The sequence below is a fragment of the Podarcis gaigeae genome (genome assembly GCF_964106915.1).
Source record: "Podarcis gaigeae genome assembly, chromosome: 3".
NCBI lineage: Eukaryota > Metazoa > Chordata > Lepidosauria > Squamata > Lacertidae > Podarcis > Podarcis gaigeae.
Window position 1 is genome coordinate 104477453 of NC_139680.1, and position 71452 is coordinate 104548904.

The following is a 71452-nucleotide window of genomic DNA, read 5'->3' on the forward strand; positions in this document are numbered from 1 at the left end:
ATTGGATGGAGATAAAAGAGGTATAATCAGCATCTATTTATTCAAAGATTTCCCACTGGTATTGTTAACCTAAATTTTCCTTTTCTCTCCTCGCTCTCCCCGGCAACTCTGTTTTGGGTGGTTTCTCGGAAACCTGTTGCATCAGCTGTTGCTTGAAACCAAATAACATGTTCACATGGCAGGTAAGCAAGAAAAATCACCTCGTCTCTAGCCTTTTGTATAGCTTATAGCTAGGGGTGCGTGAATACAACAATTTTTGCCTGTCGATTTCTCATTTTTCCAGTCTTAAATTCACAAATGTCCTCATAAAAAACCACCAGCATTTTAGTGCTCATTTCTCCTCATATATGCAACTTAGTTTGCAAATTTGCCCAGTGCACATCTTTCTGCATAGCTGGTTTCCCCAATATAATGTCTTTTTGGGGAGTTGTATTCATATGGGCACTTTGTGCATTTATCTACACATCGATTCGCTGGAGAATGGCATTGCAAAATTCAGAGAAGTGTGAACGTCGAAGGACAGCTTGTTTCAGTTCTCATACCATTTCAGAAAAGGTGGCTGTAGTAAATTCATTTTTAGATGCAAACCGAATCAAATTTCCTCCATCCCTATTTATAGTATGGGTGAGCCACAAGCTGTTACGGGGCTGCGTGTGGTCCTTGGCCTAATTTCACGTGGGTGAGGGAGCTTGGAGGAAGAGAAGTGGGGGAATGTAAGGATGGGGAGGAACCCAAAATGGATGGGGCTTGGGGCAAAGGAGCAGGGAAGTCATCTGCAAGTGCCCAGTTAAGACCTCCAAGAAGAGCAACGAGTCTGTATCTCAGCTAGACAGGGAGAGAGAAAGGAGAGGAGAGGATGTCAGAAAGAAAAACAAAAGGGATGGTCTGTTCTGCTCCACCTTTCCTCTTCTTGTTGTTAGAATTCCTGCTCCATGATTGCAGTCATGTGATTGTTGTCTATCACATGACGGTATACATTTTGACTTCACAGAGTGGGAAGTGACAGAGACAGGATGTTTGTGTTACTGTGTTCCGTGAAGTGGGACTATTGTCCTTTGTTTCTTTTCTCTTTGCTGTCTGATGCTAGTGAGAGAGGGAGCCATGTTGCAGTACTCTGTGTGTGTTTATATGTAAATAAAGTAGATTGGCCAAAATGCTGAGTTGCTGAGGTCTGTTACACAAGCTGTGCAAACTCTGCGGATCCCTAAGTGTGCCAGTGTCTGTTGGCATCAGCCGCTGTGATGTTTGGGCTGAAGAAAGCTTTTGAAGCTCCCGAACGATCGACCAGGAGGGAAAGAACATGCCAGTTGGGCATGTGTCTCTGCCAGAGTCCTACTCGAGTGTAGTACGAGCTCCTGACAGTTGTCACCGCTGGTATGTAGCTTACAACAGATTATCTCCTGAGGGAATGTGGCCTCCTACTGCTGATTTATAGTGAAAGATGCAACTTCAACGCAAGGTGGGGTAACCTCAGGTCTAGGGGCTGAATGTGGCCCTCCAAACATCTCTGTCAGGCCCTTGGAGCTTTCTCCAGGCCACATATCCCTGCTCTACACCCTCTTTGAGTGCCTTTGCCCAGTTGGAAATGGTCCTCAAACTTCAGTAATGACTCTGTTAGACAGAGAGACGTGTGTGAATGTGGCTAGAAACTAGCCTATCATACAAGACAAAATTTGCAGTTGTTGCTCCGCCCACATTTCCCTCTGGCCCTGCCCACCACTGATATGTGGCCCTCTGGAGGTTCTCCAGAAAGGAATGCGGCGCCCTGGCTAGAAAAAACACACATTCCCTAATCCTGCTTTAGCGGGAAGTTGTTCCCGGAGGTGGTTTATCTATCAATCCTTCTTCACAGGCACCTCAGGGAATTGCAGCTCTGGGATGGGAATAGGGGTCTCCTCATAACTCTCTTAACAAACTGCAACTCCTACGATTCTTTGGGGGAAGCCATGACTGCATAAAGTGGTGCCGTAGTGCTTTAAGTGTATGCTGTGAATTTGGCGTCCATGATATGCTCCTTGCAGGAACTGCTCTGAGAACGTCTAGCCTGACTTGCCAGGAAATTTACATAGATGCTCCCCTTTCAATAAGAAAACCCCGAGGGAACAGCAGCTGATGTACCCTTTTCCCAGGTTTCCTATTCTGGCAGAAGCAGATACCTAGTATGCCCCTGGGCGCTGATACCAATTGAGAGCCAGATTTTTGTGCCAGTGTTGTGACTGTTTCTACCACTAATGCAGAACACACTCTCTCTCTCTCTCTCTCTCTCCATATATATATATATATATATATACAGGTATACATATGCAGGTATTAAAGCAACCCAGATTTTCAATAAACAAGGCAGATCTGGATGAACTGATGCCTTCCATTGTTCATGTTATGTCATAATCCAGATTTCTGCCATGTCAGTTTCGGTGAAACTACATCTGGGTTTTGACGATCCATGATCCCAGGGGCTGCAGAAGAAGATAAAATAACTGCAGAAGAAGATAAAATCCAAAACACTCAATGAAAAACACACACGAAATACAAACAAGGACATGTTTAATGGAATTGTGTTCCCCACATCCCTTTGACTAAAGATATCAGAGTTGGAACAAAATTATTATTATTTTGGAGCTAGGGGGTGGACACAGAGCAGAGAGAGTGTAAACAGATCCTTATAAGAGCGATTTGCATATATATCCCACTAAACATAATAGGCTTCTAGAAGTAGGAATACCTCAAGGAACCATAATGGGGAAATACATTCATTTGTATGTCGGTTCTTTGGGGTATTCCCAGTTATAAATACTGTTAAATTTAGTGGGATTATGAAGCGGGGGCAAGCAAGGTGCAAATCCGGCAATTTACTATTTAGCGTAATAGTGTTACATGCCACCCCAGTCTCTGAGTGGTGAAAGAATCCAGGGGTTCAAGGCTCTTTTTCGGGGTTCAGTTTCCTTGGAATGAAGGCCATAGGAGACTGTGATGCCTCTTGGATAAATCGTTTTATTTACACATATATACAACCTGAGCATAAGATGGAGGGGCTCGCAGCATTAACACCCCAATCTTGCTTCTCTGTTAGTTATAGCTTTGGATCCAGCACAGAGCAAACATGTCTCTGCGCCTACAGTGTCCAGCCTGATTCTCCCTCTTTAAGACATGCTACACCGGCTATTATTCTCCTTCCTAGCAGCTGGGGGGCAGGGAGGCCCACACACCTGTGCTATGGCACAGAGCAACCTCTTTGGTTATGCTAATCGTGGTGCTTAACTAGTCAGCCAAAACCTTTACCTAGCAAAAAATGACTTGTTTGGTAAGTTTGCTCCCCTACGGTTTACCCCCACAGATACAGGATCCCGATAATTGGAAGGGACTCAGGGCTCCATCCAAACTCATAATAATGGCTTCTACCATTCACCATCAAGGCTTAAGATTCAGTTTCCTCAAAAGTGTCCCTCGAAGCTATTATTTCACAGGCAAACTATGAAAAAAATATATTCAAAATTTAGTTCTGAAGTATGGCTGGAATGGTGAGTTTGTTGCAACGTAATTTAGAACTGACCCAGCTCAGTATTTTAGGGAGCGATCCTAGAAGACCCACTTACCTTGGAGTAAACCCCATTGAACTCAGCGAGACTTACTTGGTCTGAGAGTAGATGTGCATAAGATTGTCCTGTTATGGTTCCACTGATATCAAAAGGAGGTATGTGCAGTGTAACTCTGTGTACATTGACTGGAGAGTTAGGCTGCAAACCGAACCCCACTCTCAGATATTCTGCCAGAATTCAGTAGGACTGGCTTCTGATTAGACATGGCTAGGGCTGTACGTACGAAATCAGTGGTGCTCACTACCAGGCAAACATGCATAGGTTTGCACTGTTAAGCACACCATTGCTTGTCCTTCCCATTGAAATAAACAGGAATTAAAAAGTGTTTCCATGGTTGCTGAATCATGCTCATGGTTTGTGACATCAGATCAGCATTAGTACTCTACAAACAACAGAAAGTAGAATCAGATCCCTTGCAACACATATATGATGTTTTTGCTCTCATACAGCATCAGAGAGAGGGACAGGGAGAAAAAGAGAGATGACCTGTACTCCTCCTTAGTTGAACTTCTGCTTGGGATGAGGGCAGAATGTCTGCATTAAGGACAGGTTGTCTGTATATGTGGCATGCTGGATTGGCTAACAAAGGGCAGGTTAGACTGCAGCGGTTCTCAACCTGTGGGTCCCCAGATGTTGTTGGACTACAACTCCCATCATCCCTGAGCTCTGGCTTTGCTAGCTAGGAGTGATGGGAGTTGTAGTTCAACAAAATCTGGGGACCCACAGCTTGAGAAAGGCTGGGTTAGAGTAAGGGGGGTGCTGGTCAAGTTGGGACACCAACCATAGTTGGCAGTCAATCATATTATTATCCCTCCAAGACACTCAGTACATCGAGTGTTTAAAGTCAAACAGGGGTAGCCAATGTGGCACCCTCAAAATGATGCTGAACTCAAACTCCCATCAGCAGCCCGCAAGATTGATGGAAGCTGTAGTCTAACAGCATCAGGAGAGAGCCATGCTAGCTACCCCCGGAGGAGAAGCGGAAAGGCGACAGCCATTATATCTGAGGCTGGCATTAACACAGGCAAGTACCCAGACAGCAATGCCTGATGCCGTCTGTTCCGGCTTTTGTAGTACAGCTGGTGGTTAGAACCAAAAGTTCTGGGTGAATAAGAGCAGGCTGCAAGCTGCTTCTTTTCCTCCCCTGTGCAAACGGCTTCCGTTAAAACTCGTAAGCCGACACGAAGACGGTAATCTTCGAGACGTGCTTCGCTTGGAAGGTGCGGTCCAGGTACTCGGTCATGTCGACTTCCACTTCTGTGGTCTGAGGGCCTTGCAGGCTCTGGACGAGGATGAGCTCGCCGGTCTGCCTGTCCGAGCGCTGCATGACAAAATGGCCCCTGCCGTTGCCTGCTGCGATCCCAAAGCGCAGGCCGTCGGGGCCAGGCCGCCCAGGAGCCGATGCGGTCGCCATGCGGAAGAGGGTAGTGGGAGTGACGAGGTTGGACGGCAGAGGGAGGTAATGGAAGGAGATGGTCTTTGGGGCATGGTGGCAGGATCTGCTGTCCATTGGGCATGGGTTCCGTTCGCATTGGCTAGGAAGGAAAGGGAGGGGAGATGCATTTATTTCTTCGTCATATGGAACATCTTTACATCTTGCCCTCCCTCTAGTCTGGAGCACAGGGCTGCAAACAGTGATGACAATAAAGCAGCAGCGTAAGTGAATCCGGAGGCGCTGAGTTGCCTCCAAGATTGAGGGTACCCAGTGCTCAATGCATTTGCAGGGCGTCACACGCATTGCATGTTGGGCATTGTGTGTGTGCGTGACAATGCATGCACAATGCAGGAAGCCAAACACTCTGGAGGAGCCAGCGCTGGACCTGTGCTGCGCATGTGATGTCACACACATGCACCACATGCAGGGCGCTATGAAGATGAGGAGGGTCCGATCCCCTTAAAACAAATATCGAGGGGGCCAAGGCGCCTTCAACCCCACAGAGTTGGTGTGCCTGAGCGAATCAAAAACCAGAGCGTTGGATAAAATGCAGTTAGTGCCAGTGAGAATATATGTTGGGCCGGCATACCCCTAACATAATGGTCCAAACACTTGGACAAATATCTAAACAATATATTAAATCTTTTTTTTTTTTTTTAAATACTGCTAAGATTTAGACCCCAGGAGGTCTTTGCAGAATCTTTAACAACGGCTTTTCTTCTTCCCAGCAAGGCTCTGAGATGTTGTTGGATTCCATACATGTCACCCACCTTTGTTTTAGAGTCTGAAGGTGAAATCCAGATGGCCTTAGGCACTTTTCATTTCCATTTATTTTGAAGGGTAAAAAATTGGCATATTGGATTGGAATTCAATGTCACACTTTGATGAATTGAGCGTTCCATCTGCACAAGGGTTTCTGCTTGCCAGCTGGAACAATTCCCCCCCCCTTCCATCACCCCCATGCTGTTCTGGGGATTCTCCCAACCACCTCTCCAGCCAATTTCGGGGGGCATACAGCAGGAGAAGAGGCAGGGTATGTAAGGTTTCTGCTGATGGGGCTCATGAGGTGAATCCAGCCCATTACAGTGAACACCACTAACCTAACCACATCTACTCAGAAATAAGTCCCATTGAATTCAATGGGCTTAAAGGTAAAGGGACCCCTGACCATTAGGTCCAGTCGTGACTGACTCTGGGGTTGTGGCACTCATCTCGCTTTATTGGCCGAGGGAGCCAGCGTACAGCTTCCGGGTCATTGGCCAGCATGACTAAGCCGCTTCTGGCGAACCAGAGCAGCGCACAGAAACGCTGTTTACCTTCCCGCCAGAGCAGTACCTATTTATCTACTTGCACTTTGCGTCCCAAGTCAATGGGCTTACTCCCAGGTAAACGGGATTAGGACTGCAGCCTAAGGCTGAAGACACACTGTACATTTAAAGCACATTTTTCATCTGTAAAGAATCCTGTGAACTGTAGTTCACCACTCACAGAGCTACAGTTCATCGCACCCTTTAAAAAACCACAGTTCCCAGGATTCTTTTTGGCAGCGAGGAAATGCGCTTTAAGGATATGGTGCGACTGCAGAATAAACCTCTCATGGAAATCAATTGGCTTTAAAGGTCTTTAACTTCATCTGGATTGTGCCCAAAAAGTTGTCTAAACTCAAACAAAGCTCCGTTTGCAACTCACAGCGATGGTGCATAATCAAGGCACAGAACATTGGCCCTGTATCAAAGAAAATATAACAAGTAATCTTACTGGCTGGAGGGGAAATATTCATAAGGTTGTCGTAATGTTTGATCACAGACCAGAAAACAATATGCCAACAGCCTGGATCATCAAGATCTTTTGGTTCTTAGTTTTAAAAGAAAGGAGCTGGAACTGCACAGTGGGTTTTCCGGGCAGTCATCATTTCTTTCCTTATGCCCAGAGCTAGGGCCGGCTCTATCATCAGGCAGAGTGAGGCAAGGGACCAGGGCAGGGAGTATGATGAGGTGTTGGAATACAGAGCTCACTCTGTGCCATCCATGACCTGCCCCAAGTGCCTTAAACTAGTCTACTGCTGTCAAAGGTGGCAAACGACAGATTCCCCGTTATACTTACAACGGCGATGTTTTCACATAGCTGATGTTTCCACTGGGCTTGGGGCACTCTGGATTAACACACTGAAAGCTTCCTCCTGTATTAATGCACGTCGTTCCCCTGGTACAGTTGTGCAATGAGAGAGCACACTCGTCGATGTCTGTAAAACAAATGGAAACATGAAAAGCAAAGGACCAGAGTCAATGGTTTAGGTGACGCGCTTAACACAGAAAGGGGAAGGTATGATCTTCTCCACCCTTTTGCTCTCAAGGCCAGTGACAATTTGCACATTCTAACTGTTGCACAGAAGTTCCACCTAAATCCTTTCTATGTACATGAGAAGTATCTGGAGCTGAGCTCTGCCAATGAAGTTTTCTGCAAATTGGTACCCTCTGACCTCTTCTTTTGGTGGTGCAAATCCTGTTTCCAGATGATGGCCTAAGTGGTCACTCCATAGATATGAGAAGACCCAAGCCTAACTCTACCTCATAGGGTTGTAGCAAGGATAAAATGCATGGATAGCTTAGTCAGTAGAGCGTGAGACTCTTAATCTCAGGGTTGGGGGTTCAAGCCCCACGTTGGGCAAAATATTCCTTACATTTAAAGTACCCCCCCCAAGAATCATGGAAACTGTAGTTTACCCAGAGCTATAGCATCCTTAACAAACTACAGTTCCCAGGATTCTTTTTGGGGGACGGGTATGTGTGCATCAGATGTGCTTCAATTGTACGGTGTGCATGCAGCCCAAAGTAAATAATGAGCGGAAATATTCCAGTTTGATTGGCTTGTGGACAGAAAATATTTTAAGCTGTGCAATGTCAGTCTGCTTCCCTTACACAAGAAGCTTTAATTTTAGAAATAATAACAAAAAAGCCAATCAAATCCCAGCGATTAGCTCTGTTTTAGCATAATCTGAAGGTATTTTCTGTAGCCAGCGGGAGCACAGAGTGCATGCTTCATGCATACAATATCACTATTCAATTCCTTTTGGCGCTTGACCGCCATACCTCCCGACATATCTAAATGGCATTACAATGTCTACCTTGTTTCAGCGGGTCTCTCTCCCTTGGCATTAACAGCCAGAATTTTAAGTAGCCGTGCATTACAAACCGTTACAAAAATCTGGCTTCTTGCACGGCGTTTGGGAAGTCCAGCTTCTATTCTGTTAGCATTTCCTTGCATTTATAGTCATAAAATGTACGCGCGCCTAACCAAGTCCCTGCTGCTAGGAGAGAATGTGCAGGATTGCAGCTTAAAGCCTGGTTGCAGAGAAACAGACTGCACACAATCTGAGCAGTTTTCGGGAACCGAAAAGTCTGCCTGAAGCCTGCACATTTTGTCATTCAGCGTCTGCGAAATGCCATCTGCCTCATGCTAAAGTCACCTTCACAGCTTTTCCCGTCGCTGAAGATCTGGTATCCTCTGGGGCAGGAACAGCGGTAGGAGCCAGGAATGTTTATGCAGGTGTGCATACAGAGACGAGGGGCTCCCTCCAGCTTGTAAACTTCACATTCATTCACATCTGCAAGGGGGAAGAAAAGCAACGTTATTTCTGCTTGGACAAATTTCATGACAGGCTGCGCAAGGGGTGTGTGTGCGGAATTCTGTGATATGCTACTGGTGTTATATATATATATATATATATTAGCAGCATAAATTTTGCCCTTCCAGATCTATGAACTGTGTGGGTTTATTCAAAAGCACAGTCCCTGGTGCTTCCTGCTGGATAACAATGTAAGGAGAGCCTTGCTGTACAGATCTGATTCTTAAGTTGCTGGCCCGTCTTGAAATTGCCTGCCGCTGGAAAACTCTGGAGGGCCTTTTTGTTAAAGCCTGGGATGCTCAGCTTTGAATGATAAATTGGCTCAGGAATGCAGGCCATTGTGCAGATAACAGCAAGCTTGTTCCCGCCAGTAGTTGCCTAAGACACAGTGACCTGGGAGTGACCCAAGGCAGTCCGCAAGGTGGTGTTGAAACCCTTTGGAATTCGTTATTATGTGTGGCAGAGTTTGCCGCCTTCAGACATTTTATTGCCAAGATGGTGCCTTCAGCCCATTCCGGCTGGACTAGCTGTTGAATCTTACTTCTCAGTACCTGTGATGAGAAATCACCCTCTACCACACCTGAGGAGCAAGGCTAGTTCAGAGGGCCAAGGATAATGATGATGATGATGATGATGATGATAATAATTTATTTATACCCCGCCCAAAACACTAAAATACAATAACCTATTAAACATTAAAAGCTTCCCTAAACAGGGCTGCCTTCAGATGTCTTCTAAAAGTTTGGTAGTTATTTTTCTCTTTGACATCTGGTGGGAGGGCGTTCCACAGGGCGGGTGCCACTACCGAGAAGGCCCTCTGCCTGGTTCCCTGTAACTTGGCTTCTCGCAGTGAGGGAACCACCAGAAGGCCCTCGGCACTGGTCCTCAGTGTCCGGGCAGAACGATGGAGGTGGAGACGCTCCTTCAGGAATACTGGACCGAGGCTATGTTGCGTAGGATGATCCCCAGGGGGAATGGGAGCTTAGGAAGAATAGCTCTGGGGGTGCCCAGTCTTGCCTGTCAGCACTTGCCATTTGAGGTGGTGCTTTGTCTAACAATAGGGCCGGCTGGCCTTTTGCCTTCTGTGGAACTTCTGGTTCTTATCCCCAACTGAAGCTAAGGTTGGACTTCTATGTTCACTTGATTTTGGAGTAATCCTCTGTGGTACTTGTTTCCAGGTAAAGGTGCTCATGGCTTCACCATGAGCTCAAGTGTGTGTGCTGCAACTGCGTTTCATTTATTGATTTAAAAATTGTATAAAACCCCTTCGCTTTTCTAAATCAATTCAAATGGATTTGCATTGTACACATCAATATTGATTCCAAGTCTTCAGTCAATTGGGTTTACACTGGCAAATCTGCGCCACTCACGCTCAAGAAATGGAGCGAGATAGATAGAAAAGTAGTAGAGAGAACCATCTCATTGTCCGGATCGGTTGTTTACTGGTTCACACTGATAAGCTCTTTTTAAATATGCTAGGGGACGATTCGACCTGTCCCCAGTAATCAATGGATAATTCCAAGGTTTTTAATGTCTCTGAGACTGGGCACCTGTGCGTCCACCCCACCAAAAAATAAACATGCAAAAGCAAAACTAAACTAAAAAGCCCAACAAGGACTGAAGATACTTTGAAGATACAGAATTCTGGTTGATTGTTTGGGAAGAGTTGGGGGAGAAGCGGAAAACTTTAAGAGAGAGGAAGAAAAGAATGGAGTACTGGAACCCTTACCAGAAGCACCCCATGCTGCAATAAGTTGTTGCAGTTCCCACTGGTTCAGCCCTTCTTTCCCTTGTTCTGCCTTCCCTCCCATTGTCAACTTTCTTACTATTGGAATTTACAATGTTAAGCTTCTTGGATCAGGGATTCGTTTTTTTAAAAAACTTGCGTTACTCTATAACCCCCCCCCCCCAATACAGCACTGAGAGTCTATAAACAAAGGCCACACCACCATATTCTGCAGTTTAGACATGGCTTTAACTTCGACAGGAAGCCGAAGCAGCTTGTAGCACCAGACTCCTCAGAGATCTCTTGCAATTGCACTCTTACCCTGGCAGATGCTGTTTTCTGCGGTGCCACTCATGTGGAAGCCTGCTTCGCAGCTGCACTGCTGCATCCGGTCAAATTTGGCGCAGCGAGGTTTACGGCTGAACGCCGGATCATCTGTTACGCTCCATTCTGGTGGTACTAAAGGACAAGTGGGGGAGGGAAGAATCCGCCTCCAGGACAGTGTAAAATCCCAAACCACAAATGAGAAGACATCCTTACTTTTATTTTTATTTTTACGAAGCTAATAAAATGGAGTGGAGGGGGAAACCACACATTACACACAAAGTGTGGGGACGGAGATGGGCAAAACCAGCATTCCCATGACAAGTCCTCTGCCTCTTTCTGTGTAAGCTTTTTGATCACTTCCTCCACATGGAGGGAAAGGATATCAGTGGAAACCAGCGACTATGGCTATATGGTCAGTGTAGCTATTATTGAGCTAAATGAGCAAATGGTCTGACTCATTATAATGTCCTCTGTTTCTAGGGCTTGCCCTCCCCTCTCTCACACATTAAGGTTTAAATATTCCTCTTTCCCACCCTCCTTAACCCCTTACCACAATACATACCCGTCTGCGTTTGATATTGGCAGTTGGGGCCTGTCCACTCCTGGGGACAAAAGCATTTGTAGTGTTCACCTCGGTCAACACATGTTCCTCCATTCTGGCACAGGTGACTGGTGCAAACCCCAATATCTAAGGAAAGGCCAATAAAATAAGGAGGTTTCAGAGCTTCAAATTATTTCCACAACCCATAGCCTGCTTTTGACGTTCTTCAGTGAAAGCCTACAACATTTTAGTACAAATTTCTCCTCATAATTTTCTTTTCGGTATGAAATTTGGATTAAATCTACTGATTTTTCTCAAGCATTTCCCTCTAATTCCCCCCCCCCCCATCCACAAGATCCAGACCGCACCTCATTGGCTACCCCTGCTCAAGGGCTACCTGTGGTGAACACAACCGACAGCAATATGGCGGCTATTTGCATGTTTGCAACAAGGTTAGGCAGCTTCCCCCTGGTTTTGCAAATGCGCATATCCTCCCTAAGGTAAAATACACTTTAATGGAAGAAGCAAAATCTTTTGTTTGTAAGAGCTGGCCAGATTCGCTCCTGCCCCCCCTTAAAAAATCTCTATTCACCTGAGGCACCCTTTCACCTCTCCCTGGCTTATTATGTGTTGAAATAATTAGCGCAGTGGAATTCCTTGAAGAAACAGACTGCGTGAGTGAATGCCTCATGGATTGCCACTGCTTCCCATCTGCCAAAAAGCCAAGCTCCCCTGATCATCAATAGAATACTCTAAATAATCAGGGGTCGCCAGACCATGAAGTTATTGAACAAGCAGCCAAGGAGTTGTAGCCGAATTTTTCCACCCGCTCCTGCTTCCTTGAACTTTCTACAAAGCCGAGATTCTCATCTGGCTTTCCGTGCTGAGTGTGTGCACTAGGCCTCATTGACACCTGGGGTAGGCAACGTGAAGAGAACCAGACACTGCCCAGGTGTCCTAAAGAGAACAAATGGTGGCTTTTCACCTGCATAGATGCCAGCTACCCAAGGAAGACACTGGCCATACTTAAGCCATATATGCAAAAACACTATGATACCACTTGAAACAGTCATAGATTCATAGACTTGGAAGGGACCCTGAGCATCATCTAGTCCAATCCCTGCAATGCCAGAAGAAGCATACAGGAATCGAACCTGTGATCATGCCATTAACAGCGCCAGTGTTTTTCAACCTTTTTTGGGCAAAGGCACACTTGTTTCATGAAAAAAATCACGAGGCACACCACCATTAGAAAATGTTTAATATTTTTTTCTTTAATGGCAAACAAAAACGTTGCGGACCGTTCTCTGCTCAGCGGGAATCGATCCGCTGATCCCCGCTGAGCCGGCGGATGACAGCTCCGTCTCCACACTGTGTGCAGCGAGGGAGATGTCAGAGCCCCGCTGCTCTCTATGGGGAATCGGATGAGAGCGGACCACCTGTCTGCTCTCATCCGATCCCATCCGATCTGATCCCCACCCAGGACGGATGGAAAATAGGGTGGACACAGTCCGGCGCCCGCCTAGTGGGCGAAAATTTGACATTTTTTAAAAAAATCTTTCGAATTTTTCAATTTTTCCCATGGCACACCAGGCAACATCTCGCAGCACACTAGTGTGCTGCGGAACAGTGGTTGAAAAACACTGCTCTAACCAACTGACCTCTCTACTACTGACAACCCCCAAAGGGTTATGGGAAATGTAGTTTCCTTAAGAGTGCTGAGAGTTGCTAGGAGAACCCCTACTCCCCTCCCAGAGTTGCAATTCACAGAGTTCCCTGTGAAGAGGAATCAATAATATTAATAATATTAATAATAATTGAAATTGAATTGAAATTGAAATACTTTATTGTCACTTCTACAACTTGTATACAGTGAGATTACATGAGCACCCCCCACTCAGCTCTCTTAGTCTTAATTCCCCTTGTTTACTGACGCACACCCACCAAACCCGAAAGTCGGTTGCCCTGTTGTTATCTTTTCATTCAGCAGCCTAACAGCCCACGGATAGAAGCTGTTCTTTACCCTGTTGGTGCGACTAATCATGCTTCTATATCTTCTGCCAAGAAAGTGCCGGCCAGGGTGTGAATCATCCCTGAGAATTTTCCTCACTCTCCTGAGGCAACATTCTTCCGCCATTTCATCCAGCGGATTCACAGGACAGCCCATAATATCTTGTGCTGTATTCACCACCCTCTGTAGGCACTTCCTATCAGTTGATGTCAAACCAGCGTACCACACTGTGTTGCAGTATGAAAGGACACTTTCTATTATGGACCAGTAGAAGGAGATCATCAAATGTTGATTGACATTGTTCTTCCGCAATACTCTGAGGAGATGGAGTCTCTGTTGGGCTTTCTTAACCACCTGGGTTATATTTATTTTCCAAGTAAGGTCTTCACTGAGATAAACTCCTAGGAATTTAAAGGAAGAGACTCTCCACACAGCCCTCCCTGATGTACCCCACCCATCTGACTAAGTTTCCCCAGCTACTCTATAAAACATAATAAAACATATAAAAACATAATGAAACATCAAACCTTAAAAAATTCCCGATACAGGGATGCCTTCAGATGCCTTCTAAAAGTGGTGTAGTTCTTTATCCCCTTGACATCTGATGGGAGGGCATTCCACAGGGCGGGTGCCACTGCCGAGAAGGCCCTCTGCCTGGTTCCCTGTGACTTCACTTCTCACAGTGAAGGAACAGCCAGAAGACCCTTGGAGCAGTGGCGAAGCTGCATGCTCTGCTACTGGGGGTGGAGAGCAGGTGGGGGCATGGCGTGCCGCCTGTGGGGATGTGCCCGGCGCATGGGGGAGCGTGTCGTGTGTCGGGGCTGCAATGGCACCCTACCGGAATAGTGGTGCCGGGGGCAGTCTGCTCCCTCCGCACTCCTGGTCCTCCGCCAGTGCCTTGGAGGTGGACCTCAGTGTCCAGCTGAATGGTTTGACCACTCTGAGAATTGTAATTCTGTGAGGGTGAAATATACTCGGAGTCGAGAGTGGATTTCATGCTCTTTATTCAGCTCATAGTGGTGAGGAGGAATGGAAGTTCCCTCAGAATGTCTGCTTTATATACATTATTTACACAATGGGCCCCACATGATTGGCTAATTCCAGGATTCTCCTGTAGGCCAATCAGGTTGCGGATTCACTTCCACCTGGAGCTGGATTGGGTGGCTCCTGTGGACCAATCAGACTGCTGCATTTTGGATCCTATTCAACTCAGTACATAACAGAGGACAAAAGGGTCTCAGTACCCTTAAGAATTACAGGTCCCAGAATCCTTTTGGAGGAGCACTATTACTGTTTACAGTGGCATCATGGTGATCTAAATGGATGTTGTGAATGGGACCGCTGCGGACAATGGCAACTGGGCTAGAGGCCAACGCATCCCCATCAGACCTCTCTATCCAGCCCTCCTGCCTCTTCACAGGCGACACCCCCTTTTAACCCCATCCACTTTTCCTGTGCTTTTGCCCTGCTAGGATGTCTCCTTGAACTCTGGTCATGCCTCTTGGTTGCATGGAAGAGTTTGGATTTGATATCCCACTTTATCACTACCTGAAGGAGTCTCAAAGCGGCTAACATTCTCCTTTCCCTTCCTCCCTCACAACAAACACTCTGTGAGGTGAGTGGGGCTGAGAGACTTCAAAGAAGTGTAACTGGACCAAGGTCACTCAGCAGCTGCATGTGGAGGAGCGGAGACGCGAACCCGGTTCACCAGATTACGAGTCTATCGCTCTTAACCACTACACCACACTGGCTCCCATGGATGGAATTGTGCATAGAAACCAACTTACCGTACAGAAGTAGATTTCATTGCTTTGCACCTATTGGCTCTAGTCCCCCTACCACTGCCATGTGGCCTCTACAACATTGCCCAGATGAGGAATACGGCCCGTGGTCTGAAAAGCAGCTCCCCACCCTGTTCTAGAGTCACATCTGGCTGGCTGTCTAGCGCACTGTGCCATAATCTCTTTAGAAATGTCTGTCTTCTTGAACACAATGGAGAGTGGCAGGTCTCTGGCCTTCGCAGCCGCTTGGTCGGCCAGCGGCTCAATGGCTCATTAGCATTTTGCACAATGAGGTAGGAATTCACTTAAACAAACAGCGCTGTCAATGCACAGGGGCTTAAGCACCCATGGAGGAGCGTGTGAAAATGTAAACCACACAGACCAGGGCGAAGAATTTTTGCATCGAGTTAACTGAGCGAGACAAAGTCAGGAAAATGGATGCAAATCTCCCACACTATGATACACACTAATTTAATCCAATGTTTGAGATGGCAATCTCTCCATTAAATGGCAGTGTGTGGTGAAGAAGCAATGTTAACAGGAAATAAAAATTTGCTAGCCATAACAATCCATTTATTTGCTGTTATTTACCTGCCCCTTGGATTTCCTCATATAGTTTAAGGTGGCTTACAAATATAGTAAGACATAGTGCAATAAAAACCAGCAACATCTCTAAAAAGGAGCAATAAAAGGCAGCTCCCATGATCAGGGCGTGGCTCATGGGAATTGTAGTCCAAAGGATCTTGAGGAGCACCAGTTTGGGGAAGGCTGAAGGAGAAGAATTACATGTGCTACAAACATTTTTAAATATTCTAAAATGCTAAACAGGGGTTCTAAGGCAGTATTCCACAACCTTGGATTGCCAGCTGTTTTCAGACTACAATTCCCATCATCCATGACCACTGGTCTTGCTAGCTAGGGCTGATGGGAGTTGTAGTAAAAAAAACAACCAGCTGGGGATCCAAGGTTGTGAAACACTGTAAGGGACGGAAACCAAGCAAGGAAAGGGTTTTCTGGCATGGAGATGATTGCTGGTGGGATTTTTGCTGGTGGGATTGTTGTGTGTGAGGCTGCTATAAAAGACACAGGAGCAAGGCCAGAGGCCAGTTTCTATGGCTTATTGTAGTTAATTTCATTCCCCAATTGCATTTCAGTAAGCAAAATACAAGGAAGGCACACTTTAGGGATAAGTGCAGGTTCAATTCAGAAGAAATTTCTGTTCAACCCAGAATTTTCATACTTGAAGCTTCAAAATAAAGAAACCTTTTTGGAGAGTCAAAAGACAGCTAGTATGTTTAAAGAAATGGTATAAAGAATATGCAATTTACTGTGCATTAATAATATCTTGCATCGCTCAGGATTCCAGCAAAAGCAATTCTAACAGTCGTAATAAAATTAGTCAAGAGATTTCAAATGGGATGGGTTAGCCATCTCTTTTCTGCACCCAGAATCACTGATGGGCTGCAGTGGCTACACGGCAGATATGCTATTTGTCTGCATCATATCTTTTTGAATTCCTGCCTGTATTGTATCCCTTTCGAAGCTGTCACACACCCTTTTAAAGTACAGTTCTGCGTTCAAGTCTCCCTACAGCTAAGAGGCAATTGCTGTTATAGAGGCCTCCCAACCAACATGCTGCATCTGGTCCCTTAGTCTGGTCTCAGATTGGCCTTTCCCAATGTCCCTAGTCCCCATCTGTGGTACAGTATTGTAGCCAGAGGTGGGAATCCTCTGGCCTGCAGGTTTAATTACACAAGGCACAAGTTCCTACTTGATCCAAGAAGCCATTTCCCCTAAACCACACCCACTTTATGTCATATGTGCTGGCTGGGGCTGATGGGAGTTGTAGTCCAGAGCATCTGGAGGGAACCAGATTAGAGCAGGAAAGCTCTAAAGCAGCCAGCAGTAGAATCCTAGTGTGCAGAGACCTTGGAGTTTAAATTCTCAGCAGAAGTTGAATTTGCTGCAGAATTCCCTGCTGGAGGAGTACGATTTGTTCTGGATGGACTCTTTGAGTTTGGAAAATGAGCTACATTTATTGCAGGAAATATTTACTTTACTGAATTTATATCCCACCTTTTTCTCCAAGGAGTTCAAGGTTCTCCCAATCTTCATTTAATTCCCACAAAAACTAGAAGCAGGTTGAACTGAGAGGCAGAGCCCGGCTCAAGGTCACCCAGAGAGGTTTGTGACCAGGTGGGGATTTGAACCCTGGTCTCCCAGGTCCTAATCTGACACTCTAACCACTGCACCACGTTGGCTTTTGATAGGAAGGATCCTAGTTCTATCTAAGATGCACAATGCTTGGTCTTCCATCTCAGTGGAAAAGAGCTTCAAGTATGTCTGCTGTCGTGGCATGGATAGGGTTGCCATATGTAAGCTTGGCCAAAAAAACAACAAAAAACAGCTCAACAACCTTTCTGTCCCGATTTGAAATATGGCATGGAGGAGAAGGAGAAGGGAGTGCCATCAGGTCAGCAGCCCAAAGAGAATTAATACTGAAGGAAGAGCAAAAGTTGAGCATAAGTACTGGAAGACACAAGACCTACCCACTCTGGAAGAATGGCAGATGAAGGTGATGGACTATATGGGATTGGCAGAAATGACTGGCAGAATCCGAGACCAGGGAGAAGAGTCGGCGGAAGAAGATTGGGAGAAATTTAAAGACTATTTACAGAAATATTGTAAAATTAATGAATGTTAGAATGATGTTGGATAGAAATCAAGTGGTTTCCAGCTGTCATGCTTTAAGAGAATATGAAAAAAAAAGGTTTAGAAATAGGTACAAATTTAATGGTAAGGATTTGCTGAACTAACAATCTGAATTGGAATACAAAAAAGGGAGGTATGAGGAGATCCGGGAAATAAGTTAAAGGAAAATAAGTAATGGAAATTCTGTGTGTTTTTAATTTATTTTTATTTTTGTATTTTTGTTATTTTTTTCTTTTTACTTTCATTGTATTATTATTGAAAATTTTAATAAATATTCTATAAAAAAAAGTTGAGCATGAATAAGCTCGGAGAGTCTTCTCTATGCTTCTCATGTAGGTACACCAGCCTACAGTGTAAGGAGAGTTGCACCCTGAGGCTTCCATCCACGTCTTCCCTCTGTGGTTTGACATTTCTACCACACTTCTCTTGCCTTCTTACAGCTACAGGCAAGCACAGTAACAATGGCTGTTCAGAAATATAAAATGCGTGTGTTATGCCAAATGCCTGCTCATCATCAACAGAACCGACTTCTGCCCAGTAAACATTTTTTTTTAATAAGGGTAATTATGTATGAGTTTCTCGTTTGCCAATGTGGATAAACCTCACGTTGGTCCCCCCTCAAAAAGCACATAAGATTAATTACTGTGTTTGTGCCAGTCGATTTCTCAGATGTTGTCATCTGTTTCCTAGTAATAAATTGCCTATTAAAAGTTTTGACATATGCTTGGATCTGTAGCCTCACACACAATGAACAACAGTCGCGTGGATTTAGAGCAATCGGCAACAATTTGGGCACAACAAATCCATTCTGTGAAACAGCTTTTTCTCTTTTTTTTCTTTTTGCATTGCAAAGAAAGCCTCCATTGGCATCAATGGCAGTTTACCCTGAAATGCAAATATCAGTTTGGGAAAGCATTCAACTCTCACGCACCCCTTCATCCCCATCCCTGCAAGTAGTCCTAAGGCTGATCAGCTTCCCCTACAAAAATATGCATGTTCAGTGCATTCAAATTCACTTCTAGTTTGGCCCTAACCCTGCAGATCAATGATTAGTAATGCCTAAGGATAAATGCCAAAGTGATAGTCTTCTAACCATATGTGGCATTTGTCTGTTCGTTTAAAGCCTGTCTGTACAGGGGAAAAGAAAGGGTTAAAATGTAGACCAATAGGAAAGCTGGAGGCGGAGCTTACATGTGTATAAAAGGGCTTAGCCCGAGGTTTGTTAGAGTTGTTGGTGGGTAGTTGGTTGGTTTTAGTGGGTTGGCTGGTTGGGAAAGGCAGTTGGAGAAGCAGTTGGCAGGCAGTTGGTAATAGAGAGACTGTTAGGGCAGTGGGTTCTTGCGTGAGGGGAGGTAGAAGAGATAGAGAGAGGAAAATAAGACTAAGAAAGCAAAGAGTAACAATGTTTGGAATGCCGTAATAGTTTGTTTGTGTCTGAAATAAAACACACTCCTCTTTATTAACTTGAGAACCAGACTGAGACTGAAGTGATTTTACTGGGGAGGACCTGGTTGGTGGCAGTGGATTAGTGGTGTACGGATTAATAGTCCGTGAGACGACCGGGGGCTCCGTATGAATGCCACACCATATAATGTGCAAGAAGGATTAGGAGCCTGTGACTCTCCAGATGTAATTGTACTCAAGTTCCCATCAGCCTCAACCTGCATAGCCAATGATAAGGGCTTATGGAAGCCGTAGTCCACAAGAGCCAGCACTGTGGTGTAGTGGTTAGAGTGTTGGATAGGACCCAGAAGACCAAGGTTCAATTCAGTCATGTAGCTCACTGGATAACCCTGGGCCAGTCACTTCCTCTGAGCCTAACCTACCTCAGGGTTGTTTGAAGATAAAATTGGGAACGGGGAGAACCATGTATGCCACTTTGAGTTTCTCCGAGGGAAGGTGGGATACAAATTCAACCATCTTCAGCATCTGTGGCTACTCCTGAAACAGCTGTGTTTGATAATCTGAAGGTGAGTGTTTATGCCCGAGCCAAGGGAATAAAAAAGTGAATTACCTGTGCACTCAGGAACATCTCCTGTCCAGCTGCCATTTGGCTGACACACTCGAGAACTGGAGCCGACGAGTTGGAATCCAGGATCGCAAGTGAAATGAACTTCATGGTCCACCATGTTCTTGGTGCCAAATCTTTTGCCATTCAGTGGGGCATCCAGGGCAGGGCAGAACACTGTGAGTTGGGTACACAAAAATAATAAAAGACATGGTTAGCAGTGGGCTCGTAATCTGGTGAACCAGGTTCGCTTCCCTGCTCCTCTACATGCAGCTGCTGGGTGACCTTGGGCTAGTCACACTTCTCTGAAGTCTCTCAGCCCCACTCACCTCACAGAGTGTTTGTTGTGGGGGAGGAAGGGAAAGGAGAATGTTAGCCGCTTTGAGACTCCTTAGGGTAGTGATAAAGCGGAATATCAAATCCAAACTCTTCTTCTTCTTCTTCTTAGAGAAAAGAGGGCAAAAGCATCACCATCACAGAATCATGCTGGGATGCAGGGGTGTGGTTAGGGGGTGTCTCAGGGGGCCAAGACCCATGTCTTTTACAATGGGCCCTGGATCTTGCACCGTCCCAGCATTTTACACCCATAAGGTAAAGGGATCCCTGACCATTAGGTCCAGTCGTGACCGACTCTAGGGTTGCGCGCTCATCTCGCTCTATAAGCCGAGGGAGCCAGCGTTTGTCCGCAGACAGCTTCCGGGTCATGTGGCCAGCATGACTAAGCCGCTTCTGGTGAACCAGAGCAGCACACGGAAACGACGTTTACCTTCCCGCTGGAGTGGTATGTATTTATCTACTTGCACTTTGAGGTGCTTTCGAACTGCTAGGTTGGCAGCAGCAGGGACTGAGCAACGGGAGCTCACCCCGTCACGGGGATTCAAACTGCCGACCTTCTGATCGGCAAGTCCTAGGCTCTGTGGTTTAACCCACAGCGCCACCCGTGTCCCTTTTACATCCATAGTTTTTTTTTAAAAAAAATGTTACTTGTTTTGTTCGAAGACTTTCCTACCTCTATATCCAAGAGAGACTAACAAATGTCATTTAATAAAAGGCGAAAGATTTATACGATCTGAAGAGAAACTTTCCTTGTTGGGCCGAATTGCTGCTATAAAGATGAATGTATTGCCAAAGATGCTGTTTTTGTTTCAGACTCTACAGATTGTGGATAAAATGGAGTGTTTCGGGAGGTGGCAAAGAGATATCTCGAAATTTGTCTGGCAGGGCAAAAAGCCCAGAATTAAGTTTAAAATACTAACTGATGCTAAAGAAAGAGGGGGGTTTGCCCTGCCAGACTTAAGGTTGTACTATGAATCAGCAGCTTTCTGCTGGTTAAAAGATTGGCTGCTTCTTGAAAACACTGATGTTTTAGATTTGGAAGGTTTTAACAATGCTTTTGGATGGCATGCATATTTGTGGTACGACAAGGTTAAAATTCACAAGACCTTTAAGAACCATATTGTTAGGAAAGTAGTGTTCAATGTCTGGACAAAATACAAAGACTTATTGGAAAATAAGACCCCAAGGTGGCTGTCACCTATGGAAGCTAAGGCTCTGAAAAGACCCAATATGGAGGTCAAATGGCCGAAATATTGGGAGATACTAGAAAAAGCTGGAGATAATTGGAGGCTACAGAGTTTGGAGAAACTAAAAGATAAGGTGCGAGATTGGTTACATTACGCTCAGATTAAAGAGGTTTTTAAATTGGATAAAAAGCTAGGTTTCCAGGTGGAAAAATCGAAGTTGGAAACAGAATTGCTAGAACCTAAGACTAAGGTACTTTCAAGACTGTATAACTTGCTGTTAAAATGGAACACACAGGATGAAATGGTTAAATCAGCTATGATAAAATGGGCACAGGACATTGGGTATAATATTATGTTTGCTGACTGGGAAAAGTTATGGACCACCGGTATAAAATTTACGGCATGTAATGCCTTGAAAGAAAATATTATGAAAATGATATATAGGTGGTACATGACCCCAGTCAAGCTTGCAAAAATATACCACCTGCCTGATAATAAGTGTTGGAAATGTAAGGAGACTGAAGGAACGTTCTTTCACCTCTGGTGGACTTGCCCTAGGGTTAAGGCTTTCTGGGAAATGATATATAATGAGCTGAAAAAGGTATTTAAGTATACCTTCCCTAAGAAACCAGAGGCCTTCCTTTTGGGCATTGTTGGCCAGAGGGTGTTAAAGAAGGACAGAACATTTTTCATGTATGCTACAACAGCAGCAAGGATACTTGTCGCCAAATATTGGAAAACCCAAGATTTGCCCACGCTGGAAGAATGGCAGATGCAACTGATGGACTATATGGAACTAGCAGAAATGACTGGCAGACTCCAAGACCTGGGAGAGGAAGCAGTGGAAGAGGATTGGAAGAAATTGAAGGACTATCTACAAAAACATTGTAAATTACATGAGTGCTAAGAAGGATGCGAGATTGAAAGTAACACGGCTCCATTAAGTTAGTTGAAAAGAATATGAGAATAAGTGAACCTAAAGAGAAAAATAAATTTTGAATAATTATTATGTTTAAATTGGGTAATTAAGATTTAGCTAAAAGTATTCAAAGTTAGGGACATAATATTGGCAATCTATAGAATAAGGATGGAAACAAGGTGATAAATTGCGGATTAAAATTGTATAATCTTGGAATGCAGGAGCGAGAGATGTGAGGAAGTCCAAAAAGCGAAGGAAATATGGATATTACAAGATGTTAACTGTATTTCTGTTTCTTTTTCTGTTTTGTTTTCTGTTTATTTTGGTTTTTTCTTTATTGTATTAAGAAAATCTTTAATAAAGTTTATAAAAAAATAAATAAATAACAAATGTCATTTAATAATGGATGAGCAGTATATAGGGGTCATATGACACAAGGAGCCAATCGGGGTCTATCTGGTCCTATAACGCTGCTGGCTACGCCCTGGGTTCTCCGTCTGAGCAATGTTGCTCCTGCTCTTGCACTGCCATCAGTTTAGGCTTGTTGTTTTAATTACCAGCTGGTGGGTCAGGGGTGGTTTTCATGACTGTGTTTTGCAGAGTCGTCAGCCGGTGTTTCATGACACGGAGCCCCTCGGCAAATCTCGTTTCCTGCCCCTTTAGAAATTGCTGCATTTGGCGGATGGCAGTCAGAAGCTGCTGCTTGTTCATGCAGTTCTGTGGGAAACACAAAGACTTTAAACAGCTGGATCAGGCCTTTAAATGTGCCCTTATATGTACGGCGTTAAACATGATGGTTGAGTACAATTAGAAAGCCATTTCCCCCAATGTCTTTGTCAGGAGTGCGTGCAGGAGCCGGGCCCTGTAACCAGTAGGGCTTCGCAGGACTGGGACCTTCCTAAGTTTGTTCTGGAGAGGCAAGGCACGGTGGCACAGGTGAGGCCGCTTGGTAACTCACTGCACCTGGTGGCAAGAGCCGGGAAAGGATATAAGGTCAGCATTTCCCTTCGGCTCTTTGCCACAGCAACACATTTCCTGCCTTGCTGTGTTTGGCTCCTTGCTTTCTGATCCTCGGACCCCAGCTCCTTGGCTTCTTGCTTCTTGACCCTCAGACCCTTGACTTCGTGACTCCCTGCTTCCTGACCCTCAGACCCCTGGCTTCTAGACTCTCATTCCTGTTCCCACCCCACCATCTTGCCCCCGGTCCCAACCTCCTCAGCCGGGACTTCAATCACCCATTGGCTGGACCGTGACAGTCTTCCCCACTTGATTTGTATCATAGAATCGTAAAATTGTAGAAGGGACCTTGAGGATACAGGAATATGTAGCTCTCCCATATGGGAATCGAACCTGCAACCTTGGCATTATCAGCACCACACTCTAAGCAACTGAGCTATCCTGACCTTCCTGTACCTCCTTCAGGGAATCCACAGTACCAGCCTTGTAAGGCAGAATTAGCTGAGTCATTGCAACCTGCCCATGCCACCCACCAAGATCTGTAGCTCAGTGGAGCACAGACTTGAGCTCAGTGGTCATTTCACACATTATATTTTTTATAGCTGGAACCTGAAACAACTTGTGTACTCACAACATTGTAAGACATGTGTCAAGGACTGGCTGGACAAAGAGGAGTGGTGGGAGGCACCAGCAGGGGAACCCCCAAGGGAAACCTCAGAGGAGGAAGGCTCAGAGCCAAGGGTTTGGTGGTGGGACACCAAGGAGAGGTCAGAGGGAAAGGACTAGGAGGCAGGGCTGGATGCTGAAGGGGCAACAGGATTTAGTGAGCAGGAGGAACCTGTGACAGGGAGCAGTTCAGACACCGAGGCTGAAGCAGAGGGGGACTGAGAGGCTACTGAAGAATCCAGGGAGTCTCCCTCTCCTGCTACAACAAGCTCCCCTCCCTGCTGGTCTCCAAGAATGTGCAGGATAATAAGGATAAGGAGGAGGGCAGAGCAGAGGCCGGAGGTGGGCAGATGCAGTTTGAGACTGCTTAGGAAACATCCGAGAGAGGAGAGCCTTAGAAAGGGTTGAAGGCGGGGACCTTCAGTCCTGGCAACTGCTTCATAGAGGCAAGATCTGCTTGGAAGTGTTGCTGAGTTGTATGCCATGCCCCTGAATAAAGAGTTAATTTCACTGACAACCAAGCCCTGTGTCTTTCATGCTGACCTGTGTCTCATGCATGTGACAAATGTGTTTCAAAGCAGTTCTGATGTGAGCAATGGTTCCAGCAATTGCCTGGGAACTCTGGCCAGCTCCATGCAGTGCTCAGGTTGAATGCTGTAGGATAGTAGAACTTAGATGTTGTTTCAGCAACAGCAGTTCTTAGGCTGAGCCTTATGGAGGAGTCAGCTCCATCATCAGTGAAAGGTCACTTTTCATTTAAAGGGCCCTCGCCTTCTGTAACATTAGTCAACTCTGACAGAGCAGGTTGGCTGAGGCTGATGACAGTTGTAGTCCAAAATATTTGGAGGGTTCCAAGCTGGCAGAGACTGACCTGGTTCAACATTCAAGCCAGGTGACTGTTGTTTGGTTGCCCTGAGACGTTATGCTTTTGAATAGGTTATAGTTTTCTTCTACTACTGATTTTGTACGGTAATTCAGTAGTATTTATGTATTATAAGGGTGCATTTCCTATTGATGGAAGTTGCCCAAAGCAGGAGTTTTGCAATCTGTTTTCTGCTGATGGCTGCATTCTTTGGCAGCCACATGCAAGGGGTGGGCAGGGCCAGGGACAAAAATGGGTGGAGCCACTGCTCCCCCCCCAACACCCTTCTCTCTCTCTCTCTCTCTCTCTTTCTCCTCCCCACCTCCATTTCTTTCTTTCTGCCACACTTGTTCTCTACAAAATTGGGCTGGGGGTGTTTGAGTGTTTTGTGGAAATTGTTCAATTTGGTCATGCATTTTTTAATATTTTGTTTATTGTTTATGAGTACGCTTGTTGTGTTGTAGTTATGTATTTTTTCTATGTTGTAAGTCACCTATGAGCATGGTTTGAACTGTGGAAAGGTGGCATAAAAATAAAGTTATGTATGCACCAGAAGAGGACCAGATTGCTCTTGCCAGGGGTATGAATTGTACAGGGATTTTTAATCAGGCTAAGAGCCATACAAGGCTCTAGGACTGAACGTTGCCTAGCCCTGATCTATGGCTATTTACAAGACTGGCAGAGAACAAATTAAATGTATTAGTGTAACAACTAAATCTGTTGTTGTTGCTATTAAGATAGCGTGAACTTTTCCTTGGTCCAACAAATGTCAGAATACAAGGCCTTGACAGGGGCCAAGAGTCATAGCTGTCAACTTTTCCCTTTTCTTGTGAGGAATCCTATTCGGAATAAGGGAATTTCCCTTTAAAAAAGGGAAACGTTGACAGCTATGCCAAGAGTGGCTAGCAAAGCCGTGAGCTGATGAGATCATTGGCATACGACTGTCATTGTCACCATGCTAGCATGCATGGCCTGACCCCTTCCGATTCTCCTCCACTGTGCTAATCAATATACAAAACTGGTACTGGCCTTTCCAGCTGGGCCAATGTCCTGGCAGCCAACTTTGGAAGTCAATAATATTGGTCTTCTTGGCAGGGTGTTGTACTTGACGGTGCAAGGGTGGAGCCGGGATGAAATCTGGTGAGTGGTGTGTGGACCATCAGGTGATATGGCTGGTCACACATGTTTTGTTTTGTTTACTGGGTATTTGGCTGCCCATGACACTTGGTCTCCTTTCTTCCATGGCGACAGGCTTGGTGCAAAGTTGGTGGGTCTCTTGTGCTAGGCAGCTCCTTAACTGGTCCAGGCCCCCCAAAAGCACCCAAATTTTCCAACTGCTAGCGCTGACTTTGTCATGCTGACATAAGCAAAACTATGAGTGTCTGATTAAAACAACAACAACAACAATAGTTATTTTCTGCTTTGTATCCCACAACATGCTGGAAGAGCCCCCGGAATCACTTTTAGTGTCACGTGAGAAATACTTTCATGTAAATGACTGCCAAGAGAGCAAATGGAATGCAAGGAACTCATTCAACAGCTGCTGCCCCCTGCCTTTCCTTTATGCCCTGAGAGTGCCAAGTTGTTCAGTCCTGTTTGCCTCCTGCAAGAAAGGAATGTTACCTATTGCACAAGGGATTAATTCATCTGTTACGCTATCTAAATCCTATATCCGCTCAGCCATAAATGCATATCTATTGGTCTGTCTGTGCAAGTGTTATGTATTGAGTTGAATAGGATCCAGAATGCAACAGTCTGATTGGTCCACAGGAGCCACCCAATCCAACTCCAGGTGGAAGTGAATCCGCAACCTGACTGGCCTACAGGAGAATCCTAGAATTAGCCAATCATGTGGGGCCCATTGTGTAAATAATGTATATAAAGCAGACATTCTGGAGGAACTTCCATTCCTCCTCACTACTATGAGCTGAATAAAGAGCATGAAATCCACGCTCGACTCCGAGTATATTTCAGCAAGTTTATCACTATCTGTCCATCTATCGCAAATAGGGATGTGCAAACCTGTCATTTTCAGTTTCTTTCGATTTCCCATTTTCCCAGCCTTAAGTTCAGTTTGCCTATTTCTGCATTACTTTGAATAAAAAAGTCAACATGAAAATCAGCATGCATTTCCATGCAGGGTAAGCCTAATATATGCATCTCTTTTTCTTTTCTTTTGCAATTTTGCCTATTATACATATGTTTGCAAGCAAATCCATAGGTTAATATAGTCCCGTCCCCCCCGTGCACTCTTCTTAGTTTGAAAACTGCATCGTGAAATCCAGAGAAGTGCAGGTTTTGAAATATAGCTGGGTTTGCAGGGCGGCTTGCACTAAAATCAGGCAAGGTCAAAGTAAAATGCGAACTGAACAAAATTCTTCTTATTGCTGATCGCACATGCACAGACACACCCACACAAATGCTGCTTTTGCTATGAAAGTGACTTTCTTTATCCATTGCACAACTTCTTCACCAGGATCAAAAGTCAGCACTAAGTACTGGGACAGGAGCCAGTCAAAAAGGAATGACTGCAGACACAATAAACCTGACATTTCCTTACAATTTGAATGAACAAGAATTTAATTGCCATGTTTTATATGAAGCATGTTCTCGGGGTTTGGGGAGTGAACAAGTTTTCTCTTGCCAAAGACTCTTATCATATGTAGCATGCAGCAGGCATTTTTTTAAAAAGTCGTACTGGATACCTTTATAATAAGCTCTTTGTTAAAGAGTTATTTTTAACCTGGACTACTGCGCTACAGTTAAGCATAATAAACTTCATCACTGTGCAGCTCGCTCAGCCCATGTTGATATTCCTGCAAAGTGACTTAAACTCACAAGCTCTGCAATCACTTGACTGCGCTGGTTTATTCAGGCATTAACGGAGGAACAGGTTGAGTTTCCTAATCCAGCAAGAGGGTTGCAGTTGCATTATTGGCAGGGATACAGGGCAAGAAAGGTAAGAATTTTCAGAGGCAGATAATTTGCAAAAGTAATTACATGCCCTACACTTCTGGAGCTGCATTCTTCACCTCAAACAGTGTCGAGGAATTCGAGAATTAAGTGATGGGAAGGCTATCTTTTTCGTCTTCAAATTTCTCCTGATGAAGATTTGCATTTTAGTCTGGACTGATGGTGCTTATTTGGCCTTGGCCTGGCCTTGTTTCCTGCGTGTCTTTTCTGATTTACACAAAATATTAACCACACCTCTTGTCGTTGGTGTGAAGTTGAAAATTAGAGGATGTGTATCAAAGGGCATTAGCAACCATCATTTTACTTACCTGTTGTTTTTGCAGAAAGAGACACATGAGGCCGGGGAGGGGGAGCTAAAATAAAGTCCAGCCTTTTAAGCAAAAGTTAGCAATAATAATAATAATAAAAACCCACCATTTGTTTTACTGTCAAGGGAAACATGTCCTTTCTTTCATGCATTACATTTATAACCCCTCCAAGATTTTATAGATGTTAAAGATAGATGATAGATAGATAGATGATAGAGATAGATGATAGATAGATAGATAGATAGATAGATAGATAGATGGATGATAGGTAGGTAGGTAGATTGGTAGATAGATACATAGGTAGGGAGATAGGTAGATAGATTAGATAGATAGATGATAGATAGATGATAGGTGATAGGTAGGTAGGTAGATGATAAATAGATAGATAGATGATAGATAGATGGATGATAGGTAGGTAGGTAGATTGGTAGATAGATACATAGGTAGGGAGATAGGTAGATAGATTAGATAGATAGATGATAGATAGATGATAGGTGATAGGTAGGTAGGTAGATGATAGATGATAGATAGATAGATAGATAGATAGATAGATAGATAGATGATAGATAGATAGATAGAGATAGATATAGATAGATAGATATAGATGATGATGATAGATAGATAGATATAGATAGATAGATATAGATGATGATGATAGATAGATGATTGATAGATGATAGATTAGATAGATAGATAGATAGATAGATAGATAGATAGATAGATAGATAGATGAAATGTTATCCAGACCTAACCAGTTGTTGTTTGGGAGAATGAGGCTTACCTGGGATGCTCGAGATTCCTGACATGATGTTAGGCACAAGAAAAGAAAGAGGCTGTATTGCAATCCAGAAGGCATGGTACTATTATTCCAAGATAGGTAGAGAGATAGAAAGAAAAAACTCTTCTCAGATTGCACAGGAACACCTGGCAAAACACTTTCCTCGACAGCCGAGTTGCCCTGACTGTAGATCAGGAGGGAGAGAGAGCACTCCTGTGCTCAGATCAGAAATGACTGCAACATCACACAGCAGGTTTTCCAAAGATCCAAAGAGTAAAAAAAAAAAGAGAGAGAGAGAGAGAGAGCTCAGTTTCCACCTCTCATTGGTAGGCTGCTTTCGCTGCCAGTGTGCTGCCTCCTAGGAGCTGTCCTCCACAGAAACACACCCCAGAGAGAGAGGGAGAAGTTGAGAGAGAGAGAGAGAGAGAGAGAGAGAGAGAGATATCTTGCAAAATTGCATCTCAGACTGATGCCTCTAACATGGAAGTTTAGCTTGCTTTATTTCTGCTACTCAAAGACGATGAGTCGCCTCTTCCCCACCACAGTCAAAAACTTGTGTGTGAGAGAGAAATAGGATGACTTAAAAAAAAAAAATCAAAGTGGCCCATAATTTAGATATATAACCTGCCCTCCCAAGCCAAGAGCTCACACTAAACATTAGCGTTTAAGTTGTCAGGAACAGTAGGTGCCACTCACTTTTGCTTTAATATGTTGGAGATTCCTGTTTGTTTTGGCTCGCAAGGATTATTATTATTTTGCATTCATCTGGCATTTGACAAAATTAGCTCAGCAATCTTTACGGCAACCTTGTAAGGTAGGCCAGGATCATTCTCTGCAGTATTAATCTGCTGTTGCAGGGAAGTGGCTAAGGGCCAAAGTACACATTACATTATTCATAGTGGGTTGTTTTGTTTTGTTTTGTTTAAGTGAGCTCAAGCTTTTTATTTTGGAAGGAAAGCAGCCTTGGAGCGCCCCAGTCAGGATCATACCACAGCATCCGTTTCCCCACCTCAGCTTCAGATTTGATATTTGTCCCTGAACTGGGTGTCAAACTGACACTTGTTCAGACATTCGCTTATTCTCGCCAACAATATCTCTGGCATTGGGGGGAAAGGAGCCTCTTCCCCCACAGACCTCACTGGATGGTCATAGTACAGTGGACGCTCAGGCTGAGAACGTGATCCGTGCGGGAGGCACGTTCGCAACCCACAGCGTTTGCAAACTGCAGCGCCGCATCTCCACGCATGCGGGTCGCGATTCGGCACTTCTGCTCATGCACCAAGCACAATTTAGTGCTTCTGCACATGCGCTGAAACCCAGAAGTAACCTGTTCCAGTACTTCCAGGTTCGGCACAGTGCGCAGCCCAAAAACGCGCGACCTGAAGTGTCTGTAACCTGAGGTATGACTGTAATGGGCAGGCTAGATACAGAAGTGCTTGGAGCAATAGATTCACATTTGTATACTAAGCTATATTCCAGCCATGCAAAAAGAATCCAGAGGTTTTTGCACATAAAAGGTAAAGGTAAAGGACCCCTGGATAGTTACGTCCAGTCAAAGGTGACTATGGGGTTGCAGCGCTCATCTCGCTTTTCAGGCCAAGGGAGCCGGCGTTTGTCCACAGACAGCTTTCTGGGTCATGTGGCCAGCAGGATTAAACCACTTCTGGGGCAACTGGACACCGTGACAGAAACCAGAGTGCATGGAAACACTGTTTACCTTCCCTCTGCAGCAGTACCTAGTTATCTACTTGCACTGGTGCTTTCAGACTGCTAGGTTGGCAGGAGCTGGGAGCTCACCCCATTGAGGGGATTCAAACTGCCAACCTTCCAATCAGCAAGCCCAAGAGGCACAGTGGTTTAGACCACACACACACACACACACACACACACACACACTTCTCAAGGACACATTCCAGGCGAAAGCACTCAAGAAGTGTGTGGCTTCTGGGACGCTGTGTGGATCCCCTTTGGCCCATAGGTCTAAAGTTCCGCACCCCTGACCTAGTGTGTCCTCAAGGTGAGCATGGTGGGCAGGGAAGTTGGCTGGAGTCCAGGACATGCTGTGTCACCACTCTCTGTGGATACGCTGCAACATTTTGTTGTCGTCATCCCCCAACCTTCTTGCACAAAACAAAATCCCGATAATTTGCATGAGCAAAATTGTCGAGGATTCCCAAAGCACAAGACCCCACTATCAAAATTTTAACAAGCTAGACGCATCTGATTGCAACGATTAAGAAAAGTATTCATTTATCCTGACCTCTAGCACCATCTGCTGTAGAAACAGTTAAAAGCGCCGCCAGTGTGAAAGCAAAAGCCATAGGTTCAGTAAAGAAAAGGAGGTGGGGGCGGGAAACCTTAGGACGAAAGAGAAATACATTTACCTTTTTTTACCTTTACATCTCCAGTGAAGAGGTATTACCTTTGGCAAGGAAAAATAGGTACTTTGGAACATAGGTTTCTTTCGACTCCTGGGTCACACCATTGGTCCATATAGTTTAGTATTGTCTGCACATACTGGCAGCAGCTCTCTGGGGTTTGGGGTAAGGCCCTCTTCCTGTCCTCCCAGGAGATGCTGGGGATTGAACTCACAACCTTCTGCTTGCAAAGCGGATGCTTTGCCATTCACCTGAGACTCCTTCAGAGCAAGCCAAGCTGCATTATGTCATGGTAGCTTGACGTCTGGTGCCACTCTTATCAGGATAAATTAGTGGACGTAGGAAAAAATCACCCTCCTCACTAGCTTTCAAGTGTGAACTGCAAATTACTTGGAAGATGCAGTCTGGAGAATGGCTGCTTTAAACATAGTATTAGAAAGATTCTATTGTTTCTATCTGCCATCACTAAGGAAAGAAAACAGCATGTGACTTACACTTGTAAAAAAAGCAGAAGCATTTTTGTTAGGGATTGTAGGACAAGACCTGCCAAGAAAAACAAAGAACTTATTTATGTACGCTACAAAAGCGGCAAGAGTCTTGATAGCACAAGGATGGAAGAATGAGGAAATCCCAACAAAAGAACAGTGGCAAGAAAAAGGGATGAGCTACGCAGAGTTGGCTAAATTGACATACAAATTGCGGGACAAGGACAACTGTGACTTTAAGGAAGAATGGGAGCTTTTTACAACTTATCTAAAAAGACAACAAAATGATCTGGACTGCTTGGCAGGTTTTGAATAAACATACACAAATTTATTAGTTGATAATGTAAGGACATGTATAATTTTATAACATGCAGAGAGTAATATGTGCTGAGAAATCAGAGAGAGGAGCTCAGGGAAGTCTCGGGGGGGGGGGTTGAAGGGGGGAGGGGAAAAAAATGAATATGATTTGACAATTTGTTATGTGCAATTTGTTAATAAATACATTTAAAAAGGGGGGGGGGGGACAACAGTATGTGATTTATATTAAGATCTTAAGGTATGGTATCCTCCAGGAAGGAAGATAAAAAGGTGGCAACTCATGCAATACTGTATTGCCTTATCCTTGCCTTGCCTCTATGTCAGGGGACGTACAGCCTGCCAGAGTTCCCAAAATCTGCCATTTTGCTGAAGAGCACAAGTGCTCCACCAGTAGGGAACTGAAACTGCAAGTAACATAGGGTGCCAGGGCCTGCCTAGCCTAGCAAAAGATGGTTTGGATCCACGGACCTCTGGGTTCTGAATTTAGCCACTCCCTCTGCACCTCTCTGGTTCTGTCCTGGGTGCCTCCGAGCACGTTCCCAGACTAGGAATTTGTTTCAGGCCTGCAGGGATTTTGCACAAGAACCCAAAGCTTTCAATCGATTGGCATGTTTTCTTCAATGGAAATTGCTGCTATAGTACCATTTAAAGGAGCAGTGGCCTTTTCAGGGACTGATGTCACACGTGGGTGGCGCTGTGGTCTAAACCACAGAGCCTCTTGGGCTTGCCGATCGGAAGGTCGGCAGTTCGAATCCCCGCGACGGGGTGAGCTCCTGTTGCTCGGTCCCTGCTCCTGCCCACCTAGCAGTTCAAAAGCACGTTAAGTGCAAGTAGATAAATAGGTACCCCTCCGGCGGGAAGGTAAACAGCGTATCCGTGCGCTGCTCTGGTTCGCCAAAAGCGGCTTAGTCATGCTGGCCACATGACCCGGAAGCTGTGTGCGGACAAACATCGGCTCCCTCGGCTTATAGAGCGAGATTAGCGTGCAACCCCAGAGTTGTCCGCGACTGGACTTAACGGTCAGGGGCACCTTTACCTTTTTAGTATTTAAAGGAACAGTGGCCTTTTCAGGGACTGATGTCAGAGATTTCCTCATGTGATTTATCCTAGGAAATGAGGGTGATTGTGCCACTCACCAGCTTTGCACATCCTATTTTTTAAATCATCTTCTGTTCCCCAGGCTCTTTCTACTAGTATATTATGAACATTGTGGTAGTTCCTGTTGTCCTGCTGCTTTACTTTTCACAGCCATTTCCCTCCGCTATGGTGGTTTTGCTTGCCTATGCCTACCTCTAAATCATTTTCTAGTTCAGGGATGGAGAACCTGTGTCCCTCCTGATGTTGTTAAGAGCCCCCACCACATCAGCTCCAGCCCGCAGGACCGATGGTTAGGGATGAGCAGAGTCGAGGTCCTATAATACAGTGGTACCTCGGGTTAAGAACTTAATTTGTTCTGGAGGTCCCGTTTGTAACCTAAAACTGTTCTTAACCTGAGGTACCACTTTAGCTAATGGGGCCTCCCACTGTCGCTGTGCCACTGGAGCACGATTTCTGTTCTCATCCTGAAGCAAAGTTCTTAACCCGAGGTACTATTTCTGGGTTAGCAGAGTCTGTAACCTGAAGCGTCTGTAACCTGAAGCATATGTAACCTTGAAGCGTCTGTAACCCAAGGTACCACTGTATCTGGAATGCCACAGGCTCCCAATTCCTGTTCTAGCTGAAACAACTTAACGAAAAATGAGATTCCAGCTAACATCAGGAGGAACTTTATGACGACAAGAGCTGTTCAACCATGGAACGGTCTCCCTCAGGTGGTGATGGGCTTGCCTTTCTTGGGGGTCTATAAGCAGGGGTTAGATGGCCATCTGTCATGGATGCTTTGGTTGAGATTCCTGCATTGCAGGGGGGGGTTGGCCGAGGTGCCCCCCGGAGTTCCTTCCAACTCGACCATTCTATGAATTCCTCTCCCATTCCACTGTGTGCTATAGGAAATACAAACTTTGCTAGCATTTCAGATCCTCGCTCCTTGCCCCATGCTGGGAGATTCTGGTACATGCTCCCAACTTGTAGAGCACTGAACTACGTCCCTAGAGCAGGGTGCTATTGGACTACAGTTCCCCTACCCATGCCAGCATCGCCAATGGTGGAGTATGATGGAAGTTGTAGTTGTAGATAAAGGACCCCTGGATGGTTAAGTCCAGTCAAAGTTGACTATGGGGTTGCGGCACTCATCTTGCTTTCAGGCCGAGGGAGCCAGCGTTTGCCCACAGACAGCTTTCTGGGTCATGTGGCCGGCATGACTAAGCTACGTCTGGCACAATGGGACACTGTGGCAGAAGCCAGAGTGCATGGAAACGCCATTTACCTTCCCGCCACAGCGGTACCTATTTATCTACTTGCACCGGCATGCTTTTAAACTGCTAGGTTGGCAGGAGCAGGGACAGAGCAATGAGAACTCACCTGACCTTCTGATCAGCAAGCCCAAAAGGCTCAGTGGTTTAGACCACAGCGCCACCCGCTGTCCAGTCTAGATGTCCAGTAATATCTAGAAAGCACCGCCACGTTCACCATCCTTGCTCTAGAGAGATAAACCGTCTTCTTAACTACAAGATGCAACCGTGCTTCCTAATGTTCAAAGCACTTTATTTCAGTAAAACTTACAACCACCCAGCAAGACAGATCACTGTTATCATCTCCATGCTTTAGATGGGTCAGTTCTTCTAGTGAGTTTGTGACGGGGGCAAGCTTTGAATGAGGGATGTTCTAGCTCACAGTTGTAGTCTCTGTGCTGTCTTCCTTTGCAGAAGCAAGTCCAACCCTTGCTAGAGGTAGGAAGTGCCTTATACTGTCTAGCTCCCACTGACTGGGAAAGAATCCCCAGGGTTTTGGTTAGAGGATATTCCCAGCCCCACCTGCAAATGCTGGTGATTGAAGCTGGGGAACTTCTGCATTCAATACAAACCCTCTACCCTTGAACTACCATGGTACCTAGGCACATGGTACTCAAGTGCCTTGGTACTCAAACGCCTTGGTTCCCAAATGCCGAAAACCCAGAAGTAAGTGTTCCAGTTTTCAAACGTTTTTTGGAAGCCGAACGCCCGGTGTGGCTGTCGGCTATTGTTTCCGGGGTGCCTGCACCAATCAGAAGCCATGCCTTGGCTTTCGAACATTTCAGAAGTCAAACGGACTTCCAGAACGGATTATGTTTGAGAACCAAGTTACCACTGTACAGCCCTTTCCTTGCTATTTAAAAAGAAAACAGGATTTCCATATATCCTCTTTTTCATTTTCATGGGTAGAGTCATCATAGCGATCCCTTGTTAAAAGCAGACGTCAGCAAATGCGTCCTCTTTTTTGCTCTTCAAAATACGGCAACCCTAATATGTTAACACCATGTTTGGTGAGGATAATACAGAAGTTGTGGAAGAAGCCAGAAGACAATCTGTAGGCAAAACCATATCATAGTGAACGGTTTTTGGGGGGGGGGGGGAGAGAGAGAGAGAGAGAGAGAGAGAGAGAGAGAGACCAAAACCCCGTGAAAAGAGCAAATGAAAGAGACCGTCCTAATGGGGGTGTTGTTTATTAAAATATAATCTCTATAAAGATACCATATTATACAAAACAGAGATAGAACATTCTATTAATCACATGCTGTACACAAGGCTTGGAGAGGTTGCTACACAGGGCTGGCTTTGCACGGCAAGGGCAAGACAAGTCCATTCAGAACATTTCTGCTCCTTCTTTCACAGCAGAATCTCAGAGTCCTCCAAAGAGTCGTCCGCGTACAGTAGTTCACCGGCTAACGTGCTGCCGACAGGAAGGGTGCTGGCCTGAGACCATAGCAGTCCGTTCTGTGAGGGTATGTGCTGCAGAAGAGGGGTATCTTCGTCTTCTGATCTCCTCATGCTGCTGAGGTGATCTTCGTTAGCCCCACTCAAAATGTATCTGTCCCCCATCCCATTGCTGTCATGGACGTCCACGGTGACCACAGTGGTCTCTGGTTTTTGGGAACAGGACTCTATGATGTGGTTAGGGTCAAGGTCCGTGTCTATCCGGGGGAACTCTGAGTCTTCTGTCAGCTCTTCCACACTGTCCTCCATCAGGCTGGTGTTAATATAAATTACGTCCTCGGGTTCGCTGAGGGCGGGCAAACTTTCCGACAGCTTCTCCAGGTGAAGCTTGAGTTCGGAGAAGACGGGCCGCTCCGCGGGATCTGCCCTCCAACAAGAGTACATTATTTCGTACCTGAGGTAGAAAGGAACAGGGTGGAGTGAAGCACGTTCTGTTTGCTTTAGAGATTTATTGGCCAAAATTCTTCCTGCCGGGGCTTACAACTTTTAAAGCAATTAAAAAAATACAATAGAGTCTCACCAGAACAGCAGCAGTAAAAGCAAATACATCTGTGCCTTGGGAACAATGCTTTGGAGTGGAGAGAACAATGGAGGCTCTCTCTCTAATCCGGAGTTTCCCAAACTTGGGTCTCCAGCTGTTTTTGGACTACAGTTCCCATCATCCCTGACCACTGGTCTTGCTAGCTTAAGGATGTTGGGAATCGTAGTCCAATTGGAGACCCATGTTTGGGAAACTCTGCTCTAATCAGTAATAAATTATGGTTGCTGATGTTGACATGAGTCTGAGCTGAGGTGGTGCAGCCACCTGCTGAGGCTAAGGTGTTTTTGGCCAGGCCAGTGCTACATTGGGAGTCCTAGGTGTGCTGCTTTTGAGTTCCATGAAAGAAGGAAGGTGGAAGGCAAATAAAATAGCTCTGGGCGTGGTTTTTAATTTTACTTGTTTGTGTACTGGAGAGGAATTCTCTTTATTATTTATTAGACTCCTTATCTTTCCCTTCACCATGAGGATCCTCCAACATAGTGGAGAAGGAGATGTCATAAGGAGGAGGAGCTATAGCAGAACGATGCCCCAATGTTGCATTTTGAGGACCAAGTGGTCAAAAATGGGATATGATACCATGTATATGTAGGGACGCGGGTGGCGCTGTGGGTTAAACCACAGAGCCTAGGACTTGCCAATCAGAAGGTCGGCGGTTCGAATCCCCACAACGGGGTGAGCTCCCGTTGCTCGGTCCTTGCTCCTGCCAACCTAGCAGTTCAAAAGCACGTCAAAGTGCAAGTAGATAAATAGCTACCGCTCCGGCGGGAAAGTAAACAGCATTTCCATGCGCTGCTCTGGTTCGCCAGAAACAGCTTAGTCATGCTGTGCTCTGATGGTGTTTCCTGCTTGGCAGGGGGTTGGACTCGATGGCCCTTGTGGCCTCTTCCAACTCTATGATTCTATGATTCTATGCTGGCCACATGACCCGGAAGCTGTACGCCAGCTACCTTGGCCAATAAAGCGAGATGAGCGCCACAACCCCAGAGTCGGTCACGAATGAACCTAATGGTCATGGGTCCTTTTACCTTTATATGTATGGCGCATAATACTCAGAAACATACAGGAGACAAAGCATTCAAAATGCTGGGAATCAGGAGTGGTGGAGAAGGTCAAGGAAGAAACAAACAGACCTCAGAGCTTCCAGCTTCCCCAGCTGGCAGACTGCAGCAGTGACAATTGTCTTGAGCAAACCATTGTCTTTTGCATTACTGCAGAATCTCAGCCAAATTACAGGGAAGGGCTATATGTAGCTCAGTGGTGGAGCATCTGCTTTGAATGCAGAAGGTCCCAGGTTCAATCCCCAGGAAGGGGTGGTTCAGACCCCTGTCTATAACCCTGGAGAGCCACTGCGAGTGAGCACAAACAATACTATGCTGGACCAATGCTGGACTCAAGTATAAGCCTACTTTTCCAGGACATTTTTTATGCTGAAAAAGCCCCCCTTGGCTTATACTCGAGAGCCAGTGTGGTGTAGTGGTTAAGAGCAGTAGACTCATAATCTGGTGAACTGGGTTCGCTTCCCTGCTCCTCCACATGCAGCTGATGGGTGACCTTGGGCCAGTCACACTTCTCTGAAGTCTCTCAGCCTCACTCACTTCACAGAGTGTTTGTTGTGGGGGAGGAAGGGAAAAGGAGAATGTTAGCTGCTTTGAGACTCCTTCGGGCAGTGATAAAGCAGGATATCAAATCCAAACTCTTCTTCTTCTTCTTCTTCGGGCTGCTCCTTCCTCCCCCTCCTCCGCCTTTGCCGTGGTCGGCAGCGGAGGACGAGCAGCCTGAAAGCAGACCTTTCGGGCTGCTTGTTCTTCCTCCGCCACTGTCGTCACCAGCCTCTGCTCCTTGGCACCACCCTAGGTAGGCAGGGGGACGGCAGGGGCTGGGGAGGAGAGAGAAGCCCCCTCTGCCGTGTGCGCATGTGCATGCGCGCACATACACACACACTCCGGCCCAGTGGCATAGCGTGGGGCTGCAGGGGGGGCCGGCCGCACCGGGCGCAACATCTGGGGGTTAGGGTTAGGGGGTGCAAATCCACGGGTTAGGGGGCACAAATTACTTGCCTTGCCCCGGGTGCTGACAACCCACGCTACGCCACTGCTCCGGCCCACCAGGAGGTTTGTGGTGTGGTGAATCGGCTTATACTCGAGTCAATAAGCTTTCCCAGTTTTTTGTGGTAAAATTAGGTGCCTCGGCTTATATTCAGGTCAGCTTATACTCGAGTATATACAGTGCTTCCTATGCGTTATTACTGCAGTGAGATAAAATACTTACAACTCATCTAAGCAGCCTTCTGGCTGCTTTAGTCTGTGCCCATGAAGGAGGTAGTCGTAAATTTCATGGTTCTGCACTCCTGGGTATGGAGTCATCCCTCGGGTCGCTATCTCCCACATTGTAACACCGAAAGCCCACTGCAGGGAACACAGAGATAAACATATATTTAGTTGGCGTTACAGAATACCTTGGGAAAGATTATCTCCTAAAGTGCAACCCTAAACACACTGACCTGGGAATAAATCTCACTGAACTCGGTGAGACTGATGCCCAAAGGAAGCTAGGATTGGGCTCTGTTCCCTCATACATTGTTCGAAAATTCTATTTGCGTTTGGTACAAATGCAGTGAAGCTCACATTTGGGGGGGTGGGCAGGTTGTAGGTATTGTCTTCTTATTTTGTATTGTATTATGTTGTGCACTGTGGTTTGCTGTTGTTTTATTGATTGGAGTTTAGAAATTACTTATTGTAATTGTTGAGTGGATTTCTGTTTAATTTTGAAATGCTGATATTTAATATTATTCTATATTATTTTAATGAATGTTGAATGTTGTTTTATTTGCATATTGTATTATGCATATTGTCTTATTTATATGATGTTAGCCGCTCTGAGCCTGGCTTTGGCTGGGGAGAGCGGGATACAAATAAAATTTATTATTATTATTTATTATTGTCAACTTCATCAGATGCACTTCTGCTGCATCAGAACTAGGTGCACAGGCAAGCGTCAAAATGGACACAAGTATATAAGGGCTACTTTTTCGGTTCAAATGAATGGATAGATGTTGCATGAATTTCTCGTTTCCCCCAATCTCATATAGTATTCAGTTTGCTACATTTTCCGCACCAGTTTGCGAATTTCAGGGTGCATTTATCCTATTACAGTCATACCTCGGGTTACAGATACTTCTGTTTGTGTGTTTTTGGGTTGCGCACTGTGCTGAACCCGGAAGTACCGGAATGGGTTACTTTCAGGTTTTGGCGCTCACGCATGCGCAAAAACACTAAACTGCGCTTTGCACATGCGCAGAAGCGCCTAATCGCAACCTGCGCGTGCGCAGAAGTGGCGCTGTGGGTTGCGAACGCTATGGGTTGTGAACATGCCTCCTGCACGGATCATGTTCGCAACCCGAGCGTCCACTGTATACACTTTTGGGAACTAATTGCTCCAAATAAACCACACTTGTGTATATTATTTCCACCAATATATTCATTTTTATGCATACATTCCCCTGATATATACTTTCTTTGGGTGACAGGAGTGGAGACGTGCATTGCAAAATTCAGACAAGGGAAGCTTTCAAAGAACCGCTGTGTTCCATTTTGCAGAATGTTTCAGGAAGCCTGAATTACATCGGTGTGCATTAAAATGCAAACCAAACTGAATGTTCCTCCCATTACGTACCACGTCGCTTTTTGTCGTGTAGACGCGGTCGGCAAGACTTTCTATCGCAATCCATTTCACAGGCATCTTTGCGATGCGCCCCTGCCGGTAATAATCGCCGCTGTAAATCTTCTTGGATAAGCCAAAGTCTGCCACACACACGGTCATGTCGTCCCGTAACCTGCCCATTGATTAATATGAAGTAGCATTAATACAGATTCATGTGAAAAGGACAAAGGCAACTGAAATATGTAATATTATGTGCAGGCTTCTGGAAAAGACAAAAGGCATGGCAACGATGTAGCTTTGAAACCCATGTGGTCCTTCCCACAAGGAACCCCTGGGAAAATGAAGATCTATTAAGGGATTAGGGATTTCTAATAAGACAGTTCCCAGCATTCTCACAAAACCACAACCCCTGGGAAAGCCCTTGAGGGTTAAATTAGGCCTTTAATTTTATAGCTTGGATGCACCTTTTAAATGACTCACAAACACTTCCAAAATAATAATTTGCACTGATGGGAGGTCTCCTGCCACGATTCCCATCAATCTACCCATTTATTATTCTCATGCTGTTGCTCCATTGTTTGCCTTTTTTAATTGGTATGTTCTTAATTTATATTTTATGTACGATTGCATTTTGTGCATCAACGAAAACCACCCTGAGATCACATTTACACAGTCAAAGGCTATCTACAAATTGGAGAAAACAAAATAAAATAAATTGCACAGGTCCACAGATAAATATGTTCTGGATCAGGCACAGGCAAACTTGGCCCTCCAGATGTTTTGGGACTACAACTCCCATCATCCCTAGCTAACAGGACCAGTGGTCAGGGATGATGGGAGTTGTAGTCCCAAAACATCTGGAGGGCCGAGTTTGCCTATGCCTGTTCTGGATCCAGGAGCTGCAGAAAATAAAAGTTTTTCCCCCCCTTTTAAGCCCCAAACAAGCTGCAATTGTTGGGTGAGGCCTGCTAGGATCTTTTATCGCTCAACGAATTGCTAGGCAGCAGTCTGAAAAGCTAGGAAAACCTGGGCTAGACCTGATCCAGATTCTGGCACATTTTGGGCATATTCTTTTATTTGAAGGATTTCTTCCTTGCAGTTCAGCCAAAAAGGCTCTGAGAGAGGCTTGCATAAGATCAGAGACAGTCCATGCCTGCAGGCTTACAGTCTAAAATAAATTACACCAAAGCAAACAGGGATACAGAAAGGAGAGGAAAACAAGCAAACTCTGGCACCAGTTCTTAAAGTCACATGACCAGCTTGAATGGAAATAGTTTAGGAAGCGGAGACCACTTCCCACCATCACTTTTCACCAGTTCGGTGGCAACCCAGATTCTCAGATCTGGGCTCTGTAACTGGTTAATCTAGGCCAGGCCACAGAAAATTTGCAAACTTGGGAGAAGGATTCCTCTTTAATGTGCAAGTTTTCTAAATGCAGGGAGCCTTTTTGCCTCCGATAGAGCATTCAAATCTGAACGCTCCCCGCAACTGCAGACTGAAGTTCCAGCATGATTATTCTGAATCTGCTCCTAAAAAGATGTTCCAAAATTCAGAAATAAAGTAGTTTCTGCTTGACTTTTACTCAAACTTGCAGATTCACAGCAAGATTAACATGCACTTTTCATTCCTCTTTCTGGAGCGGCAAAACCCAGAAAGAAGACTGAAGCTGGACTGTTTTATTAAGAGTCGAAGGAAGGAACGTAGAAACTCACATGCAGTTTCGAGCAGCCAGGTCTCTGTGGAGGAAATGCCTGTTGCTGAGGTATTCCATTCCTAGAGCAATATGGATCATAAACTTCAACAAGGTCTGCAGTGGTACATACTGGGAAAGAGGAGGAGAGATGAAAAATCGTAATGAATTCAACGTATTGTTAACAAGCAGCAACAACAACAACAACACAGTCATACCTCGGGTTGAAGTAGCTTCAGGTTAAGCATTTTTGGGTTGCGCTCCGCAGCGACCCGGAAGTAACGGAGCGCGTTACTTCCGGATTTCACCGCTCGCGCATGCGCAGACGCTCAAAATGACATAACGCGCATGCGCGGAAACAGCGGATCGCGACCCGCGCAGACGCGGGTTGCGTTCACTTCAGGATGCGAACGGGGCTCCGGAACAGATCCTGTTCGCATCCAGAGGTACCACTGTAATGAAAATTAACAAACCTCCATTTTTAATCAAAGATTTAAGGTTGTTTACAAGGATAAAAGAAAACCCATTCAAGAGCAACCAAAACACATTTCCCTAAGCATTTCCTAGGACAAGGGTGCCCCTCCAAATGTTCCTGGATTCCAATTTCTATCAGCCCTGGCTAGCATGAATTTTCTTAATTCCTTACCTATCAATCTATCAGGTACTTATCTATATATTCCATTTATATTCCACCTTTTCTCCAAGGTGCTCGAGGTGGCGTACATGGTTCTTAGTGTCCCCTTTTTATTTTCACAACAACCCTGTGAGGTTAAGCTGAGGAACAGTGACCAGCCAAGGTCAGCTGGTGAGCTTTGAGGCTGAGCAGGGACTAGAACCCTCCTCCCCCAGGTCTTAGTTTGATGCTCTAACCGCTACACCACACTGTATCTCAGCCAGCTCCTCACTGACCCTTTAGTGAACGTACGTGCTCCTTCAGAGCTGGGCTCTAGTAAATGATAAAATGAAATTCATCCTGCTCCTTTTAGAAGAGGGAGAAATGTGGCCCCCATTTTCCATTCCAGCACAACGGCAGGCAGGATAAAGCTCTCTTTGACTATTCCCAATTACATGCAAAGACATCATTTAATTTTCCACTTGTTTGCAGCTCACGCAGATTCATACGCTTAGTTATGAACAACTCCTTTGTTTACAGCCGCTGGACAGAATCATCATTTGTTTATAGCAGGGTTCCTTCCCCCCCCCCCCATATTTGCTTTAGTGAAATAAATGTGAGAAATCAAATTAAGCTATTCGTTTATCACAAAAAAGAGCATCGTCGGCTATTGTGACGATTTGCTTTCCACTGAAAGGCCCTTCAGTGCGTTGTCCTGTTTCAATAGGACTCCTTTGTGAAAACAACGGAACTGCTTTCTCCACAAAACGTAGGACAGCCATCTCTTCCAGAGTCCTTGTCTCCAGAACAATTAAAGCCTTTCTCTACTGTTCCAGTACAAGGATAAGAGTCCATCCGTTTTTGACACTAACAAGGAAGAACACAGCCTGGTCACTTACAGGAACAATCCTCCAGAAAGCTGTCATATTTCTTGCAACTGGACTTTAGCATCAGTGGGGTTTTGAACAGACATCAGATTTCCTTCTGTCTGGCAAGATTGTGGCCTTTATATCTCGCCAAGTGCGACATAAGTAGGCAACACTCAAAGGTCAGGAATCAGTAGCTCAGCAGATGCACACAACAAGAATGAAGTCCCAGCCAGTTCCAAACCAAGGGACAAAGCAAACTGATCTGAATACTCATTCTGCCTGGCGAAAGTACCTGTTCGCTTAAAGTTCCAGAGTGGAACATCCCTTTATCCATCCAACGCAATTGTGAGAGGTGAGAAGAGGTTCATGGGCCAGTCTACCTTTATCCTCCACTGTCCCCCACACTGATGCTTCCATGAACCTCTCTTGCCAAACGGTATCCCTCCAGTTATTGAATTTGGCCGCTGAACCTTTGATGGAGCCCTTGATAAAGCCTTCTCCACCCTTAGGGCCCCAGATATTGTTGGACTACAACAGCCATCGTCCTTAAGTCAGCATGGCTAATGGTCAGGGATGATGGGAGTTGTAGTCCAACAATATCCGGGGACCCAAGGATGGGGAAGATTGCTTTATAGGAGATGTTATTCTTGTGTGGCTGTGCCTTAAGCTCCTGTGCTGGTGACTACGGGCAGGTGGCTAACGGGATTCAGAATAGCAGCCTGCGGAAACTTTCCTGGAGATAAGCTGCACAGAACACAGTGGAACTTTAAAGTTTTGGCCTTTAAAGCCCTTCACGGCCTAGGATCCTCGTACCTACGGGACCGCCTCTCCCGGTATGCCTCAAGGTCCATAAATGGCAACACTCTAGAGGTCCAGGGCCCTAAGGAAGTTAGATTAGCTTCAACCAGAGCCAGGGCCTTTTCAACACTGGCTCCGGCTCGGTGGAACGCTCTCCCTCATGAGACCAGGGCCCTGCAGGATCTGATTTCTTTCCGCAGGGCCTGTAAGACACAGTTGTTCTGCCTGGCCTTTGGCTTGGAGCCAATTTGATTCTCTCACCCTCTTTCTTTTTTCTTTTTCCTTTCTCCTCCTGTGATGAGGCTGCATTTTAATATTTTAATGTTTCAATATTTTAATCTTGTTTTTAAGTTGTATTCATTCAACTTGTTTTTATTATTGCTTGTTAGCTGCCCTGAGCCCAGCCTTGGCTGGGGAGGGTGGAGTATAAATAAAAATTATTATTATTATTATTATTATTATTATTATTATTATTATTATTACATAGGTTTGCACTGCATATCTCTTAAAGATCTTCATTTGTTCACCCCCACCTGGAACCACAGACAACTTGTATTTTTTTTTCCTCCTTAAAACAGTTTTGCTTTCTGCGTGGCACAGCATGCCTTTTGTTTTGTTTTCTCAGCTGCAGGAAAGCAATACTAAAAATACACTGAAATGGCATAGCAGGATTCAGATCAAGCCTCTAAATGTTTTCCTACACTGGGCAGTGTTGCCAGATGAGGACCTCCTCATTTCTTAGGAGGAGGAAGCAGGGGTTTTGCTCTCTCTCGCAATACAAGCAGTACAACCTTTGCTCGGGAGGTGGCTGGACTCTCCTTCCTTGGAGGTTTTTAAGCGGAGGCTGGATGGCCATCTGTCATGGATGCTTTAGTTGAGATTCCTGAATTGCAGGGGGTTACACTAGATGACCTTTGGAGTTCCTACACTGGCTCCCAGTACGTTTCTGAGCACAATCCAAAGTGTTGGTGCTGACCTTTAAAGCCCTAAATGGCCTCGGTCCAGTATACCCGAAGGAGCGTCTCCACCCCCATTGTTCTGCCCAGACACTGAGGTCCAGTGCCAAGGGCCTTCTGGCAGTTTCCTCACTGTGAGAAGCCAAGTTACAGGGAACCAGGCAGAGGGCCTTCTCGGTAGTGGCACCCGCCCTGTGGAACGCCCTCCCACCAGGTGTCAAAGAGAAAAACAACTACCAGACTTTTAAAACACATCTGAAGGCAGCCCTGTTTAGGGAAGCTTTTAATGTTTAACAGATTGTTGTATTTTAATATTCTGTTGAAAGCCGCCCAGAGTGGCTGGGGAAACCCAGCCAGATGGGCAGGGTATAAATAATAAATTATTATTATTACATATTATTATTCCTTCCAACTCTACGGTTCTGTGATTCTATGAGCAATACAAGCTATTATCACATTTCTAGACAGACTCCCAGTCTTCTGTCCTACCAACAAGGCAATTCTCTCCCAAATAATTGATTACCTGTGGACCCATTCCAAGCCTTGAGCGAAGGAGGAAGCTATGCAAATCTCCATATTTCATGAACGGGAGAATCACCATGGGTTTGGGGACGTGCTGAGAACTTGGTTCTATACACACACCTAGAAGGGATGGAAATAAAATCAGCACAGCGCTTTCATTCAACAAATGTCTGCTGGAAAACTTGAATGGGGGATTGGTCCAGCAGAATTTCATCCCAAGGATCCCAAGGCATCTATCTCAAAAAAATGGGGAGTGGAGGGCTCCGCTTCAAATCTCCTGGTCTCCACCTGCTTAAGGGAGAAGGCAAGGGGCTTTAATCTCTGCTCATCATATTATGAGCGGAGATTAAATCCTGAGCATGGTTCAGGGAAAACGGCCCGGTGGACCAAACTGAGCATCCCTCCTCACCCCAGCCAGATTGGTTTGCAGGCTAGATGTTCCCCAACCCTGATTTATCAGACAAAATAGCCACTACTTAGGCCTCCGCAGAGACAGTGAAACCCACCCACACCCCGGCCTTATGCTACGAATAAAATCTTGTCCCTGACAACTGCCACTTGTTGGTTGACCCACCCAGAAGTTTGATGACATTTGGATGATCGAAGTCTTTCATGCAAGCTGCTTCTCTGAGGAACTCTTCGATTTCTCGCTGGGAAAAACTGTCCACTGAAAAATGGCAAGAAAAGGGGGGAAATGCTTATTACAAAGGGTAATACCCCCTTCCCCATTTTTTTTAAATGTAAATATTCCTTTGCCTGTGGCAGTTAGTCCGTTAAATTTATTTTATATGGCCAAAGGATTTCACAGTGAACAACAGAGGGCAAAAGCAAGGCATTGCCCTAATATATACATTTTTTTCCAGCATTTGCCAGTTTAACTATGAAAGGAAGAGGCTTCCTGGCTGGAAATTACAAAACAGACTCCCCCTCACACACACTTTGAGTTTATTGAAAGGTCACCATATATCCAGACCAGAGTTGTTACCTAAGCAACATTTTTTTGGCACAACTAGATAGTTTAGCTGAATATTTCAAGATAGATTTTCTGTGTTCAGAAAGCAACCCTTTCACTCTGTGGCTAAATAGGGATCAAGATCTCCCAAGCAGCAAAACTCTAACTTTGATCCTTACAGGATTATATATATATTTAAGATAACACCAATATAATCAGATTCTGTTGCAAATTTATTCTATGATTTTGGATTCCCAAAACCAGAAATGTGTGACTACCTCAGGTTCCAACTCTCCTTCTTTTGGGGGAATGAGGACAATTGATTTGGAGGAAGTATCAGAATGGAAGAGAGATTTGCCCTCAGCCCTAGCCATCCCCATTGTTCCAAAAACTCTAGGGCAGGAAAAGCCCAGTTTTCTAGTAACTCTCTGAGCCCCCATTCTCAAAGCAGAGCTCATTTTTGAGGGCATGTATGTGTATTTGATGGAGGCAATCACACCAGGAATTGAGGGGTTGGGAGGGAAGCAAACTTTCATCAAGAGAACTCTGGTTCACAGTTTAAGCAGGTCCAATGGCCTGTCCTAAAGGCAGAAATGTTTTTGTCTGCCTGTATCCCATGCTGGAACATGGGAACAGAAGGCTTGGCAAGGCTTTAGTCAAGCTGAAACCATGTACCAGGGTGGAAAAGATACACAATTTGTTCGCAGCTGTGAGTGACCTTCACAAGACGCCCTAAGAACAATGGAAAACTGTTTCTGCCAAGTGTTCATCTCATCACCTTCTGTGTACCAATACAGTTTAGTTGTGAGCAAGGGGGAGGTTTAAAAGGAACCAATCCGTGTGTGCAGGAAAAGGTTTCTGGGATGTTGGGGAACAAAGACAATGTCCTTTGTGCTCTGGCCTCCATTTCAGCTTCATCTCTTTTCTATCCAAGCAGCTTTTCCTAACGCATTTTCTGCGCTGTAACTTTACACGTCTTGGGAACACGCACACAGAGAAGAAAACTTTGCTTTTAGATTACGGCTTGTAATAATTTTACCCAGTGTTATGTCTTCTGTGCTGAGATATGTAGGCCAAGAAGTACTTGCTGGACTTCTAAATCTAGAAGGATTTTCTATCATTTTCTTTTGTAGAGGAGCTCCACAGTATTGTAAAAACTCCCTCGCAACCGTTGCCAGATTTATGTATAAGCTAAACAAGCTATAGCTTAGGGCTCCACTCTCTTGGGCCCCCCAAAAAAAATTAAAGGAAAAAAACCTGGATGTACATTCCCAAAATATAAGATAAAAAACAAATAAAATAAAACCTACATACAGCAACAGTGTTTTGTGTTGTGTAGGCTCCTGTGATGTAAGTAATAGGCCCTGCCTGTATTTCACTATTAATATACTTCTTCTTAATTGTATTTCAGTTCAACAATTACTTTGATAAAATACATATTTTGTTATGTGCAAATGGCTTTAGATACCTATTAGGCCCATAAATTTGATCGCCGAAGAATTGATGCTTTTGAATTATGGTGCTGGAGGAGACTCTTGAGAGTCCCATGGACTGCAAGAAGATCAAACCTATCCAGATCCTGAAGCTGAGGCTACAATACTTTGGCCACCTCATGAGAAGAGAAGACTCCCTGGAAAAGACCCTAATGTTGGGAAAGATGGAAGGCACAAGGAGAAGGGAACGACAGAGGACGAGATGGGTGGACGGTGTTCTCGAGGCTACAAACATGAGTCTGACTAAACTGCGGGAGGCAGTGGAAGACAGGAGCGCCTGGCGTGCTCTGGTCCATGAGTTCACAAAGAGTTGGACACGACTAAATGACTAAACAACAACAACAACAACATATTCAACACAGAAAACAGCAACAATTTCTTGTTGACAAAGGACAGCTGGACATATAAAGGGCCCCATTACCTTCAGTAGCTTAGGACCTCATCAAACCTAAATCCAGCCCTGCTTGCAACACACCTAGGGGCATCTGAATGTTTCTTATAAAAAAACCAAAACAGCTCTAGGCCTACCAGATCAGCTGGTACTTACACTTCATAGTTTTCACAGCTACTTTCTGGGTAGTTCCATCAGGATTGCTGAGATTCCCTTCCATGACTGATCCAAACTCCCCTAAATGAAGAAGGGGAAAAAACACCTTGCATTTATATCTGTCCAGCACTTAGAAATCAGTCATTAGCTTTATTGGGCTCTCTTAAGTAATGTTTCATTCTGGATGGTTTTATTTGAAGTTTTAAGTATACGTTGCACACCGCTTTGAGATTTTAAAATTAAAAATATAAAGCGGTACAGAAATGAAAAAAAATGAAAAAAGTGGAAAGAAGCAGAAGTCCCAGCAAAGGAAGAATGGAAACAAAAACTTATGGAATATGCAGAAATGGCAGAAATATGCAGAAACCTACCGGAAGAATAAGAAATCAAGATAACAAACTTTTAATGAAAGAATGGAAATGGTTTATTGAAAATTTACAGATAAATTGCAAACAGATAAAAAACATTGGCAGGATTATTGTAATAACCTGCAGTTTCACAACAGTATATATTTAAAGTAGATAATTAAATGAGGAGATTAAATGAATTTGGATATGCGGAAGATATTAAAAAATAAATTTAAGGAACCGCAGAAAGAGGAGGAAAGAAGGATGTCAAACTTTGAAATATTAAATGGATTGTAAAACTACTGAAATGTATAAACTTGAAAAGTACAAATAAAAACTTTTTTTAAAAAAAAAGAAATAATGAAATGAAATGAAATAATGAAATGAAGATAATGATAATTAATTTATTATTATTATTATTATTATTATTATTATTATTATTATTATTATTATTAATAGCCTTTCCTGTAAGTTAAGTGTGCTTCAACCCTTTGATGTTTTCCCAGGGAGCAAGTCTGGTCTTGTAGATGTTAAGGGAGCTAGATTTCACCTTGCCCAGCAGAGGGCAAGCAGGAGTTTTCTCCTGCCAGTCTGGAGAGCAGAAGGACTCACTTAGGGTTTGCCATTCTTACCTTCTCCCAAGATCTTCCCCAGAGCCAGGTTGGTCCTAACAATCACAACATCCTGGAGTTTCTCCTGTAGCTCTTCGCTCACACCAAGGCTCCCCACTGCAAGAGAGGCCTTCTGATGAGTTGGGGAAAACAAGATGGCATGCATTTTTATTCTAAAGCCTAAGACAACCAGAGGACACCTACTGGCACCCAAGGAAGCGGGTGGCCTCTTCTATGCTTTAACTCATGGGTAGGCAAACTAAGGCCCGGGGCCCGGATCCGGCCCAATCACCTCCTAAATCCAGCCAACGGACGGTCCGGGAATCAGCGTGTTTTTACATGAGTAGAATGTGTCCTTTTATTTAAAATGCATCTCTGGGTTATTTGTGGGGCATAGGAATTCGTTCACCACCCCCCCCCCCAAAAAAAAATATAGTCCGGCTCCCCACAAGGTCTGAGGGACAGTGGACTGGCCCCCTGCTGAAAAAGTTTGCTGACCCCTGCTTTAACTTTAGCTTGCTCAACACCAAGCTGCAAAGTTACGTAGAACAGCTTTTCCTTGACTATTCTACTTCAGAGCAGGGGTGAATAATCTAGTGACTGATCTAGAATAATCTAGATCCTTGAAGGGGGATTTTCGCTTCCTTACCAAAAAAAGGAAAAGAAGAGTATCAGCAAGTGACTTACAAAACTTTAAGAGCATCTAGCATAACGTAGATAAAATCCATACAAAACACCCATAAGGCAGGCAGCAGCAATGTATATCTCCATCAATAAGCACCATCAACCGCCAAACGCCTGGGTAAAGACATACGTTTTACCTGACAACAAAAGGAAACTAATGATGGTGCTGGTGGGAGGGGATCTCTCTAGGGGTCCTCCACAAGTGAGGAGCCACCACTGAAAAGTCCCTGTCTATCATTGCCACCCTCTGTGCCTATACCTTGGGGGGGGCACCCAGACGGCGGCCTCAGATAAATCATTTTGATCCACCAAATGCATTACAGTGGTACCTCGGGTTAAGTACTTAATGCGTTCCGGAGGTCCGTTCTTAACCTGAAACTGTTCTTAACCTGAAGCACCACTTTAGCTAATGGGGCCTCCTCCTGCCGCCGCGCCACCAGAGCACAATTTCTGTTCTCATCCTCAAGCAAAGTTCTTAACCCGAGGTAATATTTCTGGGTTAGCGGAGTCTGTAACCTGAAGCTTATGTAACCTGACGTGTATGTAAACCGAGGTACCACTGTATTGTTTTTTTTAAAAAATAAAGAAACAAAACATTAAGCAGCTGTAGTGACACATCTAAAACTTACGTGTCAGTTCAACAGCTCTGCGGCCATAGGACTTCTTTGCTCTGTAATTTACAGCCAGTTCTGACTCATCACTGCTGAAGGCATACCTAAGAGCGGGTGGGTAGACAGATAGCACAACATTGTCATGGCGCCGTAACAGTATTCCCCTCAGCCTGGATTTTCTGGAAAGCACGGGATTCACAGCTGCAGAACGAGGCCCAGGGGTCGTCACCGACAGGTGTTGGGCTCACAATGAATTAAAAACAATAGGAAACGTCACTATTCTCATGTTTTTCCTTTGAATGGATTGACCGATACACTCGGTTCCATTACTTTATCTCAAATAGACCTGAATTAAACTTGACTATGAAAGAATGCTGAGTCACTCAGCTATTTTGGGGCAGGGGGGGAAAGCTATGTGGATTATTCATTTCCTATTCCTATAACCACGCTCTTATGAATAACAATGTAAAACCCTATAAACTTTCGCTTCCGTACACTGTTGTGTTTTCCCTTCCTGGCTCGCAGTTCCAAGCTTCTCAAAGAGAAACCAAGACCTTCTGAGCTGGAAAGGCCAAAGCAATTAACCTGAAAGCAATTAACATGCATAGAAAAAGAAATAAAGAAAAGGAGTAAGAATCATAGAAGAGGGACAAAGCACACAATAAAAGGTTTACCTTTTTCTGAAATCCTGCCCCTCACCTCCCAAGTGACTATTCTTATTGTTTTTAAATGTTTAGAGCTTTTAGTCTTTGAAATATGTTTATATTTTATTTCAAATTATATTGTTTTACTGCTTTGCTCTTTGTTACTCTGTGCACCTTTGGGAGGAAGGCTGCAAGAGACATTTACAACAACAACAACAACAACAACAACATTCACCCCAAGAGGGAAGTTTCCATCTAAACAAAACTAAGAGAGTCATCTGTGCCATCAATGTACCCAGCCAATGCAAAATTTCAGTTTCCTTACTTCCTCTAATACCCCAGATCAGCACAACAGAACACAAAAGACCAACATTTCACAATATCCAAGCTCAAATCACCCATAGTGCCCTCCAAAAAGCTGTGGTTTTGGTGATGTGATGGAGCTTGGGAACTGAGCAACTTGGAATAGCATCACCCAAGTGTACTAAGCTGTTGGGAGTTTTGCAAAGAAGGCAATAAGTTTACTTTAAAGCTAAACTCAACAAGTGTCTTTACTGAAAGCTTGTGTAGCTCAGAGGCGTCTGAGGAATTGAAGCCCTGTTAATATTTCTGCAGCGGGGTCCCAGCAACCTCCCTGTCTCCAGCAACTTAGAGCCACCCAGTCAGCAGGGAAAGGGAGACTTTTTACCCACTGCTAAGAAGCCTTCTCACTTAGAGTGAAAGGAGGAAAGTAAAAGGAGGGGAGTCAGCCATTGAGGAGTGGCTCTTAGGGTCATTCTGGAGAAGGGAGAACACCAAGGAAGAGTTACTCTGTATGCTCCAAAGCGAAGCATTTAGGGACACCGAAAACATAAGGTGCTCCAGTTTATACAGAATGATGTGCACGTTCTGTTGTGTGCAGTCAAACCTCAAGGAAAACAGAACTCACGTTGTGCCGAAAGAAGACATTGGAGCGCCAAATCGTTTGCCCGCGTGAAGGGCAGTGTGTGGAGTTGCAATGCATCTCTAAATATTATTATTGCATAATTGTAGGGTTATACTGTTGTCTTAGAAGGGTCTGTCATGAAGCGACACTGCCCTTCTGAATTTGCCACTGCACTACCAGTATAACTTGCTAAAGGGCAGACCAGATGTGTATCTGTTTATTAAATATATGGATAGGAAGAGTTGGTGGGAGGGTAGCTTTCTACACTAAAGGAGTGCATGGGGAAGGGAGTGACCTGACCTCCGTACACTCTGCTGTCTAAAGACATTTTTTGCCAGAGAGCTGGCAAGGAGAAAATGCCTTAAAGCCTTGGAAAGCAGAGGGAGGTGGCGGCAGCTGTCACATTGCTCCTGTAAGAAGTTCGCCTCTCCATCTCTTTTAATAGCCATACACCCCCACCAGCCCTGCTTCATATACTTCTGGAACGGGTCCTAAACACTGGCAATGCCTAGAGAGGACAGAGTGTGCATGTTGCCCAGATAAGAATGAAAAACCATTTTTTTCTGCCTGAGAAAAGTTCCACATTCCTTTAAACAAATGTCACAGCGACTTGTTCACAGCTGTGATTCTCCAGGGTTCAATCTTTTATAAGTTAGATCTGTGTAGGTTTGTGGGGGTGGGAAACACACCTTGTCCTTCTTGAACAGATGTGCAGAAACATGTACACAATCACCAATTAGGGCATTATTATTCTGCATCAAGGCTTCGCCACAGCCCGGTTTTCAGAGGCACATTAGGAATATACTTCTCTCTCTCTCTCTGGCCCACTCAGAACAGCTGCTCATTTCAAAAGGTCTTACGAGAAAAGGGCAAGAGCTGATCTGTTTGGAACTTGGTTGTATAAGGTCACAAGGGAAGGAGTTTTGTGATCTAGGATTACAATGGGCCTTTGTTGATGCAAGAAAACAATCCTTGGATAAAACAACAGCCTCCCATGTTAAAAGTGACTAAGGATCAGAAGAGGTGTGTGTTGTAAACAGGATTCACAGTTGCAAAGCACAACCTGTTCTATTTCTAGAGGGCTGCCCCCTAAAATAAATCTGATTCCTGTGATTCCTCCCAATTCCTCTGATTCCTGATTCCTCCCAATTTTAGAATGACCAAAAGGGGACCTAAGGCAGAGGTTGCAGATTAGAGTGGCCTTAAGTTCAGAGAAACTTGACTGTGTGTTATTATAATTTTTTTGCAAAAATATCCAAGACAATTAAAACCTTTAGCAGTCAGAAAACTGTTCACAATCACATGCTGAACTGAATCATGCTTCACAAAAAGGTTACAGAGCCTCTATTATCCAAATCTGCTCATTACATGAATTTGGGCTCTGTGTCCTTTCTTACTACTCACTGGGGCATCATGGAGCTAAAATCCAGTTTATTTAAATCCAATTTTGTTTCAGCAGGAGGAAATTAAACGGATGCTTAAGGCTGCCATCCTGTGCATTCTTGCTGGGGAGTCAGTCCTACAGATCTCTGTAGTTTTACTCAGAAGTAAGCCCCACTGTGCTCAATGGCTCTTACTGACATGCAAACATGCATACCATTTCAGCCTAACTTACTTAAGTCTTGGGCTGAGCCTGGGAGTTCAACACTTAACTAGCCAACCACACTGACCTCTATTCAATTATCCTGCTTAATATAGACTTTAGAAGGTAGCTTTCATCACAGAGGATCGTGACTATCCTAGATGCATGGAGGTTTTCTTGCTCAACATTAAAGGTGGACGTTAATGCCAGCTTTATGGCAGATTCCTCCTGAAACCCAGTGAATTTTTGCATCGCCCAGTCAATGAATTTCGGCTAAAGGGGTGAATGGGCCCCTAGAAACCAGCTCCCAAGCTTAAAATGATTAGAATTTTGTCTTTTTGTGTGTGTACTTACCCAAACTTGGTCTCTTCTGTTAACTTTTTCCTGATAATCACAGACGCATACAGGATTAACCCGACGACGACAACTCCACATATAAACCCGAGGACTATCGTCAGTGAATGTGTGCTTCTTGATGCTGGAGTTGAAGAAGAGGCAGTAGATACGAAACCTAAGACAATAAGACGCGTTACAGAGAAAAGGGGGTGGAGATCTTCATACAGTTTGGGGACCTGGGGAGTGTTACAGCGATGATTCTTCAACATCAACTTTGATGGACTGGTCATGTTGTGCGGATGCCTGATTATCGTCTCGCAAAGGAACTACTCTATTCCCAACTTTAAAATGGAAAGTGTAATGCCAGTGGTAAACAAAAGAGGTTCAAAGACTCAAGGCAAATCTTTAAAAAGATTGTATAAGCACCGACAACTGGGAAACACTGGCCTGCGAGCGCTCCAGTTGGAGAACAGCCTTTACCAAAGGTGTGATGGGCTTTGAAGACACTCGAACTCAGGACGCAAGGGAGAAACGTGCTAAGAGGAAGGCATGCTTGGCAAACCCTCACCATTATCAACGCCCATCTGCAAACCTATGTCCCCACTGTGGAAGGACGTGTGGATCCAGAATTGGCCTCCACAGTCACTTACAGACTCACTGTTAAGACCGTGTTTATGGAAGACAACCTTACTCGGCTACGAGTGATCGCCAAAGAAGAAGAAGACGACAGTTTGGGGACCTGGGCAGCTTCTTATGAGGGAGAGTCACAAGACGATTACAAATATGTTCAGAGTAGGTGCAGGTGGATGGCTTCACTAGATTTGCCTGTTCCAAACTGGCCCCTACTGAAGGTTCAAGATGCAACTATATTGCAATACAGGGACGCGGGTGGCGCTGTGGGTAAAACCACAGAGCCTAGGACCTGCTGATCAGAAGGTCAGTGGTTCAAATCCCCGCGATGGGGTGAGCTCCTGTTGCTTGGTCCCTGCTCCTGCCAACCTAGCAGTTCGAAAGAACATCAAAGTGCAAGTAGATAAATAGGTACCACTCCGGCGGGAAGGTAAACGGCGTTTCCATGCGCTGCTCTGGTTTGCCAGAAGTGGCTTAGTCATGGCTGGCCACATGACCCAGAAGCTGTACGCCGGCTCCCTCAGGCAGTAGAGCGAATGAGCCAGAGTCGGCCACGACTGGACCTAATGGTCAGGGGTCCCTTTACCTTTACTTATATTGCAATATCGATCTCTCAGTTCAAACACAAAATCATAGAGTATTTACACGGCATGCACCCTGATTTGTTTGCAAGGATGCAGAGGAACATTATGTCATTCAAAAGCTATCTCACGCCACAGTGGCAAGAATGTTAATTGCCCCAAAAAGGAAAGAAGCAGAAGTCCCAGCAAAGGAAGAATGGATACAAAAACTTATGGAATATGCAGAAACGGTGAAACTTACCAGAAGAATAAGAAATCAAGATAACAAACTTTTTATAAAAGAATGGAAATGGTTTATTGAATGTTTACAGGTAAACTGTAAACTGATAAAAACATTGGCAGGATTATTGTGATAACCTGCAGTTTTATAAGAGTATATATTTAAAGAAGATGGATAAATGAGCAAATTAGGTTAATTTGGATATGCAGAAGATATAAAAAAGGAACTGCAGAAAGAGGGGGAAGGAAGTCAAGTTTTGAAATGTCAAAATGATTGTAAAATTAAGGAAATGTATAAAATTAGTGAAATGTATAAACTTGAAAATTGTAATTTTTTTTAACAACAACAAAGTTGTCTCCCGCCTTCCACTGCATTTCTCCAACACTTTTCTTATTGCAAAAAGTCTGATTTGGGGGTGGCAAGCATGTGTGTTGCGCAACAGCTCCAAATAAACTTTTATTGCACAGCCTTGAATTTGCCAGATTATGATAAGAACATAAAGATGAGCTTGCTGGATCAGACCAATGGCCCGTCTAGGCTAGCATCCTGGTCTCACAGTGGCCAACCTGTGAGCACAAGAAAACTCTCCCCACCTGTGGTACCCAGCAACGGACATTCAGAAGCATCACTGCCTCTGACTGTGGAGGCAGAGAACAGCTATTGTGGCTAATAGCCTTATGCTTTGTTCATTCGCCCAATCCTCTTTTTAAATCCATCTAGGTTGGCCACTGGATTCCACCTGAAGAAACAGCCAGGCTGCAAGTGTCCCTTAGCTCATTATCGCGCTACATTAGTCCAACTTACCATTTCCTGGAATAAAAACTGCCACTGGATCACTGAATGGCCCCACTCCGCCATTTGTAATGGCAGCGACTCGCACCATGCAGGTTGCATTGATGGCCACGATTGGAATGTGAACGGCACTGGAATCTTTACCGGTACGCGAAGAGAGATTCTGCTGCAAGGGGGGGGGGAGAGGTTCTTTAAAACGCAGAGGAATTAATGGGGAAAGACTTTCCCCTTCGTAGACCCATTTCCTCCCATTAGACTAGATAATTAGCTGAAAAGCCAACATTTATCCCCATCCAACAGATTTCCAGATCAGATTTCATGCTTGTTTGCTGAACATAAACAGGCAGCGCTCATGTCAAGAGACAGCTATTGATTCATGGAGAGCCACAGTTTCCGTGAAGATAGCACTCCAAGTACGGGGTGGTAGCTCTGGCCAGCATTTCTTTGTAAACGCTCTTACTGCCAGAGTCAAAATTCAGCATAAATTTTACCCAGTTCTATAAGCTTCCAGCTGTGGACCATCAAGCCCTGTCATTGCAAACCTGTCCTCCTTACAGGCAAGAGCCAAATAATCAAGAGGGGGGTACCGACGAACAAAAAACTCCCCAAACTGGAGTGCTATCAGAAAGCCGAGGATGGGAACGGTTTGTAAAATTCATTGCTTTCTCTCTGTGCTCAGCCTTTTCCCACTCCTTTCTGAATTTGCAAAGCCACAGGAATGTTCCCAGCAAGAAGCACCACTTAAACCACAAAGTTAATGTGTTTAATTAGAGAAAAACCATTATTGACCTTGATTAAGGATTGTAAACCTTTTATGGATTTTTTGTGTGAACGAGAGAATGAATATCTGGATTTGAAGACTGAAAAAATATTGGTTTACGGAAGATAGAGTGGTTGGAAGTTAATGAGTGAATATGATATTTAGCTGCAGGGCAAAGAACCGGGAGTCTTTTTATCTTTCTTTATTCTTTTTTTCCATCTCTCTCTTCTTTCGTTCTTCCTTCCTCCTCCCCCCCCCCTTTTTACTCTTTTCTTCTTCTTTCCACCTCCGTTCCTTTTAAGATGAAACATCTCTTTTATTTCAGTGTATTGTGAAAAAATACTTTGTATTGGATATGAACTTTTGTATGTCTTTGGACAAGGATCAATAAATATAATTAAACACATAAAAAGTGCCACTTTGAAGATAAATAAATGGGGCAAAACCAGTTGCTATACAAGGAACAGAGAACAGGCAAAATAACTGGGCTTCAGGAATCTTGGGAACCCAAAGCCAACCTCATCTCACATGTTTGCCCATGAATATTTGAGACAGAACATCAGAGTGCAACATTATGTCCACTTGCTTGAGAATAAGCCCAATTAACAATAATGAGACTTATTTCTAAGTAAACATGCACAGGACTGCAACCTTAAGATATTCTTGAGTGTTTACTAATGGTCTGTAAATTACCTGTGTTTAAAGCAGTACTGCCATTAACGAAAATATTAATTCTGACAACTAGGCATTCTCTTAACACTTGTGATATTTGTTTGTGTACATGGGAATGCAGCAGACATGCAAGGTGCCATTTTTGATCTTAGATGCCATGCTTGTAGCTAGAATTCCTCCAGAGACGAAATGGGCATTTGGGCACTTACAGCTAAAGCACCTTTACGCAGGAGCAAAGCAAATTGTTTTAATAAGCTTAAGTGACGCAGCGGCATCCAAGCCAGATATCCCTCCAAGAATGCTAGCATATTTGAAACAAGAGATTCCCTTTCCCGTAAATTCCCTGTTATTTCCTGGACATCTAGTGAGTCAGCTGAACAGCTGAAAGAACGACAGGTCCTGCTTCCTGCTGAAACCACTACTGAAAACCAAAACACACAAAAAATAACTTCTTCTGTGACTCACAGTCCAGCTGGCAGGCTGGCATGTAATGCTCAGTGTCTTTGTAGGGCAATGTGTTACGGTAGGGCAATGTGTTACAGTTGAAGCTGTTACGGTAGTACAGCTTCAACTGAATAAGGCTGTATCAAAAGTCTGTGTAAACAGGAACTAGGCAAAATTATGAAACGATTAAGGCTCTCAGCTGATCGTTAATAGACCGACTGGCACACACACCACCCCAAAATGGGGACGCTTTAACAAAGGAGAAATTGGATACTGGTTAACATGGAGCAAAGGGTGGTGATGAAGGGTCACAAGTCAAATCTGTTTATGTACCCCTTTATATAGCCAATGTTTGTTCTTGGTTTACAGCTCGTGGTTTATCTGGAGCAGGGCCAGATTTAGGTTTGATGAGGCCCTAAGCTACTGGCTCTGTCGGTGGTTCGAATCCCCGCGATGGTGTGAACTCCCGTTGCTCGGTCCCTGCTCCTGCCAACCTAGCAGTTTGAAAGCACGTCAAAGTGCAAGTAGATAAATAGGTACCACTCCAGCAGGAAGGTAAATGGCGTTTCCGTGTGCTGCTTTGGTTCGCCAGAAGCGGCTTAGTCATGCTGGCCACATGACCCAGAAGCTGTACGCCGGCTCCCTCAGCCAATAAAGCGAGATGAGCGCCGCAACCCCAGAGCTTACTTGCACTTTATCTCCTTGCATTTTGATGTGCTTTCGAACTGCTAGCTCACCCCATTGTGGGGATTCGAACCGCCAACCTTCTGATCGGCAAGCCCTAGGCTCTATGGTTTAACCCACAGCGCCACCCGCATCCCTTGCACCATCTTACAAGCGTATTAAACTCTTGCCTAAGCAACTTCTGCTGCATAATAAATCCGTCCTGTTCCTAGAAGCCACTTGTCTTTTGAAAGGGCTTCATTAAGAACTTACAGCCTAACAAATGATTTTCTGTCGTACTCAGGAATGTTCAAGAGCAAACAATGGAGTGTGTTTTATTACATCTCAGAAGCTGCAGGCACATGCAGAATGTGAACTGCCTAGATATTAAAAGTTTTGGCATCCAGCGTTTTTCTAGAGAGGGAAGATGCTTAGATTTATGCCTTCCTTCTCTGAGGGTGAAGGAAGTGACCTTTAGTTAAGACAAGTTGATGAGTTTGCGTCTCCACCCTAGACTAGTCACAAGACCATATTATCACTTTGCTGATTTCAGTGGGTTTGAGCCCTTTGATTTCCAGATCCCAAAAACATTAAAAAGGGAACAGAAAACTCAAGTCGTACAGAAAACAAGCATGAATCACATTCCCCCCTTCCATGGGAGATTTGAAAACAACGAAAACATTTGCACACTGACATGAGCGCAAGCCCCAATGAACACAGCAGTACTTACTTCAGCATAAGCATGCATAGGATTTTGGTGAGCCGTGGTGCAGTTTCTTTTCAATACCTCAAACTTTGGACTCAAAAAGCCAATCTAATATAAATAAAATCAACTCAGTGGAAACCTAAACTAGGAATCAGGATCTGTTTTGGATCATGCTTCTATCACAAGTATAAACTTCTTGTTTTCTTTTTCTCTTCCTCATGGGACTTGTAGCTATGTGATGCCACAATTTTTCTGATGTAGGCCGACACATTTCAGATAAAATTGGGGACTTCACTGCCGTTCTCTACCTGCTCAGAGGCTGGGAGGGATGAGTGAGGCTTGCTGTGAGTAAGACTCCCCACTCGACAAGGTCTCGAAGTTCAACAGGCTTTTTGCAATGCTCTCATAAGCAAACACAAAAGGCTTCAAAGTATTAGATCTCAGGGTCTTTTAGGGCCAGATTTTAGGGCCAAATCTTCTTCACTCATTCATAAAGCCAGGGATATAGGATGAATGCCAAGTCTGGAGCAGTGCAGATTTAAGAGCCTCACGGTGCAATCCTGTGCACGTCTACTTAGAAATACATTCTTACTGAGTTCAGCAGGACTAACCATGAGATAAGGGAGTGTAGGACTGCCACCTCAATCTCTTAACTGCTGCTAAATATCTGGGGCCATTTGCAGAGGGAACACCCCTTTCCCTGAGCAAATTCACCACTCTGCCTTAGTTTTATTTGTGCGATACATCAGTACCTGCATTTCCCTTAATCAGTGTTCAAAATAACTTTAAAAGCTCTGGTCAATAGGAACCTGGGTTGTTCACTGGCCTGGTTTGCATGTAACACTAACCCATAGTTTATAAACCATAGTTGATCATTGGGCCCAGCGTTACTGCTTCTCTATGGTTTTTAAAATACAATTCAAATATGCTTGGCAAACCAAGGTTTCCTGTTGGTCTAAAAACCTTGGCTATCATTAACCATTGTTTAGGGTGACATGTGAATGAAGGCATTGTTTCAATACTTACAAACACCTCTGAATTCTGCCACACATGAGAGATGCTGTAGCCTTGAAGTTCACCGTTCATCTGTGCAGAGGGAGGCTTTATCCACGTGACGATCACAGAAGAGCTGGACTCATTGACGGAGAGCGTGACATTCCCAGGCGGAGCAGAGGGAGCTGAAAAACACACAGTGGAAAAACAGAAGGCTGGTCATTTCCCCATTTTGTTGACTTTGGGAAGATGCACGCTGCAGAATTCTTGGGGTGGGAGCATACAGCATTCAAAGAACAAGACAAAAACAAATGTATGTAGATCACAAGATAGGCACAGGGTATGTAGGGCTTGCTAGTGTCTTCCACTCTTAATTTTTTTTAAAGGGCTACATGCACTGTTTGAGTGGCACAGAAAGTGAATACCCATTTGCTAAGAAAATGGCACAGATACGAGAGCAGGGTGGGTGGGTGCGTTGCTCATCATCAGTGATGTCACTGGCGCTGTCCAATAGGCGCCCACAACATTCGCACAGCTACATTCCCATGCAGCAGCCGCTATCCTAATTGACAGTACAGTGGTACCTCGGGTTACAGACGCTTCAGGTTACAGACTTTGATAACCCTGAAATAGTTTGTTTTACTTACCTCCTTCTGTTGTATTGGCAGTTATCCACGGGCTGAAGGCAGACCAGCCTACTTCGTTCATACAAGAAACACGGATGTTATAATCCTTCACGGCCCCCAGATTCTGAATACGGTACAGATGAGGGGGCACAGAAGTGTTGAAAACCAACACAGAGGCATTGCTTGGTGCAAAAGCATCCGTCACCTGAAATGAAGAACAAAAATGGTTAAGGCAAAGATGATTCAGCAAGGAGTTCCAAAGCTACAGGCACAATTATCTGCCAGCAGTCCTGTGTAATTTGCAAGAAGAGAAGTGGCAAGCCCGCCCTATCGCCACAGAAAATAAGCATGTTGAACGGCAAGGAATGGCTCTGGGCTGAGCACATGGGGAAACTTTCCTTCCCACAGAGTTACAGGAAGTGCCCAAGGCGAGAGGAAGAGAGGATTCAAGGCCTAACACAAGCTTCAGAAACACATTTGGGGTCAAACCAAATTTTCTCCATGCGTTACTCATGAATCCCCGTGATGGGGTGAGCTCCTGTTGCTCGGTCCCAGCTCCTGCCAACCTAGCAGTTCAAAAGCATGTCAAAGTGCAAGTAGATAAATAGGTACTGCTCCAGCAGGAAGGTAAACGGTGTTTCTGTGCGCTGCTCTGTTTCGCCAGAAGTGGCTTAATCATGCTGACCTCATGACCCGGAAGGTGTACGCCGGCTCCCTCGGCCAATAAAGCGAGATGAGCGCCACAACCCCAGAGTCGGCCACGACTGGACCTAATGGTCAGGGGTCCCTTTACCTTTACATTGTACGCGGCACATTTATCTTTATTTTTCTTTTTGCAAAACCCAGTCTCATTCTCCCTGCCTGTATTGCTCAAATCTAGTCTCATCTCTGGCAGCATTCACTTCAGTGCTGCACACCACCAGACAGAAAACGAAAATTAAGCAGCCCTTGATGCTACCAGATGCTCTGGCAGGCAAATACACAAGTGTAATCAAAACCAGCTGTTCCTGTTTTTGGTGTATTTCATTTGCCATCACCTTACTGTCTCTTGTGTTCCCAAAGGTGTCTGAGGCCATTTGGTCCAGGCCGCCTTTTAAAAACATCAACACCATAGTAATTCTTGCCTGGTTTTGTGAGTATCAAATGCTAAGAGCTCCAAAAGCGGTCTTGCCTTGGGGATTCTGAATGCTCTCGAATTCAGAAATTCTGTTCCTTTATTACAGTATCTGTAAAGTGGCCAGTTACAGAATATTAAGTCATAGGGTTTCTTTAAAAATATTATTATTTTCCAACCTATTTCCGGAGTTTCAGCAGGAATGCAGCATCAAATACCATTGACGTGACAACATCGAGAAAGGAAAGGCATCATCACCCTGTTCCTGATCCACCCACCGCAACTCACAAAAGCAGCTTATTAGAGTTTCCAGAAGGCAACTGGTGCTGCTTAAGCTGATACGTGGAAATATCACATAGGAAACGCAATAACCAGGCTCACAGATGCTTTTATGTTTCGGCACTAGAAGGAATACATCTGTGCAAAATGAGATATGGGGGGAAAATGCCCTGACCTTTCTTAGGAACAAGACCCAGCTAGAGGAAATCCTGATGTTGCCCAGTTATCTGCATGTAAGGGCACTTCCTCAGCTGAATGAAACAATTATTTAAAAGCGGAGCATGATCACAAAGGGCGGCCTGCTGTGCGGATGTGACTCTGCACCCCTGCATTGCCCCGGACGTTGGGTTTCCGCCTGCATCCTGGGGCTTTCCATTGGTCTACAACCAGCCATGGAAAGAACAGGGAGCAATGGGCTTGTGGCTTCCAGCCAAGAGTCCTTGTGACCTGTTTTAGCCAATCGTGGCAGTTTCAGAAGGTGTTGCTCGGTCACTAATCCATGAGATCTTGTGGCTCTGCAACGGATCTCTGCCTGGGATTTTTCTCTGTTCTGCACAGAACCTAGGGATGCTGGCAGATTCTGACGGAAACGGGAGCAGAAATCACTTATTCATCCAATGTCCAGAATGGAAATCAACCCAGCGAATATTTACTCTTGCTGTTGCTTTTGGTCTGCAAACAATACACCATTGAATTTTAGCCCCCTGCCATTTGCATCGAGTTTCCTTTGCATTTAAATGAATGGAGTGGAACAACGAAATTAAGTGGGTTGCATAATTTCACCAACATCGGGCAGCATAGTTTGTGGCAGAAGGCGGACTGCAGCAGAATGGAAGCGGCGGTGCATGTGACAAATACAGGGAAGAATGGAAAATGATGCTTTCTCCATCCCTTTACATAGGGATCTACTTGGTCCATTGAGCTAATATTGTCAACACTGACTGGCAGCAGCTCTCCAGGGTCACGGCCACAGTCCCTTCCCAGTCCTGCCAGGAGATGCCAGAAACTGAAGCAGGAACTGCCTGCTTGCAAAGCACAGGTGGTATTCAACTAAGTTGTACTCAGAGTAGACCCGTTGAAATTAATGAACACGAGTCTATTAGGTCCACTAATTTCAATGGGACTACTCAAGAGTAAAACTGAGCTGAATACCATCCCACGTGCCCTTCTCTTGAGTTACAGCCTTGCCCCATTTTTCTGTTTTCCAAAAAATGTTTTCTGCCAGAAACGATAGTGGTGAGGAAAGAATCAAGGGAACCAGGTATCCTGCCACCTTGCTGCTGTTCTCCTAGAAAAGAATAAAACAGCGCTGTTGGGATGCAGTCGAAATATGTTCCCCCGGCTACATACGCTTCAGGTTACAGACTCCGCTAACCCAGTAATACTACCTCAGGTTAAGAACTTTGCTTGAGGATGAGAACAGAAATCATGCAGCGGCGGTGCAGCAGCAGCAGGAGACCCCATTAGCTAAAGTGATGCTTCAGGTTACGAACAGTTTCAGGTTAAGAACGGACCTCCGGAATAAATTAAGTACATAACCAGAGGTACCACTGTATAAAAAATGTCCAATAGCACCTTAGAGACCAACTAGGTTTGTTCTTGTATATGCTTTCGTGTGCATGCACACTTCTTCAGATCCTAACAGATACTGTTAGGATGCAGTTACTTGAGTTTGTGTATAAATGTGCAGCTGGACACTAATGAAGTTGTGGCTCTGTAGCTTATTGCCTTAAACCGGAGAATCCTGTTGCTTTTCTGGCAATCGCTAGCATGCTTTTGAAACACCCTTTTCCCCATCTCCAGCAGCAAATCAGTCCGACCACTCCTGATCAGTCCGATCAGTCCTCCCGACCACTCAGAACATGCATAGGTGTTTTGTTAGCACCTTCCATGGGATGTGGATTGCTACCAGCAGCATAATGTAAAGAGCAGAATGTTAAACGGAGCAGGGAGACTTAGTTCACAATCCTTGTCCAGCTGCAAAGTTGGCCGGTTATCTGCTTTCAGCCTAACCTACTTTGCAGGGTCATTGTGAGGATATGGGGAAAACCTTCTGCACTGAAGGTGCTCTTTTATTGGGGGAAGCATGGGTTGAAATGGCAGCAACAAAATAACTGAAGCATCCTTGTGTTTTCAAGGTCATAAACGCTGGATGGCAAGAGTGTTGTTCCTCGTATCCCATTTCTCCAGGCCAGTGGCATAGCGTGGGTTGTCAGCACCCGGGGCAAGGCAAGTAATTTGTGCCCCCTAACCGGTGGATTTGCGCCCCCTAACCCTAACTCCCAGATATTGCGCCCGGTGCGGCCAGCCCCCCCTGCACCCCCACGCTACGCCACTGCTCAAGGCAAAATAAACAAGGAAACGCCCCCTGCTTCAGCATTCAACAGCTACATTAGGGGCTGCAGCCCTAATATACAGGCTGCCTCCACCCCCCAGAAATCAACGGGATGCAAGTTGTTGAACCATGTGGAGGATGGCAGCCCACAAATACCCTCCCCCCAGGAATTTAGGATGCACAAACTGTTATTGTGAAGCCGGTGGCTTCTGAGAAACCCCAAACGCCAACCGCTTAGATACCAAAACTATTTGGCTGCGCTCCAACATCCACACAGTTCTGTTCATTTGACACGGCGTGACCGAAGGGAAGCGAGATAAATTGCGTTCAGCGTTACTGTGAAATGTGTCAAATGCTTAAGCGGACGGTGCCTCGCTTGATAACTTCTGGCCATTTTAAAAACTGCAGAGCGTTTTGCCAGTACAACAAGATCTTTGAAAGTTGAAATAGTTAAGGCAGAATTCACAGGAGGGGCAGGATCCAACCTTGTTGTTTTTTTCTCCAGCCACCATCCCAGCCAGAGGGCACTCAAGGCGACATGCAATAAAACCTAAACTCATCGCCATAAAACCCAGAGTTAAACATTTAAGAACAGCAACAGGAAAACACACAGACACCCCGCACACATTAAGCTAGCACGTTCAACAACTTGGCAAACGAAAAGGTTTCTGCTTCCAGGAAAAGCATTAAAAAGAAGGGACCTCATCTGATCTCCTGGGGAAAGGAGATCCAAAGTGTTCTCTGTACAGTATCATAAAAAAATAGGCAGCTGTCTGACACCAGGTTAGACCATTTAGCTCAGTACTGCCTACACAGACTGGCAGCAGCTCTCCAGAGTGTTAGACAGGTTTCTCTCCCAGGGATGCAACTGAACCTGGGTTCTTCCGTTTGCAAACTACCATCATCTTATAGCTGTGCCTGCTTGGAGATGGGGGGGGGGCTCAGTGAGAGCCTCTTGCTCAAGGCCTCCCAAAATCTGGCACCAGTAACTATACAATCCCGACCCATACTGTTGACCAGGGCAGTTTGTGCATAGGCAGCCTTTGGGTGTGTGCACATAGACTCTGACACAAAGGATGCCTAGAGCTAGCAAGTGGCACCTTGTTTCTTTCCACTGTGCGGTCAGTTACACCTGTAATGGATGTTTGCAAAAAGCTTACGTATCAGCTCCTGAGAGCAAGGGCAAGAGAGAGGCATTGCTTGTGCCTGTCCCAGATATAGAACCCCTTTGCACCTGAAACTTGCCCCTCTGAGCACATTTCAGGAGTATTTTGAGGTCTACCTGTTTGGCCTGGCCCTCAATGCTTTGGGTTAGGTCTGCAAATGACTTGTGAGACAGCAAGGTTTCATTCTGTTGCACTGGGGTCTTCTGCTCTTGTTCCCCCCCTCAAGCCTGACGGAAAGGGCGGACTACGAATGTAAGTAAATCAATGAACTCAAAGGGAGCTGTGTTGACATTTCACCTGCATGACTGAGCCAATCATCACCAGACGCTTGCTGTTTAATTTCTTGCAGGCAGACACTGAAGGAGTTGACGCCAGGCTTTTGTACCCTGAACTCATAAAATCGACAACAGCCACTTGGACCTCGGTAGCTCAGATGACTCACTTATGAACTCTGATCGGAGTTCCTCCTACATGTGCCACCCAGAATTCTCTTTAAGAAGAACTGAAAATGCCAGTTGCGCATATTACTCCGAGCAATGAGGAAGGCGACTCTCTCTTTTTCTTTCCATTCACCCTTTGCTTATTCTTCCTTTAGCCAAGCCTAGCTTCCAGGAACCCAGGTTAACAGAGGAGAAGCAGCTGATTCTTTATTCTCAATTTTATTCATTGCTTTAAAAAGAGCCTCAAAGCGACTTACAAAAAAAAAATACAATAAAATAAAATAACCCAAACAGTAAAAATCATACTTAATGCTAAAAAATGCAAAGTATCATTTCCTGTCCAGCCAAAAGATGAGCACGAAGAACAGGCCGAAAGAACAAACCACATCAAGGTCCAAATGGTTGGTGACCATCGCAGGTCTAGATATACAGTGGTGCCTCGCAAGACGAAATTAATCCTTTCCGCGAGTCTCTTCGTCTTGCGGTTTTTCGTCTTGCGAGGCACGGCTATTAGCAGCTTAGCGGCTATTAGCGGCTTAGCAGCTATTAACGGCTTAGCGGCTTTAAGAAAAAGGAAACAAACTTGCAAGAACTCGCAAGACGTTTCGTCTTGCGAAGCAAGCCCATAGGGAAATTCGTCTTGCGGAACGACTCAAAAAACGGAAAACTCTTTCATCTTGCGCATTTTTTGTCTTGCGAGGCATTCGTCTTGTGAGGTACCACTGTATTTCCCTTCTGCATAACACTAGTTCTGTTTTCAAGCTTCCCTTTGCAGGAAGGCAAACTAAGACACGCAGGGAAATCCTGATTTGCAGCAGTGCACCCAGAAGAATTGCCACATCCCCCCATATTCTGCAGCCTTGCAACAGAGGACAGGGAAGTACCGATGACTGCAACCTTATGCTCACTTGCTTGGGAGAAAGCCTCAACAGGACTTACTTCTGAGGAGATTTGTATATATGACGGCGCTGGAAGTACCATATGAAACATCAGGTAAAAGCAACCACACAAATGCTGAAGAACGCATAAAGGCATACCTGAACTCTGCAGCGGCTCAAAGGCGAATAGCCATCAAAGCCTGGGATCCAGGACACTGCTATCGTGTGAGCTGTTCTGCTCCTCACTTGCACCTCAAGAGGAGGGAAAGGGATTCCTGCATTAGAAAGAGCAAGATCATCAGCAATAGGGCTTGAATATGGCAGCCAGCACAACACACACACACACACACACACACACACACACACACACCATTGCCAGGCCTTCTGGACACCATGCAAAACCATCAGAATTGCTCCATTTTAAGCTTTGGGGAGGGGGCAGAAATAAAAACGGCCAAGCCATCCACTTGCCAAATTATGACCAGACAGTGCCCGCTATCCTATATGCCGGTTTACTCAAAATCAAGTTCCACTCTATTCCGTGGGGTTTAAGAGTCTGGGAGTGTGCTTAGGATGGCAGCCAAAAAAGACATTTAGTAATAATAATAAAATAATAATAATTTATTATTTATACCCCGCCCATCTGGCTGGGTTTCCCCTGCCACTCTGGGTGGCTTCCAACAAAGTATTAAAATACAGTGGTCTGTTAAACATTAAAAGATTCCCTGAACAGGGCTGCCTTCAGATGTCTTCTAAAAGTCTGGTAGTTGTTTTTCTCTTTGACATCTGGTGGGAGGGCGTTCCACAGGGCAGGTGCCACTACAGAGAAGGCCCTCTGCCTGGTTCCCTGTAACTTGGCTTCTCGCAGTGAGGGAACCACCAGAAGGCCCTCTGTTTTTTTTTTGTAATAATTTTTTATTATTTTTGCAAAACAAAGAAAACAGGGAACAAGGGTATAGGAAAAACAAACAAATCACAAACAAATACATAAAACGTGACTTCCCCATACCTCCCCTTCTCTGCATCATTATTTTATAATGTGTCAGCAACCCTTCAGTCAATTTCTCTGTATATTCTCATTAAGTTTCCCCCTTTAATTTACGATTTACAGCTGTAGTTCTTTGTTTCTAGCCTCTCGACATCTTAACCGTCCAATATTTTACAATAGTTCTTAAGGTATACTTTAAATTTTCTCCAATCTTCCTCCACCGCCTCCTTCCTCTGGTCACGGATTCTGCCGGTCATCTCTGCCAATCCCATATATTCGATCACCTTCATCTGCCATTCCTCCAGAGTGGGTAGTTCTTGCATCTTCCAATACTTTGCTAAAAGAATTCTTGCTGCCGTGGTAGCATACATAAAGAAAGTCTTATCCTTCTTCGGTACCAATTGGCCCACCATGCCCAGAAGAAAAGCCTCTGGTTTCTTTGAAAACGTCCATTTAAGGACTTTCTTAATTTCATTATAGATCATTTCCCAGTAGGCCTTAATTTTTGGGCAGGTCCACCAAAGGTGATAGAAGGTTCCTTCAGCTTCCTTACATTTCCAACATTTGTTGTTGGGCAAATGATAGATCTTAGCAAGCTTGACTGGAGTCATGTACCACCTGTAAATCATTTTCATAATATTTTCTTTCAAAGCAGTACATGCTGTGAATTTCAAACCGGTGGTCCATAACTGTTCCCAGTCAGCAAACATAATGTCATGACCAACATCTTGTGCCCATTTCACCAGAAGGCCCTCTGCGCTGGACCTCAGTGTCCAGGCAGAACGATGGGGATGGAGACGTTCATTCAGGTATAATATGATACCTTCAGGTATATATATGTTCCTCTCCCTTCTTCCAAGATGCTCAGGGTAAGTTTACGTGATCCGCCCCCCCCCCCAATCCCGGCCTGCCAAGCACACACCCCACACTTTTTTACTCACAACCATTGCAGAAAGGAGAGTGCTATTGCATTCAGGTCACTGTGAGAACAAGATGCTGGACTAGATAGGTCAGTGGCCTGATCCTGCAGGGATCTTCTTCAGTGCTTATGCCTGCAGGGATTTGAACCCAGGTCTCCTGAGTCAAAGCGCAACACTCTAGCTCAGGTATGAGAAAGCTGTGGCCCTCCAGAGGGTGGACGTCAGTGCCCACCCGTGTCAGTCAGCATGGCTAAAGATCAGGGATAATGAGAGTTTTAGTTCAGCCACAACTGGTTCCCCATGTCTGATTTTGCAGCTTCAAAGCACCGTTAAGAAAAATGGGTGAAGATCCCATAAAGGACTTTAAATAAGTGTCAGTCTCTTCTGTATGAGTGTTCCAGACAAGGCACTGAAGGGACAGTGCAGGAACATCTGCTCCCACAAACACACATTGCTCCTGACTATACATCTACACATCGTCACAGTCTGGTTTTAATGAATTTTGAGTTATACAGTTTTATTTTTAAGTTGCTGTTAGCTCCCAGAGCAAGCTAGGAACACAAGTAATTTTAGAAAAATAATAGAAACAGTGTTATCCAAGCCAAAAGCCAATCCATCTCGAGCAAACAAGAGTGTTGTTGGTTTTTTAAAAAAGGCTTGGCAACCAGTTTATTCAGGGATCACCAACCTTGAACACATTTAGAGTCTTGAGAGAGTGTTTTGGGCAACAACCCCCTACCCCAATCGCTTCTCTCCCCCTTCCCCTGAGTCACCACTACTCTGACAGGGAGAAAAGAGAGTCAGAGAGAGAGAAAGAAAGAGAGAAAAATATTGTGTGCATACACAGACCTATTGCTTGCTTTTTGCTGTTAAATCTGGGTAATAGTCAGATCTATTAGGATAAATACAGATTTGTGTGGTTCTTCTCAAGGTTCCCCACCCCAAAAAAGCCAGCATCAAATTAAAGTTTACATACAGTAAAAAATCAAAGATCTGGTGCTTGAAAATACCACAAAACCACTGATCCAATTTACAGATATTTATGGTTTTAAATACGATGACAACAAAAACAACCAATCACAAAACAATCAACCTATAAATGTGGGTTTGAGAGAATCCCTTGTAAAAATGATGATAATCCATAAGGATCTGTGCCTTTGGTTCCATGGGGAAAAAATAACGCAATTTCAAAATCTGTTTTATGGCGCATGGAACTGGTTGGAAAGAAATAATGGAATAACTATTAGTTGACCATTTGAGGAAATACAGAATTATGAACTATTTTTGGAACACATTGCAAGAGACATAGCAAAGCAGAGCTAAGTATGATCTCTGTTCAGGACCCAAAATAATAATTTGCCTTATTTAGAAGTAAACAGTGTTCTTTCTGAGTCCTAAATCTAGGAAGATCCCTGGAGAGCAAACAAAGGAAAAGAAAGGGGATTTTTATTTTTACATTAGGCTGCTGCTAAATGGAATACCTTAACAAACTTGAGCATTTATCCCAGGATCTTAAAAAAAAAAAATCTCTCCCACTACATAAAGTCCCCTACAATGTGTGTCAATCAGGGACAAGAGGATTCACTTCTGCCCAAAGTAAATTGGGGCCAATCATAACAGATAAAACATATGAATTTAAATCAATCTATTTGATATTCAGGCCCATCCCAAATCAACAGACCCCCATCATGCTTCCAATGAAATCAATGAGAGCCAAATAGGACCTAGAGCAGATCTTTCCAAACTGTGTGTTGTGACACATTAGTGTGTCGGCTGCAGTGTGTAGGTGTGTTGTGCAAACGCTCCCTGTGCTCCTCCCGGGGCTGGAAAGGGGTTAGTTTAACCTCTGGTTTGCTAGTAAAACTGAATTACTGTGTCGTGAGATGATGCATGTCTAAAAAATGTGTCACCAACATGAAAGGTTTGGAAAGCTGTGACCTAGAGCTTTTCTCCAAACATTGCAAGGGCAGAGGCAGCGAAGATCATCGCCTTGACATGGCTGTAAGCACATGCAGGGTCAGGGACGAGGATTCCTCTCCGTTGGGTGATGGAGGTGAGGACCCCGAACCTCAAGAGGAAAGGCA

The 71452-nt window shown here is 44.8% G+C and overlaps 2 protein-coding genes across 6 annotated transcripts in view; both read right to left on the bottom strand.

Moving 5' to 3' along the window:
* Positions 1-2527: 2527 nt before the first annotated feature.
* On the bottom strand, positions 2528-29214 carry FBLN7 (fibulin 7). 2 transcript variants are annotated; one of them, XR_014562764.1, is made up of 9 exons: positions 28752-29211; positions 22762-22921; positions 19769-19939; positions 11272-11397; positions 10704-10841; positions 8498-8635; positions 7135-7273; positions 4304-5131; positions 2528-4243 (listed from the first exon to the last, which is right to left on the bottom strand). XR_014562764.1 is itself a non-coding variant. In XM_083733628.1 (8 exons), exons 1-8 carry the CDS (start codon positions 28824-28826, stop codon positions 4759-4761), a joined length of 1320 nt encoding a protein of 439 aa, XP_083589754.1. In that variant the 5' UTR covers positions 28827-29214; the 3' UTR covers positions 2528-4758. The 2 variants fall into 2 exon arrangements, 1 of the variants encoding a protein (XP_083589754.1); XM_083733628.1 differs by having other exon boundaries at positions 2528-5131; positions 28752-29214.
* Positions 29215-35493: 6279 nt separating this feature from the next.
* Positions 35494-71452, bottom strand: part of MERTK (MER proto-oncogene, tyrosine kinase) — a 51915-nt gene continuing 15956 nt past the window's right edge. Inside the window, exons 6-19 of one of the 4 annotated variants that reach the window (XM_083733152.1) lie at positions 67620-67735; positions 61270-61453; positions 60656-60807; positions 56397-56550; positions 54180-54336; positions 50693-50778; positions 49401-49496; positions 48422-48502; positions 46004-46096; positions 45431-45549; positions 41694-41803; positions 39994-40153; positions 38590-38726; positions 35494-36174 (exon numbers count right to left, since the gene is read on the bottom strand). In XM_083733152.1, the coding sequence (XP_083589278.1) occupies positions 35673-36174; positions 38590-38726; positions 39994-40153; positions 41694-41803; positions 45431-45549; positions 46004-46096; positions 48422-48502; positions 49401-49496; positions 50693-50778; positions 54180-54336; positions 56397-56550; positions 60656-60807; positions 61270-61453; positions 67620-67735 (2147 nt within the window). In that variant the 3' untranslated portion in view covers positions 35494-35672. The remainder of the gene's footprint in view (positions 36175-38589; positions 38727-39993; positions 40154-41693; positions 41804-45430; positions 45550-46003; positions 46097-48421; positions 48503-49400; positions 49497-50692; positions 50779-54179; positions 54337-56396; positions 56551-60655; positions 60808-61269; positions 61454-67619; positions 67736-71452) is intronic. The other 3 variants (XM_083733155.1, XM_083733153.1, XM_083733154.1) reach the window with 3 other exon arrangements.

Coding starts and splice junctions, on each gene's coding strand:
- FBLN7 (XM_083733628.1), bottom strand. CDS start 28,826: ATGCCTTCTGGATTGCAATACAGCCTCTTTCTTTTCTTGTGCCTAACA. Junction 22,922..28,751: donor AGGAATCTCGAGCATCCCAG/GTAAGCCTCATT, acceptor TGTTTCCCACAG/AACTGCATGAACAAGCAGCA. Junction 7,274..8,497: donor CGACGGGAAAAGCTGTGAAG/GTGACTTTAGCA, acceptor TTTGTTTTACAG/ACATCGACGAGTGTGCTCTC.